At 40.3% G+C, this 61,974-nt stretch overlaps 2 protein-coding genes across 3 annotated transcripts; both read left to right on the top strand.

The window, feature by feature from the left end:
• Positions 1-17,197: 17,197 nt before the first annotated feature.
• Positions 17,198-19,216, top strand: LOC120287706 (membrane steroid-binding protein 2-like). Of its 2 annotated transcripts, none has more exons than XM_039300964.1 (2): positions 17,198-17,688; positions 19,080-19,175. In XM_039300964.1, exons 1-2 carry the CDS (start codon positions 17,381-17,383, stop codon positions 19,105-19,107), a joined length of 336 nt encoding a protein of 111 aa, XP_039156898.1. In that variant the 5' UTR covers positions 17,198-17,380; the 3' UTR covers positions 19,108-19,175. The 2 variants fall into 2 exon arrangements, with proteins under 2 accessions (XP_039156898.1, XP_039156897.1); XM_039300963.1 differs by having other exon boundaries at positions 17,200-17,688; positions 19,085-19,216.
• On the top strand, positions 19,213-52,636 carry LOC104457321 (TMV resistance protein N). The gene is made up of 6 exons (XM_039300962.1): positions 19,213-19,548; positions 44,387-45,488; positions 45,587-45,859; positions 49,653-50,519; positions 50,961-51,578; positions 51,900-52,636. The coding sequence occupies exons 1-6, from the start codon at positions 19,235-19,237 to the stop codon at positions 52,473-52,475; spliced, it is 3,750 nt and encodes a 1,249-aa protein (XP_039156896.1). The 5' UTR covers positions 19,213-19,234; the 3' UTR covers positions 52,476-52,636.
• The last annotated feature ends 9,338 nt before the right edge of the window (positions 52,637-61,974 follow it).

Below are 61,974 nucleotides of genomic sequence, written 5' to 3' on the forward strand. Positions count from 1 at the left end.
TTTTGAGGTATGAGGATATCAAAGTCTAAAGACCTTTAGACTCAGGCTGACAAGACTTTATCTAGAGTCTTGACTCGACCTTCAGACTGTAAGTCTTTCTCTCTCCAATCTTATCTTGAAAAGGTACGATCATCAGACTATGTTTAAATTGTTGCTATATTTATTAACCGTAAATATTGCAACGATTCATTTTCAAAAGGGAAGTTATTTTTGAAATAGCTATTTTTACGGATAAAGACAGTTATTTTGAAAAGGCATATTTTATTTCCTTTGTGACGATTTGTTTACTCGTCTTTTTAACCGAACGAGCACTATCGATTTCTCTTCACTTTTCTATTCACTTTACTCTCAAAAACCCTAGAAAGCATCGATCATCCACTTCCGTTTGTCTCCTTCGTTCAATCTTCAAAAAGTTGTCATCTTTTCTGGGAAAGTCAAGCAAGGAATCTTCCATTCACTGAGAAAGATGTCGTTTTCGAGAAAGTCCTCAAGAATCGCAAGCAGGGGACCACAGAGAATGAGTGAAGGGCCTACTCACTTTGATCTTACGGAAGATGAAGTTTCTCCCGGATCGGCAACCGAGCCCACAACATTCTCAGCAGCGTCATTCTCCACCATCTAGTCCTCAAGGCGTTGTTCAACAGGAAGAAATCATCGAGGAAGCAGAACCCGTAAGAACTCAAAAGCCTGCTTTTATCTACAAGCTATATCGTGCTTTAAAAGGAATTCGTACTCCTTTGAATTATGTTGATGAGTTTGTTAAAGAAAAAGGATATAGGAACGAATATATCTTTTTGAAAAGAATGGAAAGTTTGGGAATTGCGCATAGAGGGGTGGCTGAGGAAACCCTTGCGAATATCCCAAGTGATCCTCGTGACTGGGGGCCAAATCCTGTAGATGGGAATGATGATGATAATATGTTCAGTTTATTTCAACCAAAAATGGGTATTGCGGCTGAAATTCAAGGAAAAAGGGGAGATTTGTTCAGATCAAAGGAACAAAAGGATCGTACTCAAAATTCTTTGAAGCATGGGGTAATAAACCCTAGAAGTGTGGACTTTGATTTTCTGGATCTTTGTGAAAGTGAACTTGAGGGAAAAGTTCAGTTATCTTCAACTGGAAAAGTTATGTTCTGATTCAACAGAGGCTTATGCTGAATTGACTGCATATTTCTATTCAAATCTTAGCTTTTTAGATGCGAATAGATTTTCCTTCAGTTTCAAAGAACAAGACTATGTTGTGGATATGGATATGATGGCTGATGTGTTAGAAGTTGAGAGAGGGAGATATCAACCGATTAAGGTTTCCATTGCTCGGGCCACACTTGAACTGGTGAAGGACAGGAGAACGAAGAAGATCACCTACTCAAGGATGAATGCATTCAACATCACCGCTTCACAAAACTGTGATTAATTGCCTTCGGCCGAAATCAACTTCCAAAACTGATGTTTCAAGCCCTGAGGCAAAGCTGATGTATGCCATCCTCTGTGGAAAGAAGTTTTCTCTTCCTCATACTATCATGTTTCACATGTATAGAGCAGTGATGAAGGACAGAGGACAACTCCCTTATCCAAGCCTTGTTACGAAGTTATTCAAACATCTGAATATTCAGCCTCCACAAATCTTTTGTGTTCGATCATGCGATCATATGGTGGTAGGACTGAAAATGGTGACCAAAATGCGTCTGAAGGAACTGAGCAAGGAATTGAGAAATTCAAGGAGAAGACTCCCCGCCAAGTCTCATCAACTCTCTTCTCTTGCTAAGAGAAAAGGGAAGGAGCCCATGGCTGCTCCATCAAAGAAAAGAAGAGCTCTCCTCGTTGAGGATGAAGATGATGACAACGACATCACCATCTCTGCAATGGCATTGAAGAACTTAAGTCGTCCTGTTCCACAGAAAGATTCAGAACAAAAGACGAAAGAAGCAGAGGAGAAGGAAGAAGAAGAAAAAGAAGCAAAGGAGAAGGAAGATGAAGAAAGAGAAGCAGTGCAAGAAGCAGAGCAAGCAAGACCTGAAGAAGAAAGAAGAGAAGGAGAACCCGAAGGAATCTCTTCTCCACCTGTAGGCATTGAAACAGGGGGAGATCAGGAGAAAGGAGTGACATCTTCATATCGAGATGAAAGTGAAGGAGTCAGTCGCTCGCCTGTAGACCCAGAAGATGTTTATGCATCTCAATTTCCAGAGGAAGGTCATGAAGCTTCATCACCAAATCTGCGAGATTATGCTGATCCTCCATCGTCTTTTTACTCCATCGAACGAGCGAGAAGCAAGTACTCGGTACGATAATGGAGCAGATTTTCGCGGAATCATGGACATTCTCTTGGAGATGAAAGGTCAGATTTATGCCTTGGGATGCGAAGTTCAAAGCTTAAAGAATGAAAGTCAAGCTTCTTCCTGTTCATTGAATGATAAGATGGAAGCCCTCTCTATTCAGAATCAGGCCAATGCCAAGAGTGAGGAGGTTGTTCAGCTGAAGGAAGACTTTAAGAGGCTGGAAGGCATCGTTCAGTCTATGGAAGATATCCAGCTTGTCCGCGTTCCCAAGCTTTCTTAAACTTCATCTCATCCTTTTTAATGATGACAAAAAGGGGGAGAGATGCAAGATTTGATCCAAAAAACTCTTTTCATTCATTAAACTTTTTGTTGGACTAAATTGAGGTTTATGGTTTGAACCTGTTTGACTGTGTTTTGTGTCTGGATAAGAACTGCCTAGACTTGGATTTGACTTAACTGCTTCTATTTATCAATATTGATATCTTATGAATGGCTTAATCATATATTGGACTAACTTATTGACTAACTTATTTTCTGTGGTTGCAGAATCTAGTGTTATTCTATTAGCCATTTATTTCAAAAAGATATGCATATGTGTTTGAGAAATGTTTTGCAGGTCAAAGTTATCCAAATCTGCATGAAGGTTTTGTCACCATCAAAAAGGGGGAGATTATTGGAGAAATCCTCATGAAGAGTTTTGAAGTTGACAAAACGTATCCTTCAGTCTAGTCTGAAAGTCTGCAGACTCTTTCAGTTAAAGTCTGAAGACTTCCGGACAGCCAAACTCAAGACTCAAAGTCTATCCTCGTTGACAGTCTCTAATCCGTTGAAGAAAGGTTATCCAGAACTGAGTGGTTTGTTCAGGATTTAACCTTATCATCTGGAGAAGATCTCGTGGCTGGAGAAGACGTATCAGAATCCTTTGATTGATCAAGATTGATTCAATGACTGAAGATTCGATGATTGTCTAAGTATTATTGGAAGGTTCTACTTATGGAAACCGAGATCCTGATTGTATGGGCGAACATGATTGATGGGCTATCAACACGTTCCTTTAATAGCTCGAACAATCTTCCTAATTGATTCCGACCAACGAGTAGATTGGAGGAATTCCTTTAGTAAGTGCCAACGGGTATGATGGCATAAAGGAGTATATAAGGAAGTTGTTCTTAGTTGTTCGAGGTGTTCGCGATAGAAGAATTCCAAAGTCTGAAGCTCCTATTTGTTTAGATAAATCTCTTGAGCGAATACTTGTATACAAAAGAGAGTTTATATTTGTGAGAGACCTTGAGGAGGTGTGGTAGAACATCTACACTGTGGAATCAAGGCAAAGCTGTGCTGTAACTTCTCTTTTGATTATAGTGAAATCCAGCCGGTGGGCTGTCAGTGCGGAAGAGTGGACGTAGGCTTGGAATAAGCCGAACCACTATAAATCATGTGTTTAATTTTCTCTTCCTTACTCTCTTTACCTCAATCGTATATCAATCTGTTAAGAATTGCTTCCGTATTCAAGAAAAATTGTTAGTGCGCCTATTCACCCCCCCTCTAGGTGATTATACTAGCTATATCACTAACACGCTAATCTCCCGTGACGTCCGGACTTCAAGAAAAATGAAAGTGCAGAGAAGGAGGTGACGACAATGAAAGGGGAGCAGGTAAGCCCACTGATGTGGCACGTCCCTATCCCTCTTCCACATTATCTTGTTTCTATTCATATCCGACTTTGCAAATCACACTTTCTCCACTCCAATCAAGTTAATTTTTTTATTACATTGGCGGATATTTTCTATGTCCCTACTAGTCAGTTCTTCTCATCTTGTGTACTTGAGTGTGGATTATATTAAAATTGATGTTATAATAAATGAGCAAATAAGCAAGGGGTCCCATTGCAATTTGAGTTCATAAGCAATATCGATTTGATTCTCCCAAGCAGGCCTGACTTCGATACTGATTGCATATATTAAACAATCTATCGCGCAAAAAATTTTGCGATATGGTCCATGGAATGAGTCAAAAACTTTTGTTTGATACAAGCTCGTTCAAAGGATATATTCTGACCTAGATATCTATTTCCAGCTCATCATCTTCTCGGAATTTTATAAATTGTTATTGCCATGCTTTTTAACAATTATTGTTGTGTAAAAGAGGCAGAAAATGGGGATCCAAATGATGTTACTGTTTCTTGCGGAAAGAAAAAGGAAATGGTGAGTTGCGTTGATGGTGTAAAATTGTGGCCCAAATATTAAGATGAGATTGAAAGATTCAAAGCATAGGTCAAGGAAAAGGTAAGTCGCTGGAATCGAGATCAAATTAATTGAAACACCAAATTGGAGGTCAGCTAATCTAACTTCAACGTAATATAAGTGATGATTGATCTCGATCGAAGAATCACTTCAATCAGAGTAAGACCAAGCACTTTGCTCTATTTATAATAAATTACACATAATCGTTTAAATTTTTGGGCGGAACTTTACAATATGCTATTAAAACATATAAATTATACGTTCATCAATAGCTTAATTCCCATAGAATTTGACATGGTATTAGAGATTATAAGTACAAATCTTTCCAAACCTTATTTACTTTCTCAATTTCGTATTTCCACACTTTGAGTTTAAGCCAAAGTTTAGCCTAGTGAAAGATGGTATTAGTATATTTAAATATTAAATCAAGCCTTCATCTAATACAACAATTTAAATTTTTAGAACAATTGACATTCTACATTATTGTCTAACATGTTTTGTCTAAATAAAATTAGAGCGTAGTGATTGGATGTAAATTGACCTGAGGGTTTGACCTTACCAAGGAAGAATCAAATCATGCAGATTTCTTCATAAACTAATTAATCCTTCTGCTTTTCTGTAACTCGTCTAGGGATTCTTGCTTCCCTCGTGAAGTGCATCTTTGATTGACTGAATTACACTTTGTGCTCTGCATGCGTACAATAACTTGAAATTTGGGGCGAGAATAGACAAACGGATTGATCAAGATTAAGAGAAATCATGCACCAAGATAGGAAAACTTGTCCTAGCAATGAGTAAATATTTCATCATAGCCTCGTTGTACCATGCACTTTTTAAAATTATTTTCTAATTAAATTAAACAAAATCGCAGAGACAGAATTAAGCATAACTAATAGCAGGGGCAGATGAAGTTTAGCACCATTTCTTTGGATGTCCCACTGTTTTCGCTTGTTGGTTAGGTTTAATTCTTCATGAAACATCTTAAGGGGAAAGCATTCCATGATATGAAGCTTCATCAATAGAACTCTTTTGATGGGCAGATCAAACGACAGACTATCTTATGCTTTTTATTGTCCTTCTCAAGTCAATATGAATTCACTCTTTGATTTATTTTTTAGCTTGCTTTTTTCAGTCATATTCATTCGTACTTAACCATAAAAAAAGAATAACTATGACTTGAATAATGGCAGTTAAATGGCGCCCTAGTTACAGCCTTCCCTAGCTAACACGCTAATCTCCCGTGACCTCAGGACTTAGAAGAAAGGAAGCAAGCAATTAAAGAAAGTGCAGAGGAGGAGGTAATGATGACGAAAGCGGGAAAGGGTAAGGACACAGGAGTGGGACGCCTTCTTCAGATCCAACTTTGCAAATTTCGTCTTCTTCACACCAATCAATTTTATTTTATTTTCATATTATTTTTGGCGACTATTTTTCTGCATCCATACAAAGTCAGTTCTTATAATTTTTGGGCGCGCGTGTGGATTACATGTATCTAGTTGGATGTCATGATGGATGAACCAAAAAAAAGAAATCTGAAATTTACAACGTTCTATTCTTCATTATAACATAATGTCGTCAACATATATAAACTGTCATAATTTCAAAGTTTTCAAATTTATGGCATTTTAATCTTGGTTACAACAGAACCTCATAACTCTTTGTAGATCCTCATAATCAATATACATATTTAGGCCTTACTATTCTTTGTTACAACCATGCGTCCCAACCCTTTATAAATTGTTGCAAATGAAAATATCCAAGTTTTATGATGTTTTGTTCTTAATTTAATAAACCATCATAAGTTCCCAAATAGCGAATTGTTGTGTAATTTTCAACTCGTTAGCAATATTTGTAAGTGTAATTAAGCCGACTCAAGTCAATAATCTTTTGAGCTTGAGCTCAACTCCACCCGTAGACTCGGCTATGTAGCACGGACACGGCGACACGGACACGCGATACAACACAACACGACACGCGACACGTCATTTCTCAAAAAGTAAAGAATTTCGACACGTTCCGATACGTTAAATATTAAATAAATATTTTTATTTTTAATTAATTTGATTCAAATTCACAAATAAATAAATAAATAAATAAAGAGTTTACAATGAATTTATACTAATAATATTAATAAATCTTACACTTTTTTTATTTCATTATCCCAAATTTATATTTATTTTTCGAAAATCCCCCTCCCTCTAAATTTACTTTTATTTTTTAATCTCATTTATTTATTTTTCTAATTAAAAAAATTCCCCTTCTTTTCCTTACCCATCTCCCCCCCAAATATATTTTCCTTTCCCTCCCCAGTCCCCACCATCGTCCATTCCCCCACCCAAATTTATTTTTTTCCTTTCCCTCCCACAATTGTCCATTTCCCCCGGTCCATTTCCCCCATCTATTCGTCACTTTCCCTCCCCCAAAATAGGTAGCCATAGACCTCTTTTGGTCATCCGGATTTCCCAATCGGGATAGGATTGGATAGGATAGGATATGAAATCCTGGGATTTTTATATCCCGTCCAATGTTTGGTGAATCACATATTAAAGTCGGATATGTTCACATCATGTATATATATATTTTTTATATATAAACGGCATATCATTATAAATGAACCTAAATGTTCATAAATGAAGATGGTGATTGTAACACTATTCCTTAATTTATTTTTTATTTAATTTTTATTTTATTTTTCCTCTTTTTTTATATTATTTTCATTATTATTTCTTTTTTCCTTTCATCATTCTTTAATAAAAAATTATCAAATAGTAAACTGTACTAACATATTTAAAATACAAAAATACCTAAAATATATAATAAATATAAATATCTAATTTTATAGATTGAATGTTTATTATAAAATAGAATTAAAATAAGATTAATTAAAAATAATTTTTTTTTTTTATTTTCTTAAATTAGAATTCAAATATTATTTATATTGAAATATAATTTCAATTTTGTTAATTTAATAAATTTGTTATTTAAGAAAAATAACTTTCCTATTATAGACGTTAGAAATCCTATCCACCTTTATCCCACCTCCCCCATGGGATAATTTTATCATGTCTATATCCCCCTTATATCCGACTTTATCCTATCCCAAGTGAGCACCAAACGTAGGATAGGATAAATTATATCATATCCCAATTTTATCCCGACTGCCAAACGCAGCCCTACTTTTTTAATTACTTTTGAGTTTCTCAGAAACCCTAGCTCCTTTTACTCCTCCTCCTTGCCGCTCGCGACCCTTCCTCTTCTCCTCCTCCCTCCTTGCCGCTCGCCACACGACCTCCTTCCTCGCCGGTCGCCGCTCCTTGCCGCACGCACAACCCCCTTCCTCGCCGCTCGCCACTCGCCGCACGACCGCCTTCCTCTCCTCTTCCTCTCACCTTTGGTCCCTTTCCCCCTCGCAGCTGCAGCCTCGTCGGATCCATCGCAGCATCACGGGGTCGGCCCTCGCCTCAGTCTAAGCTCGGCCATCTCTCGCCGTCTCTCGCCGTCACTCGTGGTCTGCTCCCTCCCGGACACGCGTGTCGAAACATGTCGGGCAAAGGTTGACCACGTGTCGGAAAACTCGACACGCGGTGACCGCGTGTCTGACCGTGTCCGAGCGTGTCGACGTGTTCGACATGCTCCGACACGTGTCGGACACGACACGGAAGCACGGATAACGTGTCCGTGCTTCATAGAGACTCGGTACTCGAAACTCAATTCGAGTAGAAAATTGAAATACTCAAACTCAACTCGACTTGACTTGATCACAATCAACATACAAATTAAACTTGATCCCAGATTGTATAAGCTTGAATATTATGTAATTCTTAGTAATATGTAATTATAAAAAAATTTAAAATGGTTCAAGCACCCTTTCATTTATTATGCCTTGCTCATTTTGAGTGTAATCTTTGGTGCCGTTTGCTTGTACATATTGGTTAAGCTTAATTCAATTACCGTTCATAAAAAAAAAAAAAAAATTTATAATGATGAAGAAAATTCATATTAAGCTCTTCAGCCCATCGAGCTAGTGTTGAGAAGTTCGAGTACAACTCGATTAGCACGAACTCAAGCTCGAGGAGCTGTCGGGGTTCCCGATCAACTTCCTTCACACCATGATCAAGATCAGGCTTGTCATGATGCTCACCGGTGGCATCTGCTTGTTGTTCTCGACGCTGCAGTACCCCGGCTCCTTGGCGGCGGAGCCCAAGCTCAACATGTTGAGCCCCACGGGCCCCACCGACTCCTTCCCTTCATTTCCCTCATCTCTCTCTCTTCAGTTTTCCCCGAAAAGCAAAAAATTAGTTTAACTTCATCTCCTTAATTAATCCTATTTTATTTTCTTAGATGCTTTTTTTATCCCATTTTCCATAGTGACTATGGTTTCAACTCAAATGTGGTACGAAAAATGTAATTTCATTTGCTAAGTTAGTGATAAATTTGGGTGAGACAAGAATTCAATTGTTTGACATGCATCAAAGAATTTCATATTTTGGTTACTAAATATAATTGTCCAACTTTTGAAGCAAAAATGCGAGAGGGCTAGTATACTTTAATGTGCACATAGGTAAAAAAATTTAGAAATGAAATATATTTCGAGTAGTCACAAATAGTTATTTATAATTTGCAAAAATAAAATAGAATAAAATAATGAAGGCAAAACTCAAGTGGTTGCGAATGCCATTTCCTGAAATCCACGACAAAGTTTTTCATTGGGGAGGCAATGAAGGTCGTGTATTTGAAAAGACCGATAATAATATTTTGTTGACCTACTAAGAAGAAAAAATAAATAATCTTATGTTGACAAAAGGCTAAAAGGGCTATTGGAAAGAAGTAAATACAAAAAGGCTGAGACGGCAGCGAGGGTTAAAGCCAATTTTTTTGCAGTGTCCCTTTGTGCCATTTGATTGTCCTCCTCTCTTTGTCCATCCAATTCCATCCCTCTCTGTTATTGTTATTAAACATGTCCTCAGAATTTATTGGCTCTTTCTAAACTCGAGTCTATGCCGATTTTTGGGTTTTATTATGCGTTAACATAATATTAGCCAAGGCCTATCGACTTGTAGTGTCCCTAATCTTGTTGCTATGTTTCTAACTTTTTTCGTTTACTTAGCCTCATCACGTTCGCATGCACTGAATGGTAATGGCATGGCAGGCTTCTTGTCATTTTTCTTGGTCCTTGCACATTTGATGACGCTGTATTTGATTGACTAATTTGGCTTATAGCTTCTTGGAGGTTATTATTGAAAATTGGATTAGATGTCGATATTTTACCTAATACGCATTTCAACACTTTTCGAGGTCTTTCTTTCCAGAACCAATCAAACCAATCGGGCCTCCAATCAGGACGTTATAAAATTATTGTCATAAAAACTTATCTTGGTCCTCGCATAAACTTATCTTCGTCATAAAATTATTGTCATAAGCTTATCTTCTCATTTTTCTTGGTCCTCGCACATTTGACGACATCGTGTTTGATTGACTAATTTGGCTTATAGCTTTTTGGAAGTTATTATTGAAAATTGGATTAGATATCAATATTTTACCCAATACGCATTTCAACACTTTTCAAAGTCTTTCTTTCCAGAACCAATCAAACCAATCGGGCCTCCAATCAGGACGTTATAAAATTATTTTCATAAAAACTTATCTTATGTTGACGCAGCAAATTAATTAGCAATTTTATTAACAATAACTTTAACATTAAAAAAAGATCTGTGCTCATTAGATCTAATTAACAAAGAATAGTTTCATGCGCAAATTTTCACCACTATCAGGCGTGCAAAATAATATTATTAAAAGACCTAATAATATCCTACCAAAAAGAAAAAAAAAGACCTTATAATATTCTTTGTTGACCCCAAAAACGAAAGTCATGGCATCTCGGTATAAAGAATTAGGGGTGTGCGATCAGACTGGATATACCCGGGAACTGGATCGGCCCACCCAGAAAACAGGGTTAGGAACCGGTTCCCAAAATTCGGAATCAATTTAAATAGGTTCGGGAACCGGGTCCGATTGACTACCCACCTAGGAACCGGTTCCCGAACCGGTTTTGGAACCGGGTCCGATTGACTACCCACCCAGGAACCGGTTCCTAAACCGGTTTTGGAACCGGTTTGGGAACTAGCTTTCTAAGTATAAGTCTAAAATCCTATTTTTTCCCTTTACTTTTATTCTTACTCTCGCAATTACACGGTGTTTTTCCTCTTGGCTCTCTCAAACACACACGCCACTCCTCCTTCGTCGTTCCTTTTCCTCACTTGCTTCCCTCCTTCATCGGCTCCCTCTCGCACCGTCCGACGAATGGATGGTGTCCGTCGCTGCCAAATTCTTGTGTACCACGTGAATTGGCTCGCCTAATTTCTCTTTTGTAGGAGTTAATGTTTGCATAAATGAGTAGTTTCATGTAGTAGTTATAGAAATAAGACTGATATTATACTCATGTTCGTTGCTAATTATTTGCCTTCTGATTTTATTTATTATAATTAGCCTTGTGGATCCTTAATTTTTCGTTCAGTCAAAAAGTTCATGTATTTATTTATTACAAGTGAGGATTACGTTATTTTCTTGCGTATTAATATAAAATTCGAATTCGTATAGGATATTGGGAGATTGCAAAATAGGTTTTAGTAGAAACGGGGCTGACCCTGGAACTAGACCGGAAAAACAAGGTAGGTCGGGTACAGGGTCCAATACAAACAGAGTCGAATATAGAGTCCAAAAAAGGGGAACCAGTTATAAAAAGGTCGGATGGATCCAATACAAACAGAGTCGGATACAGTTTCATCTTATAATGACAATTAATTAATGTCCATCCACCAATCTAAAGGTACATCGATCCTCTAAATCTGCCATATAGTCACAGCGAAACATGTCCTTAATGAGATGAGATACTTTATTTTCCATATAAGAAAAGGAAAAATGGACTGGAGAGATGGAAGTCATTTTCTCCCAAGCCAATCAGCCAATCCATCATGATGCCTCTGATCAGGAGATTATGAGGTTATGATTATTGAAATTTATTTTATAATCATGGATCAAATTTATTAACGATTCAACTAGCAATATATTCCGCATTAAACAAATACTTTGTATAGATTAGACATCTAACTAATGCAGCAAATGTGATCTTCAGTGAAGACAAATTTCACGTGCAAATCGTCAACACTTAGGGCGCCTAAAGTGCACATCGGCTCATCCTGAAGCACCAACTTTTAATTTATCAACATGTGATGTCATTATAATTAGCTCTAAATATTCAAATAAATACGAGCAATTCTTGGCCCAAACATGAAATATGGTCCACAGTATCAATTATCTATGCACAAATTTAAGCTAAGAAATTTATTAAACAAGTTATATGCATATAAATAAAGAGAAGTAGCAGAAGAGAAATGCAAACTGTTTTATAGAGGTCCGGGCCAAATGGGGTGCCATTCCATTTTCAGAGGATGTTCAAGAGTTATGCCTAATCAATTATACTTTAAGCCTCATATGGAGCCAATATTCATTTATAAACATGGCACACTTTTTAACAAAGAAGTGCTAGTACAAAATTGACCCCTCAAGAATTTGATTGCAAAGTGTATACAAAAAGGATTTTGCAAGTAGTAGTAATGTACAGCCAAAAATAAAAATAAAAAGAACAGTTGGTAAAAAAGAGTCACTAATCACCTGATTTTCAGTAAGGAATGACAGACATTTAATGAAATATATGATGTACTTTTATCAAATTTTGTATTCAAAATATGGTGTGTATAATTTACTTAATTAAATAGAATGTAATACATGAATAAAATAATTATACACATTAGACATTTGTGAAGCATACATTCACGTACCCACCCATTGAATATAACAACATGCGAACAGAAGTGCTGTCCATTAATTTTTTTTTTTTTCATTATCCATTAATTCAAGTTTTATTGTTACTCCACTCCTTTTCTGGTGAGTGGAGAGTGGAGCGTCGATGTATCATTAGCTTTCTCAATCAAATAGCCTTCTACTTGTCGTGATGCAGAAGAATATAATGTGGCACACTGGCCGAGGTTACTCGATTTTGCTGAAGTTATCTATAAATAAGACCAAGGAAAAGAGCTAAACAAAGAATGTTAACGGAGATATCTAACAGAGAAGTATACAAATGAAAGAAAGGAAAAAGATGTAAACCAAAAAAAAGAAGAAAAAGAAAAAGAAAAAACGAAAGAAAGGAGACTTTCAACCCACAATGCTGAACCATACCTTATGAACGTCAATTGTTATGTTGAGATGAGAAGATTTCCGCGGTTGAATTTGAGCCAGTTACAATTGATTATGCACAAGGTTCGATATTCCACCCGCTATAAAATGAAAGCGAAATTTACAATACTTTACACACTAGCTAATGGACCTCCAATACAGTAAAAGTCATATTTAATGACAATTTATGACGCCAAGTTCTTGATTACGAGATAGTATTGCAAACCTTTGTAAATCATCATAAATAATAATAACAATAATAAATATAGTCAAACTTGCGGCCTTAAGCTGTTAATTACGATTGAACATTGTAGAGCTTTAGGTGCCAAAGCACAGAGCTAAAGTTGACGGTGGGGGTCTTGTTAAAAAAGTAGGTACAACTGACACGGCGCATGGGATGTGACGTGTAACTGCAACAATGTATGACGACGTATGTTAGATCGAATTATTTGGCTTTTAGCTTCGCAGAGGAACACGGGATTGTCATCGACGTTTGTATTGGGTTATTGATACAAATATTTACCTAATGCCGCTTCCTACAATTTTAAAAGGCTTTCTTTTCCCTAAGCCAATCAATTAACCAATCAGAAATCTAGCCTCCAATCAAGATTGTACGAAATTATAGTCATAGAATTTGTCTTTCGTTGACTTGTCAAATTCATTAATAATTTAGTTAACAATAAATCAACATCAAACAAATATTTGTATCAATCATATGTCTAAATAATGCGGTAAATGCGATATTCCGTAAAGTTTCACACACAAATCATTAACTCTTTTAGGCACAAACATAATACCATTACTAAAAGACTTTATAATATTATGCGTTTTAGGGCAAGGCAATCTTTTTTACCCTTTCGAAATCCTTAAAAAAAATACTCAAGAACAACAAATATAATTTTAAATTATAAGTAGCATATTTGAGTGAGCTTTATAATCATCAAAATTGAATTAGGGTCAACATAGACATAGTTCTATAATTTTTTTGGATAGTTGTGAAAACTTCTTTCATGTGAATGTAACATGTAAGTCTTTCAAAGACGCTTCGATCAAAATCACAAGTCAAAAGTGTTATGCAACTTTTACTTCTCCAGAAAAAGTGAAAGCCTTGATGTTGAAGGACACTACTTGAAATTATCAAGCTCATGGCTAGAATCTTCCATACATGTCATCTGTAAGTAATAGACAAATATGGCGCATGAATGCACATGGATCAATGCAGGCAAAGTTAGAGCACATGTGGTATAAGAGAGGAGGATTTTCAAATATGGCATGTGAACACATTTGGATCGATGTAGCCAAAGTTAGAGCACACGTGGAAAACATAAATACTGACATCCTGAATAGAACAGGATCCACCAAATAGAAACACGATAAATCCACTTTTAATAAGCAATTTTCACAATTTCACATGCTTATTATGAAGACGATCCACCAAACTGGGACTCAATGGGTAATAACTAATGAAGTGATCATAAGAACCACATCACACGAGGCATGAGAAAAATACCGCACGAACCATGTGCTATGTTATATTCCATCAAATGAGTTTTGTTCCACAAAAGAATGTCGACTTAAGACAAATAGCAATTCAAACTTCCCAAACATAGCACCATCGGCAAATTGAGTTTTTCGAATAAAAATCTTGTGCTATGAAAAAGCCTTACAAATAGGATTGAGAGCCAAGTGACAGTACGAGAAATTTATGTTATTCAGCTGAAGGTCTACACTCATGAGCTAACGGTAAGAGCAAAGAATGATGTCTCCGAGCATGGTGAAAAAGAAAAAGCCATAAAAAACTATCGTTAACTCAGGGTGCAGTTAACACGAACTTGTTTTTATGTTTGAGCTCTCCAGTGAATTATCTTTCTTTACTTTTCACTTCTTCCTTTTTTTCTGAAACTAAGAATAAATATATATGAATGGACAGAGTTGATGCAACTGAAGTATGACGTCATAAAGTCTAAGCACGTATTACAATGTTCAATTTCATCCGGTACGAATCGAGTTCTTTGTGTTTGTGTCCCATACAATATGAGGGGTCACATTTTGGTTCCCATTTTTTACCACATCTCATTTAAGAGGTTTTTAATGTCAATGTGAGTAACATATAATTGATTCATTAGCTCACGATCTTACATTAAAGAAAATAAATAAATGATTGAAGAAAAGCAATTTTGCATGTCGGAGATGTCAAGACCAAATTAGAGTAAAGTGGGCAGAAAAGTAATCAAGGACCAGGTGAGGCAATGAGGTGCGAGTAGGTGTTGGGTTCTTGATCAGCTTCTTTTACTCCATGATCAAGATTGGGCTTCTCATGATGCTCGCCGGTGACATCTGGTTGTTTTTCTCGGCACTGCAGTATCTTGGCTCCCTAGCGGCGAAATTAGTATAGATTTGAGTGGGACAAGAGTTCAATTCTTGAACGGGATGACTACCATATCCAGAGGCAATTACAAAGTTGGTGTTTGGAGTTTCAGTGGGCCATGAAACATCTGAAGGGGAAGGCATCCCATGATTTGAAGCTCCATCAACATAAGTCTTTTGATGTTGAACAGATCAAACAACAAATTATCTTATGCTGTTTATTGTCCTTTTTACAATTAATATGAATTCATTCTTTCATTTAACTTTGAGCATATAGTAGGTATTGGTAGTGTACATTATTACCCTGGATAGTGAGTTTATCCTCTTTTTATAGGAAAAACAAACTCAACTAACCATTGTTAACACATCAATGGTTGGGCGAGGTCGGATTGGCCACCGGCGGGGCAGGGCGAGCCTCGCCGGTGGTTGGGCTTGCCTCCAGCAAGCTCGCCGGACTTCGCCCTGGCCTGGTGAGCCTCCGGCGAGCTCGCCGGACCGGTGATCAACGGCGGATGGCGAGCGGCGGCGGACGGTGGCAAGCGGTGGCGGACGGCAATCGCGGGATGACGGAAGGGAAGAATGAGAGTTTTACTCTTTTGATTCTCGGACGAAGAATCAAATTTTTTTTATTCTCAATTCTCTTCCCAATCTATTTCCGGGAACAAAAATTTTGCTAAACGCGATTCTCGTCCCAAACTGATTCTAGGAACAAAAAATCAGAATCAAACACTGTTTGGCACGTTGCCAAACATGCCCTTATTGGCTTTCAAAGCTGTCTTCGTCAAAATGGCTGGTAAAAAGAGTGGTGCAACTGTTACCTCTCCGGAAAAGTTTTTAGGGTGAATGTCGAACAACACTAGTATTTACCAAGCTCGTTGGCCGGAATCTTCCATATATCATCATCAAGTGTATTACAAAGCAAAGCACAGACCATTAACCTCTCTGCATTTTTTTTTTTCAAGAAAGATAATCATATAGATAAAAAAATAAATTCAAATCTGACAAGTAAATGCACTTAAATAAATGCAACTTAAGTTAGCCCAGGCATATTCACATCTCGACAAAATAATGCAAAAATGCATATGAATCCGTCATACCATTCTTAAATACAAGATGGATACTTAAAAATATCAAAATCAGTTAATGAGAAAATAACAAAATTGTATATGGTATGCATTTTGAAAATCTATTTCTTGACTCATCTTTTAAAGACACGATGAGTTTTTTTTTTTTTTTAATAAGCACAAAATCTAAAAAGGTTTTTACCCACCCCGTTGGTGGCAGAGATGGTGGAGTTGTATGCTGGCCACCCGCAATGTCAGAGTTCAACTCCCTACCTCGTCATTTGCGCGACTTACCTGCGACCCGTGGGAGGTGGGTTCCTGCGGATCACATCGGGTTTACGCCGCCGGCTGCTGGCTATACAACGCTTCTCGAGTCACAAAAAAAAAAAAAAAAAAAAAAAAAATCTAAACAATTGCTTAGCTACTATACAAATTCTTGAGAAGCTAAGATCAACGATGCGAAAGATATGTTGCCATCCATAGAGGATGAAATATTGGAATGAAATACATGATAAGTTGGGTTGAGAATGAGACAAATACATTTAATTAGCAATTTTTACAATTTCTCATGCTCTCTGGCAAATTACCTTAGAGTGAAATTAGCACGAAATTGTCTTCACGTGAGAGCTCTCCAGCAAATTATCTTCCTTTGTTTTTCACTTCTTACTTCAAGTGATGAGCTCTTTGGTAATCCCTGAAGTCTTTAACAATATTTACATTTACAAAGGAAATTGCCTCTACACTGAAGGATTATAGCTCACTCTACAGGTACACCTTACTTCACTCTACGCTGAAAATACGCCTCTTAAAATGACTACACCAGCACCTCTTATTTCACAAGTAATGTATATATATATATATATTAAAAAGTACAAGAAGTACGAACAAGTTTTAGTTTTAGAGCGATTTGATCCCTCGGCCACCTTCAACTCCTACTTTGACACGAACGTACAGCCGTTGAAGCTTCCTCCACACGTTGAATAGGTAAATAGCTGTTGAAAAGGGTGATTTTAGATCAGTAGGATCACTGTGGAAAATGGAATAACAAGTTTCAAGGCGTTATTCCATTTGCATAAATAAAAACATTTGCCTGTCTTTACGTGCGCACCCAATTTCAGACCAAACCCGTCGCCTCCGAATCGACGACACTAGAATCTCTCTCTCTCTCTCTCTCTGTCTGCCAAAGCTCTTCGGCGATGGCTCTGCAACTGTGGGAGACCCTCAAAGAATCCATCGTCGCCTCCACGGGCCTGTCCCCAGCGACTTTCTTCACCATCCTTGCCCTTGGGCTCGCCGTCTACTATGTCGTGTCCGGCCTCTTCGGGTCGTTATCCCACCGCCACCAGAGGCCGAGGAACTACCAGGAGCAGATGAAGCCTCTCGCTCCTCGTGTTCAGCTTGTCGAGACCTCCGAGGACGAGCTCAAGCAGTACGACGGCACCGACCCCAAGAAGTCTCTCTTGATGGCCAACAGGGGGCAGATCTACGATGTCTCTCAGAGCAGGTTTGCTGCGACCTTCTTCTTAGTATCGGATGAAATTGTTATGCTCATCGCGCGATTTCGATTGTTTCCTGTGGTACTCGTGGGTTATGGATCGGATCATCACTGTCTTCTTAGGCTAATTCTAAATGAATTCGTTGATTGCGACATACTCTCTATTCACGTGCGAAGTTAACGCTGCGATGAAATGTTCTATGGGAAGCTTAAAAAAATGGTGGAGATCCATTCGTCCACACACGATCAAATTTATGCAACAAATTACCCTTTTTTGCGGGATCTAAAAGCCTGGTTAATAAAATGGGAGTAGAGTTTGACAATCATGTGCTGAAGAGTTATGCCCCACATTCATGTTATCTCTAATTTCACTTCCTTGTGTAATGATGGAACGACTTCCATGCTCTAGCAATTGAAGTTTCTATTTGCAACATGAACTTTAAATTTCGTGTCTTCAATAATTTTTTAGCCTGAACCCAATAGCCTTCTTTTTTCTTTTTTAATTATAACTTCCAACATGTATCTGAATATGTATGTCTTGTTCAGTTTGATATATTTATTAAGAATAAGTAATATATGGCCTATCTTGTGGTTAGACTTCAAGTCCCGGGGTATCTAGAGTCTAACACATAGTTCAATAACATTCGTGGACCCCTTTCACTTCACATTTAACAAAGATTGACGTACGTGGTGCCACCACAGATCTCATAGCACCTTTTTTCAGTATAATGACGAGATATTAATTGATTAATGAATCGATTAGTGTCTGGTCGACTAATCTTGAGGTGCATCGATCATCACTCACATATTTAGCATATAGCCACAGCAGAGTGTTTTTTAATAAGATCAACACTTCATTATCCATATAATAGAAAGAAAATGAAGGGTTGAAAAAATAGAAATCATTTCCCCGAAGCCAAACCAATCAATCAATCAGAAAATTGGCCTTTAACTAGGATGGTATGATACTATGGTCATAGAAATCTATCCTATGTTGAGTAGTCAAATTTATTAACATTCAATTTAGCAAAAAGTTCAACAATGAACAAAGATATGTGGCGAAGACACATCTAACTAATGTGGCAATTGTGATCTATCATGAAGAAATTTTTTTTTTTTTTTGGCCCATCCATGAAGAAAAGTTTAAGGGGCACATTGTCAACACTCGTGCCTGAAGTGCAGTCCGATGCTAACGTGTCGGCTCATCCTTAAGCACTTTCCTTAAAATATTCTTTGTCGACCCACACGAAAAGCAAGCAATGCATCTGAATATCGACCGTATATAGAGAAGATCAAATGGTGAACAGACTACGCTAAGAAAGTACCAAATTTTACGCAACTCACTGCTCACTGTTAATCACTTCCGTTTCCTGATTCTAATGACTTCTTTTTCTTCCAAGCATAGAAGGAGTTACGATGTCTTCCTAAGTTTCAGAGGCACAGACGTCCACAATAACTTTCTTGGTCATCTCTACATAGCTCTGACCAGAGAGGAATTAACACTTACATCGATAGTGAAGAATTGAGGAAGGGAGAGCAAATATCACCTGCACTTATGGAGGCAATCAAGGAATCGCAAATCGCCATCGTAGTTTTCTCCGAGAACTACGCCTCATCAAAGTGGTGTTTGGATGAGCTTGCAGAAATCATGGAGTGCAAGGAGCAAAGAAACCTAGTAGTCTTTCCGGTGTTTTACAAAGTGGAACCTAGAGAAGTGAGAACACCAGGGAAAGGGGACAGACAGAGTTATGGAAAAGCTATGGCCGAGCATGAGGTCAACTTTGGGAAGGATTCAGAGAAAGTAAAGAGATGGAAAAAAGCTCTTTCAAACGTTGGTAGCTTGTCTGGATGGCATGTTACTGAAAATGAGTACGTGACAACTCTTCTGCTACTTCAATTAGTTTATTTCTTTTGACACTTGATTTTCTCTAAGGTTTGGGATCCTATATGGTTAGGCGTAATTTGCCCCATCTCTATCGCACGAGAAGCATGCTCATTAAACAGTCACACAGCACAGAAAAACTTAACACAGAACACGAAACAGAGCACCATGTGCGAGCCGTTCGTCCTCTCTGAGCCTCCACTGATTCTCGACATGCCGTCCGATTGCTCACGTCCCAACACCACCCCAGCCGAATCACCTCAGCCCCTCTCCATCTCTCTGTGTCAAGTGGCTTTTAACCTATGATCTGTGGTTTCAAGCCCAGATCGGTGGTCGCTACCCTCGGGCAGTGGTCGCCTGAGGCTGGCTCTTATGGCTGAGACTTTCCTGTCTTCCATGACAGAGGAAAGTGGGCGCAGCGGTGATGGGCACATCATGGTGGCAGGGACATGACCCGCCGCGGGGGGGGCGTGGCAAATTGAGATATTTGTTAGAAGAAAAGTTGCACAATATTCAAATATAATAGGTTCTTCAATATCAAAAACCATAATGCTAGATGACAGATTCCCTTAAAAAAGATTTAACTCAAAAATCTATAGAAGTATATTTTCGTGGACTTTGGCTTTCCAATTCGGACGAGCAGTAAGAATACGAAGTTTGCACTCCCCTGTTCCACTCCATTTACTGTCAGTTGGAGGGTCTTTCGTACTGCTGAAATGCCTCTGCTTCTTGTTGAGGTTTCGAGCTATCACTCATCACTTGCAGACCAAGACTAAAATCATTTAGAGATTAAGAATTGTAAAGAAAGCTTTCTCTTCTTATTTCGCCTCTCCTTTCAACTGGAGGGATCCGCTATATACATACAAAAGCTGGTGCTTGTACGATGTTGCCAGCTTACTTCTACATTTACAAGCGGACAAGAACACAAGTGAGCTGCCTTCGCCTATACATATAAGACATTATACCCCGTCTAACCCACGAGGAATTTCTTTTGTGCCTCTTCTTGACAAATTTCATTGATGCAACATTTTTTCTGTAAAATCTTGATCATGCAAATTTCTTTTCTAGTGGTTTTGTACCCGTTTTGTCCATTTGAATCTTTTCAGTCTTATCTAAACGCTTCTCATCCATGCATTTTCTCTTCTTCTTGGAAAATTAGTTTTTTTCACGTCTAGTGCTGCTGACGTAATGGGTGACGTAGTAACCACTCCATCTGGAGGTTGACCTTGGGCCTTTTCTTTCAAATTGGGCGTGATTATCTCGTTCCCTTCTCTTCAAGGCGCTGATCTTGGGTTTGGGAGATCTTCCAGACTTCAGAATCATCAGCCCTGAAACATAAGCTCTGTTCTCTAGGCCAGAAACTTAGTGGGCAGGTCGATTACTCCCTCATTTTTCTCTCTTGGACTTCTTTTTATTTAAAGCTCATATAACCCTTGAGAATGATGATGAAAATTCTTCCATCACCACGCAGATAATACTTTTGTTTGTTGCCTATTGCATATCTAGGACAGCATTAAAGAAATCGATTTCAGTGGCTTTAGTGATAAAAATAATGTCTCACTGCGTTTTTATGTTTCTCTTGGTTTTGTTTGGTTCTGCAAGTTGTTGATTACCCATATCTGTTAAGACATACTTTATTTCCTTTCATCATTGTTGACACCTAAATTTTGATTAAGCCTTATTTCTTTTATTTTTCCTTTTTTTAGATAATAAATAATAAATAACAAAAACAACAAAAAAATCAATAAAAACAAAAGAAAACAAAAATTGGTAGCAAGGCCCAGCCCCCTCCTTTTTCTCTCCTTTTCGCTGGCCCAAGCCCAGCCTCCTTCTCCTCCAGCCCCGGCCCCCTCTCTCTTCTTCTTCTTCCTTCTTCCCTCTTCTTCCCCTCCGCCTCTGCAACTCACGCACGCGAAGGACAACCTACGGCCGAGGAGTGTAGGCCGACGTCGGCCGGAAGAGACAGATCTCAAGCGCCATCATCAGCTTCCTTCAATGCTGAGCACGCCTTGTTGGAGGAGCTCGGATGGGACGCCGGTTCGGCCGGCGGAGGCCGTTCGGCATGCGAAGACCGGCGGTCGAAGCTCCATCGACCGGCCGCCTCCTCGCCTATAAATAGAGCTTCCCCGACGACGGCAAAGGGCACGCCGAGAACGATCGAAGGCTGCAAAGCTTCGAGCTTCCTGCTGAGAGACTTCAGAAGGGGAGCCGAGGATGAGCAAGCCCAGATCCAAAGGCAAAGGTAGAGAGAGAGAGGCCAGCCGAGGCTTGGGGTCCCCTGAGAGACTTCGGGGAGCTCGAGTTCCGGCCGGCCGTGGCATGGTGAGCTCGGAGGGGTCCCCGAGAGACTTTGGGAGCTCGAAGGGCGAGCCCGAGGGAGAGAGAAGGTAACTCGGCGCGGATCTGGCGGATCGACCGTCAGACCCATTGACGCCGCCGTCGTCCGCCGCGGTCATCGCCATCGGCCTGCCCTCGCCGTGGCCGCCACCGTCGTAGATATGCTCTGCCGTCGCCGTCATCGCCTCCGTTCAAGAAAAGGTAAAAGCCGCGCCGCCCACCCATCGCAACCCCATTCTATCGGTGTCGCCGTCGTGGTGGTTCCCATCATCGTCGCCGTCACCGCCGTGCCATGGTCGCCGTCGTATCGCTTGGGGTCTCCTCCCGGGCGCGCGGATTACGCAAACCCTACGGTTTGCGATTTTCCGGTCGCGGCGATCCGGACCGGAAAATCGAGTAGGGTTTGCGATCCGGGGGCAGCTGCAAGTCGGGTCGTGTGCCGGATCCGGGTCGGGTAGGGTTCCAAAGGAACCGGGTTGCGAGCCGGAGCGGGTCGTGGAGCCGGAGTCGTCGGGCCAGCCGGGCGCCCCAAACGCCCGCCATGGCGTCGTTTTTAAATTTTTTTAAAAAAAAAAAGTGCTGGCCAGGGTCGGACCCAACCCGCGGATCCGACCGGTCAGCTTTTTAAATTTTATTTTATTTTAAATAATATTTTAATAATAAATAAATAATTTATTTTCCAAAAAAACAAAAATATCCAAAAATATTTTATTTTCCGAAAATGAAAAATATTCCATATTTTCCTAAAAATGCCAAAAATCCAAAAAAAAGCCAAAAAAATTCAGAAAAGGCCAAAAGACTTGTATTTTTCCAAAATACCAAAAAATCCCAAAAAAATTCTTTTGTGTCCAAAAAATTAGAAAAGACTCAAAAATGTTTTTCCTCCCAAAATGCATGGAAAATCCCTCGAAAATCCAAAAAAACCTTGAGGTTTAAACAAGATTAGGTACCGAAAGGGCATTAGTGATTAACTAGTGTAATCAAGTCCCCGATCCTAATTTCTCTGGTTGCGCAGGAGTGAGTATTTCTCCCGATACTTCACTTGGGTTTCTAATCAACCCACCCCAAATCGATTAGTGGCGACTCCATTTTAAAAATTGATTTACAGGTTAAAAACTCAGACTATTAAAGTCGTGAATTGGTGGACTTGGGAGAGTCCAGCATAATTAATTTCAGCCAAGCCATTAGCCTTCCTTAGGCGCTCGTACCCGATTGCGGGAGCCGAAAAGAGAGAGGTCGCGATGCTTGGCGACTCGCTGGGATTTTGAGGACTTAGGCCATTTTATCTTTGTTTAAATACTTTGCTGACTTGGGTTTTTCTTTTGTGCAGGGTAATAGCTTAAAGTTTTTTTATTCTGTTAAAATAAAATGTTTTGTGATTATAAACTGCTGCGCATCCTTAAATGTTTTAGCACTACACATGGCACACACAACCCGGCCGTCGGACCTGGGCCGCCATAGGATTTCTAGGATGGTGTTAAGAAAGATACGACCTCGAACGCGAGACTGCGATGTAGAGGTTGCCTTTCTTTTCCCGAATTTCTTAGCCGAGAATAGAGGGTATGCTGCTAACGCGAGACTGCGACGGGCGGATATCCTTTTAATCTCACCAATCCTTCTCAGTTAGAAATCGAGCCGCACGTACCATGTGCTTGTCTTTGTGCTTGCCATTTTTCTTTAAAAGGCAAAAGTAGTTTCTTTTCTTTTACTCAGTTTTTTTATTTGGCCCATGGCAATTTAGGATAAGCTTTTCAAGTCCCAGTTTATATGCGATGGGGAAAGACGATATCCAGTTCATTCCTACTCCCAAGGCAGAGCTCTTCATATGGTGGGGTCAATTGGATCAGCTTGCCCAAGAGCGCGTGAAAGCCAAAATCGGTCATCTCCTATCGTTGATTCAAATCACTGTTCGTCCCGAAGTCATACAGGCCATGGCACATTTTTGGTGCTTGAAAACAACTACTTTTATGTTTGGTGGGTTTGAGCTAACCCCAACTCGAAGAATACAGCATCATCACTGGAATGCCTCTCGAGAAAAGCTTGTTAGGCCATCGACAGGCTTCCTCCCGTGGCAAGGGTTAGCGCGACTTTTAGGAACTGAAATCCATGTCATGAGACAAATTCTTGAAGGCAACCATAATACCTGCCCACTAGAATTCATGAATGCCTGTTTTCAAAATCAGCCTATGACCCAAAAAAAAGCGAGATTTTCCTCCCGGGCTTTTTTTGGGTTCATCATTTTCCCCATCAAAGAAATGTAATAAGTCCTAAGATGGCATGGATAGTTGATCAAATCTTGAGGGGGCAAAATTATGTCAATATGATTTTAACTCAAACATTCTTGTCCTTTAATCGTTTTAAAGACAACACGGAGAAAATCATGCGAGCCTCTCCTGAAATTTTACAAGTCTAGTTCTTTTCTCACCTAAGCGAATTCCAAGGCTTCATGCAATCATCTGGAATGAATGACTTCGAAAATCCATTACAAAAATTTATGGTTTTAGGACCATACATTCCCAATCAAAGCTGTTTAAATTGGATAAATTTCCTAAGAGACTCGGCTCCCGAGGCATTCCAATGGTGTGCTGGTTGGTTCTATGAAAAGAGAGCTCGCTTTGCTTTCAAGCGCCGCCATCCAATTCCGCCGCTTGGCCTCACCGGTGCTTTTTCCTATTTCCCACAACGGGTGGCACGACAAGATGGAGCCCTTCAGCATCCCGCCATCTTTCAAGAAGAGGACCCCTCCACTTCTCTTCACTCATCAAAATTTTGAATACATGGTTGACATTTATGAAGAAGCATGGAACAAGTGCCATCGTAAAAGGATCGTGGTACCTGAAGGGCTTGAGGGAGAAGAAAAAGCACACCACGCCTCTATGTCCTACATCCACAACCATTGTATCCCGACAAGATGGAAGCCATCAGTCCCTCACTCAATCGGCGAGAGCAGCCCCGGACGAGCAAAGCGGAGCTCATGGAGAGGGATTTAGGAATGGACGGATGCACACCTCGAGCCCGATTCAAGGAAGCAGGCGTTCTCGCAAGAACAAGGCTCCCCGTCGCATATAAATTGGCAATCATGTGCCCCTTAGTGTAAATAGTGTGAAAGTTCCTGTCCCATTGTTTAGGGACTCTTGTTTAATATCTAGTATTTCATCCTCGTCTTTTCAATTTCAAGTTCTAGATGTTAGGAGTTGGCAGTCTATAAATCCTCTTTTGATAAATAAAAAAGCAGTTAGACCATTGCCATGGGTCAATCTTTGTTTACTTTCATGCTCATTCATTGTTTTCGCAACGAACAGGTAATTATGAATCGCCGGCCACCAATCGCTCATGAATGGCCTCATGCAATAGGACCCGATCAGAATGATGTACAAAATCGTCTCATTAACATTGAAGACGGCGTGGGACAGATGTCCATTGTCCTTCAACAACTCTCGAGACAAATGAAATCCACTCAAGCTGAGCCCAACTCTATAGTTGCCTCAAACACCGTCATGACGCCCGCAAATTTGCCAGAAAATAGCGCACCATAGACAGCTTGAAAGGATCATGAAAAGTTAAGCCACCAGGGAGCGAATCCCATGGACCTGTCCAATTACACCAAAGATTGAGATCCCCGAAAACTCAAAGCACCCGAATGCGAAAGGTATGCTGATACCTCTCGCCCAGAGACTTACTTGCGTGCCTACTCGGTTCGAAGGATGATTCAATCATATCAATCGAGCTTGATCGGCCCCGCCTTGCGATGGTACATTGTCGGAAGATTAGTCCCCTTAAAACCTGGAGGAACTAATTCATGTTTTTTTACCAAGAATATGATATTGACATCAGCCCTGACATAGCCTTGCCCTACGAAGAACTGATGATCACGGAGCACGAGGAACCGTTAGTTGCTGAGATAGGAGAAGAGCATGTCAATGAAGCCTTGCATGATAAATGGGCAGCTGAACAACACCCTGTTACTGGAAAATTTCCCACTAGGAAAGGCAAGGAGCCTTTGTACGAGATCAAAGACACGAGCCTATTCAAGACCGGCACGACCGGACGACTCCCCAAGCTTACTCCAAGAGCTAGGGTCTAAAGAATACCAACCCCTATCAACCTGGAAAGTGAATCAAACAGTGAAACTCTAATGTCTCTCACTTCCCTTGACAGAATCGAGCTGGCAAAACGAAGGGCCCTACTCAAAAGATCTGGACCAAGGGCCAAGAAAAGAAAGCCTAAGCAGATCAATTCAGCATCCGCCGACGAGCCACCGCACCAAAGCTTCGAGCATTCCCAAATACAGCTTTGAAGGCTACCATCCCCTAGAGTACAACCCTGAAGACTTCCCGGCTCCAGAATACAATCCCAAGGACTTCCAGCGTTATTTCGACAATGAAACTGACGATTTATCGTATAACTATTTCCTACTCTCATCCGGGGATGAAGGTCCGTCAAAAGAGGAAGCATACGTCTTTATCCGCTATGATCCTAACGAAGTGCTAAGCTCGTCCTCTGACCATGAGGATAGCTTCAATACTTCATCCTCATTCGGAAATTTTGACCAAGAAGAAAGCAATGGGGTAATCTCGGTAGAATCCAACTTCCCTAAAACAAAAAACTTCACCACTACAACGATATGCAAAGTGGGAAAACCAAAGGGCCTAACCAAGATACATCAAGCCTGTCTTGCGCTTGTAGGATCATGACCCCCGGAGAGATGTGGATACCTAATCTCCGCAAGTATAACGGCATGACTTGCCCCGTGGCCCACTTGCAGTACATCCATGCTGAAATGAGTCGGTACTATAGCCCGATGTCATTCACAACTCAGGCCTTCCAAGAGAGTCTTACGGGATCTGCATTACAATGGTTCATCACAGAGACATCTACCTCATGAGAGATTGGAATGAGCTGTCTTCGCATTCCCGCATCGACAGCACCAGATTGGAGTTGAACTGTCTTGCGAGAACTTGGTTCACTTTAGAAGAAGACCAATGGAGGATTTTCGAGCATATGCAAGGAGGTGGGAAGCTTTTATGATGCAAACCTACCCTCAGCTGGCCGAAGAAGAAATGATAAAGCTGTTCATAGGAGCTTTACCCGCAAGCATCGCTGTTGGTTGCATGGGTTGCATTTCCGTAGCTTCAATGAAGTGGTCCTCTCATGCGAATACTTCGAGTCTACTGGAGGCGAGGAACTCAAAGGCGCTTGATTTCAAAACCAGCACTATCAAAGTGCTCCTTTTCATAGGAGTTTTCATGGGTGTTGCTTGTTTTTATAATTTCATATTTCTTATCCCGTCTAGTGTGCTACTTTGTATTTTCCATTCCAAGTAATCTAATGTACAGTTCTAATATTTTGTTTTGAAAGCATGAGGCGGTATCCCAAACCGGCCCAGTGATGTTATCCAACCATGAAAAGAAAATATTATCCAAGAAGAATACTGAGGGCTGGGCTTCCTCATGCTTTTTCTCCCCCCGAATACATATTTTGAAAACAAAAAGCACTTCATCACCAAAAGCTTTCGTCAAAACAAGATGTTAGATTTAATCATATTTGTCTTTCTGATTCACTCACTTTGTGTCTCAGAATATCATCCACATCCCCCTTGACTTAGTGTGATAGGGGGCATTTGAAGCTGGCACATCATGTGAACTCACCGAATTCAAAGACACTCTTCCAAGAAGACAGTGGGGCAAATAGAAAGAATCATCCTACACCAAAAGAGGGTAAGTCTTATTCTCTGAATATAATTTGGAAATGATGTCCTTTCTCTTCTATTTACAGAAACGGAAAGAGGACGTAATAGGTACAGGCATACGGTTGAAATCAAGCCGTTCCCAAAGAGCTCTGTACACTCCACCTTGCTCCTGCCCAACTCCTTCTCAAGTTATAGCAACATCTTTCCCCACAACATGCCTGGGCAACTAGATGATGTGGTTTCGTCAATGGGATTTCCAGCTTTGACAAGCCAAGAAGCACAGAAAATGAATTTCTCCTCTTGAATTGGCTACTGTCAACAAGGAGAAAATCTAATCAATTCCATAGAAGCTTGAGGTACATGACTTTGCCCAATTGCCATATAGTCAAAGACAGAAGGAGAAATTCCACAGAAGGAAGGCGTTGAAGATGAATCAACGACCAGCAATCACGCATACATGGTCACAAGTGAGGAAGGCCAATCGAAAGAAATGTCAAACTATGCCAAGACGAAAAGTGTGACATCCAGATTTTCGGGTTCTAATTTCAATTGGATAAATAGGGCCGTTGTTGTTCAGTTGAAGCCAGGGATTGTGAAATTAGGATGCAAGTGGGCTATATTGGTAGGGAAAATACCAATTGGAATGATGAGGTGTTGAATAAATTAATGGGGGTCAATTTGATTTGATTCAAGTGGGATTAAGGTTCAAATTGGAAAGAAAACTTGGCAAAATTCGTATGCCACACTTACCCCTACATTTGGCCTATTTAAAGGCTTCTAGAAGGGGTAGTTTTGGGCTTGAAATGTGGGTGGATGACAGCCATGGTGGCCCACGTATGGCTGACCTAAGAGAGAGAGAGAGTGAGAGAAAAAGAAAGAAAATTTGGTTTTCTTTCTCCCCTTCTCTCTCCCGTCGCTGTCTCTCTCTTCCTCCATCTTCTTCTTTGGTTGTGCGACGCCATGGGAGCCGAAGAAGCCGAAGCAGCAGCAGCAGCTCCGCCCATCGTCGCCTCTCGTCGTCATCGTCGCACGCCCGCAAGCACCGAAGCTGCTCGCGCACCCGAGCCGCCGCCGAGCTGCTGACCGCGTGCGTCCGCCCCTCTCCTCCCTCTGGTTCGAACAGAACTGACCAGCAAGAGTAGAAGCAGCGATCGGCGCTGCTTGAAGGAGCTGCAATCGCGCCGGAGCTGCCATCGCCGCCGCACGCTGCCTCGTCACCGTCTCGCTCGTGCTCGCCGCCGTGCACCGCCCGCCCGGGTCCAAACAAGCTGTCCAGCCTCCGCCACCGCCCCCCTCGCCCCCATCTCGCCCGCCTCCGGCCACCGCCCGACCACCTCCGACCACCGTCGCCTTGCGGAGCTCCGCCTTGCCCTCGCCCGCCTTGGCCGCCTCAATCGACCTTGGAATCGTCCCATCCAAAGCGAAAAGCGTAAGGTTGCGAGAAATGGGTATCGCAGAGGGTTTTGGCCCGTTTTGGCCGCCTTCCCGAGCCCGGATGCTCGGCCCGCTTTGGGGAAAGTTGATCATCGCGTCGAGCCCGTCGTTTTGAGTGAGTTTTACTCACTAATGCCTTCTTAGTTTGCTAATTACGCTTAAAGGTTGATTAGTGTTAATTAAGTGTAATTAGTTGTTAGATTATAATTGATTAGTGATTATTAGTTAATTACATTGCATGTTAGTTGTTTGGTTAGTGTAATTAGATAGAGAATTGCCTATAGTATTTATTGGATGTTTCTTGGGATTTTTCCCGTCCCTTATCGGGTGTTTATTAAGCGATTCGGGCCTAGGTGGTATTTTTAGGAATTAATTATTAATTTTCGAAATTAATTATTTAATTATTTATTTCCCGGAAATTCAACTGGGATGGCTAGTGACCGGGATTTTATGCTGATGATCGTGGTGCATCTGTTTATTTAATTGAGCTTTATATTGTGCTAAATTGAATTATTGTATTTATTTATTTAATTTTCGAAATTAATTATTTATTTATTTTTCGGAAATTAAGATTTTGATGGCCGACGACCAAAATCTCGTGCTGATCGTCGTGGCACAGTTCGTTTATTTATTTGAGCTCTACGTTGTATGGAATTGAATAAATTGTGATATTTTAGGGATTTACCCTAAATTGATTTGGAATTGATTGAGATTGAATGATTGATTGGTAGATGGCCAAGTATGTTATTCAGCATTTATAATGCTTTGTTGAGTTGATTTAATTATTTGATTGAGAAATCGTTGGGCGTTGGTTATTGGTGTTGAAAGTAGATTGGTGACCACTTGAAAGAGGACACGTGGGCCCGGTGAATTGGAATGTCACCTGGAGAATGCACGTGAGTTCAAAGTGGTTGAATATGTCACCTTGGCGAAAAAGGTCGCTCGAGAGAATGCACGTGGCTCGGTGGACAGAGGCTGGCATCTAAAAGGGCACGTGGGCTCGGCGAATTGATGCATCGCTTTGGTGAGATGCACCTAAGAGAATGCACGTGGCTCGTTGACAGAGGCTGACATCTAAAAGGGCACGTGGGCTCGGCGAATTGATGCATCGCTTTGGTGAGATGCACCTAAGAGAATGCACGTGGGCCCGGGCATCTAAAAGGGCACGTGGCTCGGTGACTTGATGCATCACTTTGGCGAAAAGGTCGCCCGAGAGAATGCACGTGGGCCCAAGGTTCGAGGCACGTGAACTCGGAGACTTGGAATGTCATCCCGAGAATGCACGTGGCCTAGCTTTTAAATATCCCACCGTGGGGATTGATTCGTTCGACATGTAATCGACTAGGTCGATTGATCCTTGCTTTAATTTGATGTGGTGAATTGATTGATTGAATGGGAATGACCGTGAGTGGTCTTGTTGGCGTGTAATCGACTAAGTCGATTGATCGATGATTCGATCTGAGTGTGATTTGATGTGATTCATTGCCTTGATTTGATGTTGTGAAATGATCGATTGAATGAAAGTGACCGTGAGTGGTCTTGTTGACATGTAATCGACTAAGTCGATTAGATCGATGCTTCGATCTGTGATGTGATTTCTTGGGTGCCTATATGATCTGTGCTAACATGCAGGTGGAATCGAGGCCAAGGTAAGTCCTCGACTTATGTTGTGCATAGGCAGCCCTAAGGTGTATTAGTTTACTAATCGGGTCTTAGGAGGTAGAACTTGCTGAGACGTGGTCTCAGTGGTTATTGAATAACCATTTCAGGGCCTGGATGAGGAGCCTAAGGAGCATGGATCTGATGAGGAGATTCCTGTTGAGGAACCCGAAGAGGAGTACATGGAGGACCCCGAGTATGACATCGAGTACGACCCGGATGAGGACCGAAATCCTATCCTGTCTTGTCAGACCTTGTTTGCATGTAAAAAGTTGTAGTTGTGAATTTTCAGTGAGAAAATGTATGGCCTGCTTTTCTATCACATTGCTTTATTGTCTGGGGATTTATAATTGCTTCCGCATTTGCTTATTAAAAATGAAAGGGTCGGCGATACATAGTCCTGGGATATCGCATTTTAAAATCGACCAAGAGTAAGGGATGTGTGCGTGCCTGAGGGTCGGGGCGTGACAAAAAGGCTGTCATTGATATTCAAATATCCCTAGGAGTCAGCAAATACAAACTTTGGAGAAGAGTAATTTGGTATCGTTTCCAATACTCCCAGGGTCTGAACTCACTTTTGACATATTTTCTTCTATTGACAGGAAGCATAGGATTCAAGAAGCAAGCTTAATAGTTAATTTGGACAAATCAAATGTCCCGTATCGATTTACCTAACTTGGTATGAAAGGACGTGTCGTCCAGGAGCCGGTTCGGTTAAATAAAAAAAGAAGTGCCCTACGGACACCGTCGGCGCCTCTAGCCGAGTGGTATCTGGGAAGAAGCAAAAAGGTCCGAAGTCGGGGGTTCGAATCCCCGACGCGGCAGTTAGCCGCTTGGTAAAAAAATAATAAATTTTTTTTGCTTCTCTTGCACTTGCAAATTACGAGAGAACAGGTGACCTAACAAAGAAAGGGACATAGGACTTTGTGTCCCCATCTCACTTCAGGTCCATCCAATCATCTGCAAACCAGTGAAGGGTAAAGTTGTATCGCTTCCAGTTATTCGACTCTTGAAAGAGTTCATGACTAACACATTCCCTCTTGTTTGTTGCAGGATCACCTGACTGTCAAAAGCAAGGATAACGAATCAATGAGAAGCATGTCTTGTTTGTTGCAGGATTATCTGACTGTCAAAAACAAAGATAATAATCAATGAGAGGCATGACAAACTCTCCTAAATGAAATGGCGTCCTGAATAATCGCCAAAGCAAATGACAGAAAATCTTCAGGCCTCAACTCACATTTGATTTTGGCCGACTAATTGATCTACTTGTACATCTTCTCTTCTGTAGGGGCAAAAACAGAGATGCCCGATCAGATCCCCAACCCCGGCTAATCCTTTATGTGTCATATTCCTAATCAATAGGGACAACTATCGACATCCATTTGCGAATAACCCTTTTGATGTTCAAAATTTAACATATTTGGAAACACCATTATGTTAATTCCTAAAGTTGTCAATAGGGTCTTTTTTTAGTCAAAACCATTCACTTGTTTTGAAGAGTTCAAACTCCATCATATTCAAAATGTTGCATATCACTTCCAGATGAATTCTGCATGATGATTTTATCTGTCTAAGTCACTGATTCCACTGAGGATTATTAGAATAGACAGCTAAGTGAAGAATGCAAGATTGATTGAGCATGCTGGATGAGGCGCGTCAGAATGATGACAGCAAGCTATATCCTACACACAGTCCCCCCATCTATACACTTGTGAGATGAGTGCAGAAGATTCCATGGCTGCAGGGTAAAGAGTTCTCTTGCGAATGGTACGATAACCAAAATAGTGAGAGGCATTCCATCGCTCACTCCATTGAGCCCCATACACTGATGAAATTTCTGTCTTATCCCTGTCAAGAACCACCTCACACTGGGGCAGATCGGAGGCGAAGCAGCATCACAAGGTGAGAAGAGAGATAGAAATTTTCTTGCTTGCACTTGCATCAATCTTTGGGTGTCTTTATTGCATATGAACACTCGCATTAATTTAAGTGCCCTAGAGTCATGAAGAGCAATTCTTTCTTTACGCACTTGTATCTATTATATAACTCAATTGAGTCTCAGAATTCACCCTCACGTGGAGGCAAAGCGTAAGCTACGCCATTTGAGCAGCATAATCAAAAGTGCCGGCAAAAGATGAAGACTCAATAGTCTAACAAAGGCGTTTGCTTGAACTTGTCAAGATCAGCTCTCAAGCAACAAGAATGAAAAAAACATGGGCATAAAAAAGCAAAACCTGGTAAAAGCAAGGTCAATGCCCATAAATGAAAAACTGGAATAAAAATAGGGGCATGAAAAAGCAAGTGTGCCTGGTAAAAGCAAGGCCAATGCCCCCACCAAAAATGCAACCAAGAAAATGTTGCTGTTGTGGTCCATAGAACCTCCATTTGACAGTGAGAAGAAAGACTGGTGACAAATGCCAAGACAATCACCAGCTCTCACCTTTTACACATGAATCAAGTCTACATTGCATCCCATTGTAAAAGTCTCTTCGACTAGGGGCACTTCAATTAATGTAGGATTTCATATGTGCATAAGCATCGCTCGAAGAAGTACGAGCAAGATTACTCTATCTCTTTTCGCAGGATTCTCGACTTGCAAACCCGGAGATGATCATGCGGCACTTCGTTCATGAGCCTTGACCTCGACGGTCCGATTTGATGAGCTATTGACCAAGTTTTCATCACAATTTCAACAAAGACCTCTCACATTGGTAAAGTCGTACCACTTGCGAGAATACTCGGACCTCTGCTAACATGATGACAGTGAGAGGTGTGATCCTTATAAATCATGCATCAATGGTCAGGATAGCCTTTTCCATGAGAGAGAGTGGAAAGTCCTTTCAGACTGAAAGTCCCTCATTTGGCATGCTCAAGACATCTACATTTGGAATGAAGGTTGTCTTTCAAATTTTCCCCAGTGGAATTCGGATGATGCCAAAACTGACAAAATTGTCATGCATGAATCCTATTTAAACTCATGAATTTACTGCATATACAATCATGTGTGCATATTGTGCAAATAGCAGACATACTCTTAGAGATCAGAGATATTTCCAAGTAAGCATATTCCTGTCCCCATTTGTCTTAAAGTACCTATCACTGTCCAGGTACTCTCTTCTTGACACTCGACCTATTCGAGTCGTCCCTTGAGTTTGGGTGCTTGCAATTGTCTCAGTATCCCATTGTCTTTGAGTACTCACCACTTGCCGGGTACTCCCTCTTAATGACACTCGACCTGTCCGAGTTATCCTCAGAGTATTGATACTTGCGACTGACCAAGTATCCTTTTATCGTTGAATGCCTACTGCTGTCTAGGTATCCTTTGTCTTTGAGTACTGACCACCGTTCGGATACTCCTTTTTCCTGACACTCGACCTGTTCGAGTTGTCTCCAGAGTATTGATACTTGTGACTGACCAATTATCTCTTGGAATACCTACTGTTATCTAGGTATCCTCATATCATCAAGTACCCACCGTTGTCCAGGTACTTCCTTTTCATGACACTCAACTTGCCCAAGTTGTCTCCAAATATAGCAGATGTTCAAGCATTCCACTGCTTTATGTGCCTGCGCCTACCCAGGAGGTGGGAGACCTTCACGAATATGCGAGGCACGCCCTCGATATTCCCAATTACCAGGAGGTGAGAGACCTTCATGAATATCCAAGGTACGTCCTCGATATTCTCACTACCAGGAGGTGAGAAACCTTCACGTATATGCAAGACCCATCCTCGATATTTCCACACGAATATCTCAGGTATGCCTTGATTCTTCCTTCAGAGTTTGTACCTGTGATCATCCAGGTACCCCTTCGATACTTGTGATTATCCAGGTATCTCCCAAGAGTTTGTGCCTGTGATCGTCCAGGTACCCCTTCGATGCTTGTGATCATCCAAGTATCTCCAAAGAGTTTGTGCTTGTGATCATCCAGGTACCCCTTCGATGCTTGTGATCATCCAAGTATCTCCAAAGAGTTTGTACCTGTGATCGTCCAGGTACCCCTTCGATGCTTGTGATCATCCAAGTATCTCCAAAGAGTTTGTGCCTGTGATCGTCCAGGTACCCCTTCGATACTTGTGATCATCCAAGTGTCCCCCAAGAGTTTGTACTTGTGATCATCCAAGTACTATCTCCCAACAAACATATGTCCTGAGAAAGGTCAGCGCATCTCCCGTCAAGGCGACCGAAGAAAGGTTCGGGTCCTAGACAAACCAACTTATTGCTCTAACAGGCGACCGAAGAAAGGTTCGGGTCCTGGAAAAGCAATTCCCGTCAAGGCGATCAAGAAAGGTTCGGGTCCTAGACAAACCAACTTATTGCTCTAACAGCGACCAAGAAAGGTTCGGGTCCCGAAAAGCAATTCCCCGTCAAGGCGACCGAAGAAAGGTTCGGGTCCTAGACAAACCAACTTATTGCTCTAACAGGCGACCGAAGAAAGGTTCGAGTCCTGGGAAGGCAATTCCCCGTCAAGGTGACCGAAGAAAGGTTCAGGTCCTAGACAAACAACTTATTGCTCTAACAGGCGACCGAAGAAAGGTTTGGGTCCCTGAAAAGCAATTCCCGTCAAGGCGACCGAAGAAAGGTTCGGGTCCTAGACAAACAACTTATTGCTCTAACAAAGCGACCGAAGAAAGGTTCGGGTCTTGAAAAGCAATTCCCGTCAAGGCGACCGAAGAAAGGTTCGGGTCCTAGACAAACCACTTATTGCTCCAATAGGCGACCGAAGAATGGTTCGGGTCCTAGAGAAGCAATCTCCTCATGCAACAGTAAGACGACGCCTTGATACTTGCCAAAACTCGGGTTCACACCCTATCTCACTCACTCCCGGTAAGTAACTACAGGTATCTTCTTATCTGTCTTAGTATACGCAATGTTATATTGCTCATTTTCTGCATAGGACACTAGGTCCTAAATATCATATAATCTATTGCATATGTATAGACAAAATTTAGGTATCAGGTTTATCTTTGAATGCAACCTCTGCGAACTCACCTTCAAAGAGGGGCAGCTGTTGACACCTAAATTTTGATTAAGCCTTATTTCTTTTATTTTTCCTTTTTTTAGATAATAAATAATAAATAACAAAAACAACAAAAAAATCAATAAAAACAAAAGAAAACAAAAATTGGTAGCCAGGCCTAGCCCCCTCCTTTTTCTCTCCTTTTCGCTGGCCCAAGCCCAGCCTCCTTCTCCTCCAGCCCGGCCCCCTCTCTCTTCTTCTTCTTCCTTCTTCCCTCTTCTTCCCCTCCGCCTCTGCAACTCACGCGCGCGAAGGACAACCTACGGCCGAGGAGTGTAGGCCGACGTCGGCCGGAAGAGACAGATCTCAAGCGCCATCATCAGCTTCCTTCAATGCCGAGCACGCCTTGTTGGAGGAGCTCGGATGGGACGCCGGTTCGCCGGCGGAGGCCGTTCGGCATGCGAAGACCGGCGGTCGAAGCTCCATCGACCGGCCGCCTCCTCGCCTATAAATAGAGCTTCCCGACGACGGCAAAGGGCACGCCGAGAACGATCGAAGGCTGCAAAGCTTCGAGCTTCCTGCTGAGAGACTTCAGAAAGGGAGCCGAGGACGAGCAAGCCCAGATCCGAAGGCAGAGGTAGAGAGAGAGAGAGGCCAGCCGAGGCTTGGGGTCCCCTAAGAGACTTCGGGGAGCTCGAGTTCCGGCCGGCCGTGGCGTGGTGAGCTCGGAGGGGTCCCCGAGAGACTTCGGGGAGCTCGAAGGGCGAGCCCGAGGGAGAGAAGGTAACTCGGCGCCGGATCTGGTCGGATCTCGACCGCCCAGACCCACCGACGCCGTCGTCGTCCGCCGCGGTCATCGCCATCGCCACCGCCCTCGCCGTGGCCGCCACCGTCGTAGATCTCGCTCCGTCGTCGCCGTCATCGCCTCCGTTCAAGAAAAGGTAAAAGCCGTCGCCGTCGCCGCCCATCGCAACCCCATTCTATCGGCGTCGCCGTCGTGGTGGTTCCCATCATCGTCGCCGCCACCGCCGTGGCCATGGTTGCCGTCGTATCGCTTCGGTCTCCTCCGGGCGCCTGGATTCGCAAACCCTACGGTTTGCGATTTTCCCAGTCGCGAAGCGATCCGGACCGGAAAATCGGGTAGGGTTTGCGATCCGGGGACGGCTGCAAGTCGGGTCGTGTGCCGGATCCGGGTCGGTTAGGGTTCCGAAGGAACCGGGTTGCGAGCCGGAGCGGGTCGTGGAGCCGGTCGTCGGGCCGGGCCGGCGTCCCCAAACGCCCGGCCAAGGCGTCGTTTTTAAATTTTTTAAAAAAAGTGCTGGCCTGGGTCGGACCAACCCGATCCGACCGGGTCGGCTTTTTAAATTTTATTTTATTTTAAATAATATTTTAATAATAAATAAATAATTTATTTTCCAAAAAAACAAAAATATCCAAAAATATTTTATTTTCCGAAAAATGAAAAATATTCCATATTTTCCTAAAAATGCCAAAAATCCAAAAAAAGCCAAAAAAATTCAGAAAAAGGCCAAAAAGACTTGTATTTTTCCAAAAATACCAAAAATCCCAAAAAAATTCTTTTTGTGTCCAAAAATTAGAAAAAGACTCAAAAATGTTTTTCCTCCCAAAAATGCATGGAAAATCCCTCGAAAATCCAAAAAAAACCTTGAGGTTTAAACAAGATTAGGTACCGAAAGGGCATTAGTGATTAACTAGTGTAATCAAGTCCCCGATCCTAATTTCTCTGGTTGCGCAGGAGTGAGTATTTCTCCCGATACTTCACTTGGGTTTCTAATCAACCCACCCCAAATCGATTAGTGGCGACTCCATTTTAAAAATTGATTTACAGTTAAAAATTCAGACTATTAAAGTCGTGAATTGGTGGACTTGGGAGAGTCCAGGCATAATTAATTTCAGCCAAGCCATTAGCCTTCCTTAGGCGCTCGTACCCGATTGCGGGCGCCGAAAAAAAAAGAGAGGTCGCGACAATCATCCAGATCCGTTAATCGTGCTGGTAACAATCACTGTAGTATATCTAGTTCAGACCAATTAAATGTGGCAGACCAATATTGATAGAAGTCTTACTGATTTTCTTCATTTAGTTTTTTGTACTTCTCCCTAGTATTCATTTGATGCATCAGAAGGTGATAATATGGTGGCAGATACTTTACCTTTTCTTTAACCTACTGCTTTAGTGTCTTCATCATCCCAAAATCGAGATGTATTACTTGGAGCTTTCTTGGGTAGCCTACTAAGATATTTTAAAATTGTCTCGGCCTAGTTAGCAGATCTACGGTACCTGGGACTTTTTACCTTCTACTTTGTCGGAAAGTTTATTATGGGCCCGTTTGGTTCGGCTTTGGGGGAATGCATTTGCCAAAATGCAAATACCTTTGGGTGAATGGGGTTTTCCGAAATGCAAATGTCGTTTGGTAAAATTTACATTGAGATGCAACTTTGGCCAAAATACCGTTTGGTAAAATTTGCATTTGTAAAGGACTTTTATTAAATTAAAAAAACAAAAAAACATTTGTCTTATTTTTTTTTGAAGTCCGGCCACCGGACCGCCGGATCCGGCGGCCGGATCTGGCCGCCTGGGTCGCGCGACCTCAGGCGACCGTCGCCTGGGGTCGCACGACCCTGTGTGGCCGCGGATCCGGCCGCCGAATGGCCGGATCTCGCCGCCCGGGTCGCGCGACCTCGGGCGACCGTCGCCTAGGGTCGCACGACCCGACGGCCGTCGCCGGTCAGCGCGACCCGGCGATGGCCGCCGGGGGTCGCACGACCTGGGGCCGGCCGTCGCCGGGGTCGCACGACCCCGGTCGGCCGTCGCCGGGTCGCACGACCCGGTCGGCCGTCGCCGGGGTCGCACGACCCCGTCGGCCGTCGCCGGGTCGCACGACCCAGTCGGCCGTCGCCGGGGTCGAGTGACCCAGGCGATGGCCGCCTGGATCGCGCGAACCTGGCGACGGCCGCTGGGGTCACGCGACCCGGCGGCCGCCGCCAGGGTCGCGCGACCCAGCCGCCGTCGCCGGGGTCGCCCGACCCGGCGACCGTCGCTGCTGGGTCGCGCGAGCTCAGCGGCCGCCTGGGTCACACGATTCAAGCGACAACCGCCTGGTTCACGCGACCCAGGCGTCGCCTGAGGTCCGGCGACGATCACCGGGGTTGGGGGACCCTTGGCCAGTGGTCGCCGGTGCATTGCCGGCGCGCGCGACCCCTTGGCCGGCGGTCGTCGGCCTCCGATCGGCTTCTCTCCGGTGAAGATGAACAGTAGAAGTTGCATTCTGAAAATCAACTTCCCAATGGACCTCTCCCCCTCCATTCCCCTAAAGTCCCTTCAAGCCCCTTGGAGATGCAATCGCATCCCCCCAAAGTCCCCAAAATATTGAACCAAACACCACTCACTTTTGCCCAAACCCCTTTAGAGGCCGAAAGCCCATTCCCAAAGCTGAACCAAACGGGGCCTATATCTCGCAAATTTAGGTTTGCAATACTAGCCCCATACGCAAGCAATTAATTTTTTCCTTTATCCATTTTACCTTCTTTTACATAGGATCATGTCTTCTTTCTTAAAGATATTTGTCAGTGGTTATTAGTGATTCATTTGCATCTCTTCGCTTTTGCTAAAGACCACTACATCGTGTATATACACAGCACAAAACTTGTGTAGATACTTGAAGGCATCATCCATTTCCCGCTGAAAATTGCTTAGGGCATTCTGTCTATGAGATCTCCTGCTGCAGCTATCTTATAGTCATTATCTTTGTTGGTTTGCTAAGCTGAAGATAGTCTGTAACAATTCACGCTATTCCTCGTACCTGCTCTGCATGGTTAATGACCATGAAGGTTGGGCTAGAATGCGGACTAAAATTATCTCTAATAAAACCTTTCGAGAATAGATCAGGAATTTGTTTTTCAAATACCTCTACCATCTCACAGTTTTTGCTCAAATGATGGTAATTGGATCTTTTAGCTCTAGTCTGGCTTTTACACCATTAAGACTCCACAGTTTGACTTACCTTTTACACACACAAAAAAAGAAAAAAGACTCATTGTGGATCGTCACGAAAGTTACTTTTCAGTTTTAGCAGGAACTTATTCCATTTCGTTCCTGATTATTGGATACTCCGAAATTTTCCTTGTTCTAGGCAGAACAAATTTTGATACTAGGAGGTATCATTTGGAAATGAAGATTTTTCGCATCCAAATAGCTTATGCTCCCATTATTTGCCACGCTGAATGCTTGTTCACATGGACAGTCTCCACAAAACTCTGATTGTTTCACAGGATAAACCTCAAATTTGTGTCTTAACCAGGGATTTTGAAGAGTCACACCTGCTATAGTAATCGTGGTGCTGTCTTGCACAAAAGACCAATTTTCGTTTTGTCCCATTAAGAATGCATTACCAAGAATGACATCCTCATCCAGTGTCGGGAAAGGAAAGATCCGTCTAAAAATAAACATTGATTCCCACCTGCCATTCTCAATGCAACAGGCTTTGTTAATGGTCTCCACCATTCATCTGGTGATGCATTAGGTCTTGCACAATTAGTACAAGCTCCAGGGTCTCTAATGAATATGGATAACACCCGGGAAATTTAAACATCACAACCACGTAAGTGCTTAACCCAGCTTCCTTGATGTGCCATTTGGGAGGGTTCGATCATATCCCAAATTTTGTCCATGACTATGGACCATTGCCCTGCTGTATTCCTAAAGCTCGGAAAACTTCATGTATGTCTTGGGATGCGGATCTTTTCTCCTTCGTAGTGCATTACCATTACAACAGTGTTCTCTCTTGACTATGCATCCTCTTCTTCATATACAGGCATATTAATTTGTCTGTATCCTATGATCCTTCTTCTAAAGTTCTTAAGTTTACAGATCTTTGAGATGCAACCTCTTCCCGATTGACTTGTTGTACTGTATCCTGTGTTATAGTAAGAGGTTCAAAAGTCCTTAATTTCCTAGCAAAGAGGGTGGAGACAGTGTTCCAAACATAAGGTTATTTTTGCTCCCCTCTATTGGCCCTGAGACGCACTAATCTCTCTAGATGCTCCAATAGGTTCCACCATAGTCAAATTCCGAGGCCATGTAATTTTAGGGAAAAGTGTTAAAAAAATCCTAAATATTTTTCATTTGTGCCAATTTTAGTCATAAACATTTTTACTAAGTGTCAATTCAGTCCTTTTTGGCTAATTGTAGCCGGATTTTGTTGATCAAGCACTGGTCATTTGATGTGGCACGATCGGGCGTTGACGTAGACAATTTTTGATAATATTTTAATATTTTTTATTTTATTTTTATTTTTTCCTTCTCCTCCTCCTTCCTCTAGTCGGTTGCCGAGGCGACGACCGACGAGGGCTGAGCCACGCTAGCTTGGCGCGAGGCCGCTCTTGCGGCTTGGGTGGCGAGGCATGCCCTCACCGGATTTGACGAGGTTTGAGCTCGGCGCTTGGTGAGGCTCGACCTCGCCAGCCCAACTCGAGGCCGCCCGGGCCGTGAGGGTGGCCTCGCGTTGGGTTGGTGAGGGTTGAGCCTCATCAACCATGGGCGAGCCTCACCACCCATTGTGAGGCCACCCTTGCCGGCTGTCGCCTCGGACGATGGCCGAGGTCCGGCAACCGGCTGAAGGAAGGAGGAGGAGAAGGAAAAAAATAAAAAATAAAAAGGAAAAATTCAAAAATATTAAAATATTATTAAAATTGTCCACATTAGTACCGATTGTGCCACGTCAGCCGGCCGGTGCCCAGTTAGCCTAATCCGGCCACAATTAGTTGAAAATGACTAAATTGGCACCTCGTAAAAATGTTTAGAACTAAATTGGCACCAAAAAAAAAAGATTTATGATTATTGGCACAAATGTAAAAGGTTTCAGACTTTTTTCTAACACTTTTCCCTGTAATTCTAGGGGATTAATTTTTTACCTACAAAATTGTTTGTAATCGTGTGAACCTCTTCAAACAAATTTGCTATCTAATTTCCGTCCTCTAGGATTTGTGGTATTAATGAATCTATAAATCATCCCAGTGTGATACACCAAACATTTGACCTGCAGGTTCATCCTATCCATGTTTAAAGAATCAATCCTCAATGTTCATGAATTCCCCAAACAAATATCATTTAGAGCCATCAAATAATTTGGATGGGCTTGGAAGCAGACTAGCCCATGTGCTAGCTTGGCTAGTATTCCCGATATCAATTAATCTCTAAAACCCGTACATCTTTGATCCAATCCAGTTGCAATCACAAAATTGGCGACAGGAAGATGAAATAGCGGGACTTATCCTATTCTGATCAACCCTATATATGTATATAACGACTTGTGCCTCTTGTTCTTTCCTCTTGTCTTTCTAATTTTTCGGAGATTTAGCATAGGTACATCTAAGGTTTGAAGTTCCCTATACGACACCTATGCCATTGACATCGATTGTGAGAAATCTATGGCCTATTTAAAGTTAAATCTTAATAATCAATAAACAGCAATAACATCTACTTCGAGCTATTTCTGCTCCAAAGTTGATCCCGAGAGATAATCTTATCGGAAAGTTTCTTCTAATACCTAAGATGTCGACTTTAAGGGCACTATATCATCACATGCGTTCGTCGCTGATAATTGTTCACTACACTATGTTGAATGTTCTTCGCCAGTCTCATATTCCGAGAAAACTTCATAGAGACATTAAACCTCAAAGTCTAAATTTTCTACTCACTGCTCATCTATAAGTTTATAAGCAGGTTCGTCATGAAGAGTGACATCTTCGATAAATACTACACAAATATTATCTTTCTGTTGATACATTTATTGACAATCATGAGGCTCGTGGGCTTTCAATCCACAAAATCGAACAAAAGTTACAACTACTTAACAGGGTTTACCCTGAGGACAACGAGGTTAGAACCTCTGTGTTTCCTTTTAAAGGCCTCAATTCTTTGTAAGTCTGGATGACTTTTCAGATTTATAAGGTCTTAGTTTTCCCCTGGTACACTTTTTTCATATCAAATTAACTTTGTTCTTTTCGATCCCTTAGGAAAGTGTCTTGCACTTTTGGCTTCTCGATGGATGTTACAGCCGTTTCTACCCAGCACATATTCAATGTGAGAGCAACAACTCTTGTGTAAATAAGGAAACTATTTAGTTGCTTCCTTCGTTTAGGGGTCAGTACTCACTCTCCTCCTCGTATACTTTTTTTGCTTGGATTCACCCACCCGGACCTTCTACTACCTCTTTTCCTCAAAGGAGCAAGTCGTAAGTCTTCTTTGTGACCTCTGGCCATGGCTCCGGAAGTCTGTCAAATGAAGTCTTTCAGATTGTAGAAATTCACAGCGTCAAAATAGCACATATCAAAAGACATATGTTACGATGGCTTATAGTCCCTTTACAATAAGCTCTTGTCTAGTTTATACCTTAAATCTGTTTGAGATAATAAGAATTTCCTAAACTTCTGAGCGTTACCGACAAGAGTGGCTTCACATACTTCATACATAGTGTTGGACTATATATCCTCCTGCATTTGTCATCATACCAATGGCTGTGACCCATTTATCTATCCTTTCAAACACATGTTTTCCGGTATCAAGATTAAGAAGAGCACCAAGAACTAATAACAGGCCTTAATGGATTATTCATTAAACAAACTATGGTTTGTTCTATGTGGATAATCGGGTTTATATAAAGTCCATTTCGCTGTTAAAAGCTCAATAAATATTCCATCATCAATAGTATTGGAGATTCTCCAGCCAACCCTAAAGATTGCCGAAGATGTTGGGCTAACTTACTAGTATCATTACCATTAAGGTTAGCTGCTCTTTTTACGGGACCTAAAATGAATGGCGTTACCTTTCCTTGCTACATTTTTTGGACTTGAAGGACTTGATTTAAATCTCGTGCCTCAGGCTTCTTTTAATTAGTCTCTGTTTCCATTACATCATGCCTTTCATTGACCAATAAAAATACCTCTCTTGCAAGAGCATTTCTCCCTTGTATCTACATAGTCATTTACATTGTGTAAGCCATTATACATAGGAGAAGATAAATCTGGTATTCTATCAACCTGTTTTGTTTATTAGAAATGTTTATTTAATTTTCTTAGAAAGAATGAAAAGCTAGGATTTTTTTTCTTTAAAGAAAATACAGGCCTAATGGCATTTTTGTAAATACTTGAAGCAGTAAAGAGCAAAAATGTAATAATATGACAGATTTCTACTGTAACCAACAGTAGGCCGTGTTTGTCCAAACAGCCAAAGACGGCTCTTTATTTTTCCACTTTCGGAAGTGAGCCTACAGTTGTCTCAAAGGACAAAGTACTTGATTTTAATTACGAATCAACCTTATTAGAAATGCTAATTTAGACTTCACGTCGGCTATTTTTATCACAGATATTGCTTCGCAAAGGAATATACCAGATAAATGGGTTGGCATTTGGACAATTAAAGACTAGACAATTCCAATGAACTTTGTAAAGAGATGAAAACAATGCCTATCAATGATTTAATATATCCAATAATTAAATTGAATTATTGATAAATGCAAAACAGATTAACATACAACATTTAAAATAACATGAAGAATATTCTTTTAGTTCTTTTTAAACTCAGGTGAGATGCTAATTGAACATATTTGGACATTTGTCTCCATATATATTGCGGACTAACTTCTTATTCGGCAATCCTCTTTGAATACTTATTCCTTTCTTTGGATTACTCTAAAAGCACTTTCTATGAATTTACCTTTTTTAGATATGAAGCGGGGCTGATACAAGAAATTGTTCGGATCATCTCAACTCAACTAGATCGAACACCATTAAATGTAGCCAAGTATCCGGTTGGGATAGATTCCCGAGTACAAGAGCTTCAAACAATCCTAAATCTACAGTCCAAGGATGATATTCTTATGGTAGGATTATGGGGACAAGGAGGCATAGGCAAGACAACCCTTGCTAAAGCCATTTATAATGCTATTTTTAGAGAGTTTCAAGGTTCTTGTTTCTTGGACCGTGTTAATGAAAATTCCAAAAGTTTCACTGATTTGGTTCATTTGCAGAAAAAATTGCTTTCACAGGTACTGCGAAAAGAATCAATAGTCTTTAGTGTTGATGAAGGAAGTCAATTGATTCAAGATAGACTTTCCAATAAGAAAGTTCTCATTATTCTTGATGGTGTAAATGATGAAGACCAGTTAAATGCTTTAGCTGGAGATTGCAAGTGGTTCGGTAAAGGAAGTAGGATAATTATCACAACAAGAAACAAGCGTCTGCTAACTTCTCATGGAGTATATTCGGATAAGTTGTATAAAGTTACAACTCTCAAATGTGGTGAAGCTCTTGAACTTTTTAGAAAGCATGCTTTTCTAAGAAGTCAAAAAATAAAAATAAGGAGCAATCTTGTCAATAGTGTTTTACATTACGCCAAAGGCCTTCCTTTGGCACTTGAGGTGTTGGGTTCTTTCTTGTGCGGTAAAGGAGAACATCATTGGGAAAGTACCTTGGAAAAACTAGCCCAAAGTCCTAAAAAAAAAATCAACGATGTGCTAAAGGTAAGTTATGATGGATTGAAGGATGATGTAAAGGAGATTTTTCTCGACATTGCCTGTTTCTTCAAGGGACAGCAGACAAAGTACATTAGGGAAGTTCTTGATTGTTGTGATTTTAAAACGACTTTTGGGGTTCACAATCTCATTGAGCTCTCCCTAATTAGTGAAGAGGACGGGACCTTACAAATGCATGACTTGATAAAACGGATGGGTATGAAAATTGTTAAAGGAGAATGCCGTGATGATGCCGGCAAATGCAGTAGGTTATGGCTTTATGATGATGTTCTTGATGTTCTATCAGGAGGTGTGGTAAGACTTTTAGTGTATAAGAATTCAAATTCTATTCTTATCATTGACTTTGTACTATAGTTACAAAGTAACCTAACTGTATTGGAATAAATATACAGGGAACAGATGCAATAAAAGCCATAGTTTTGAAGCTACCAAAATTTGAAGAGACATACATTTGTCCTAATGCTTTCACAAACATGGGACAGTTGAGGTTGCTCATCCTGCATAACGTGGGTAATTCTTTCCAAGGTCCCATCCGTCTCCCTAGTCAATTAAGGTGTTTGGAATTGCATAGTTGTGCCTTGATTCCAGAATTTGGCTATGGTCGAAAGAGATTAGTTAGACTTGATATGCCGAATAGCAAGATCAAGGAACTGCCGAAATTTAAGGTGCGCCTTCTTTTTTTCATGACTTATTCCTGTATGTCTTAAATCAAATGATGTTTGTTATTTTCCTAGGAAAACATCTACAATTACTACACTCCTTATACATATCAGAGCATCAAATGTAGGCTAGCAATCTAGTACATAGAACCAATGCGACCAGAATCTTTCGTTTGTAAATAGTCTACCTTATAACCAACAACTTGATCATACTTGAAATACATATATAGCAAAGATTTCATTTTTTATTCTTGTACTTTAACTGCTTTCCTAATCACGTCCATGTGGCTTTAATTTTTCTAACTGAGTCATTTTATTTACACAAATTGTTTAATCAAGTTTCATTAGCATCAAATTTGGTCAAATTCAACTGACGTTGTCATCGGGGATGTCGGAGTATGATGTGAATTGTATATTGTACATATGGTCACCCTTGTAAATAGTGAACGGTGGTAGTTGCCACAACCTGCTTTTTTTAATTTTTGGGTATAGCTTCTGTCGAAGCTAATGTTATGACTGCTAACGTATGTGCGATATTTAATCTACGTTATATTGTGGAATCAGTCTAATGGCCACATCAGCTAGGTTTGGCTAGATTTGGTACGGGAGAGTTTTGATTGGAAAATTTATGTAAGTAAAAGGAATTGACTAGAAAAAATAAAAGTCTAAGTACTTGATTAAATAGGTAGTGAAAGTGCAGGAATGAAAAGCAGAAGTTTTCCGTACATATACTAAAAAAACAGCAGTGAGCTCAAACCATCATGACTTTGAGCTGAAAATTGAAACAAATACTTCTTCGTATGCAATTTAATGTTTGAACGTAGAATGTGCTTAAGCTATACGAGAAGACTTTTTATTTGATTTGTAGGCTTTTGATATATGTAATAGTCTCAATATCATTAAAGGCCCCTCCCATGAGAGAATTGAGAAGCCACGTACTCATTACTCTATGGGTGGTAATAGATAAATCTAATTTTCTTGTTAAGTTTCAAGTGGTGTACGAGATAAAATATTAGAATGTCAAAATAATTTAACTAATTCATAGAGAATTAACAATTTTATCAATATGACTGAGCTTGACTAAGGCTTTGATTTCATGCTAAACCCAAGAGGTTGTTATAAATCTCGTGTTCGAAAATTACAAAAAAATAAAAATGCTTTATTCATAATTAAGTACAAAAAAGAACCTTTAGAGAAAAGTCATCATTCAGTTTTGATCACTTACTCCCAATTCTTAAGAAGTAGTTGCATCGCTATGTACCGTAGATTTCTAGAGTTTCGTGCGTAAAAAACTCAACACTGTTTGGTGCTAGTAATTTCTTAAGAGCATAGGTAAATTTCAAAATCATCGATAACTAAATTTTGATCAGCAACTTATTTGGCGGGTAATCAGTAAGTTACCGATAGTTTTATGGCAGAATCAAGAAATATTTAGTTTATAAACGTGCTAGAAGTTACCAAAAGTTTTGTGAAAGTACCGACGATTATTTGATTATTTTCAATTACCAGATATTTTTGTAAATAATCAATATTACTTGAGTAGCGTCCAACGTATTAAAGTTACTAATTTAAAAGAAAATTGCCAACTCGTAATTGAGTCTATATATCAACTATCATTTGACTTTATAAATATTACCGACTGGTTCAAGAACTTACCAATATTCAACTGCTAAAATTAGTATCATATTAAAGTTACTAACTCTTACAGCAAGTTACCAATATTAATTTGAGTGATATACCGACTCTTCATAAGTAAAGTTACCATTTTGTTTTAGTTATTAACTCTTATTTGTTTAAGTTACTAGCGTTTATCTAATTGTTTAGAAATCACTTTTTTTTTTAAAAAATTACCAATATTTATTTGTCGATGTTTTCATTATGTTAAAATTACGAACTCTTACAAAAAAAAAATGCCGATGTTTTAATTTAAAGTACAAGAAGGCATTCACGAGTACATCTCTATTCTACATGTCTAATTGTTACACATATTTCGGTAATAATTGATATTACTTTATATTCTATTGTATAATTCTCTAATCGAATAATGCAAATTTTGGTAATAAATGTTTAAAAATATTTTTTTATGTATATATAGATTCTACTTAAAAATATGCATATTATTATATGCTTAAATTTGATTGTTTATGATGAGGTCCGAAAAGAATCTGACCCATCTCATATTTGACTTACATTTAACAAACAATAATAAATGAAAGATCAAATTCATATTTGGCTCATATTTTACAAATAAATCATTGAATTCATAATTGAGAAATAATCGTAAGGCCCTGGATGTTTAGTGGATCATCCATCCAAACTCCTTGTGGGGTTTTATGTTGGGTAAAACTAAAAACTGATCGCCCAATTTTATTGATCCCGGGGATGAGTCTACCATGACCACTTTCTTGGCCCAATCACTTCGGCCATTCCATGGCCTTCCAGTCAATGATCCCGAGGCTCACTTTCGGTCCATCTCGTATCTGTTAGTTAACCACAACCCACGGCCTATTACATGTTGTTGCACCTAAGAAAGAAAAGTGTCTTTTAAAAACGAAAGTCCATCCGAGAATCTTGGCTCGTTGGATTTATTCATAGGCAGGTCATACTAAACCAAAAGAAATGGGCAACCGGTCCGTCCGATTAAAATGCATGAGGAAGACAATACTTACAGATACTAAAGTTTATAATGGTGAAAATTATTCATTGTAATTCCTCAATTAGTGCTTTTCATTTTAATGGGGGCTTTTGCACATAAAATCTATCCAAGAAGATACATGTTTTTGGGCTTTGGTCAGATTCCATTAAGAGAGACCCAAATCAACGTGTTACTCATTTTTCCTGGCCATGTATGGTGGGTAAAGGTAATCACCTAAGGGCATCCAAGTGATGGACGAGTCCTTCGGTGCACGAAGTTGTTAGCAGTGGTATTCATTGATATAATGTGTCAAAAACCAAAGTCTTGCTCAGTTTTTCCAATAATTTTCACTATTTTCTGTTTGGATTTAATATCATCACACGTAGATTTTTCGCATCAAATCTATCATTCTCTAAATCAAATAAGTCTTGTAGTTGTCTGTCACTGTTGACAGATTTGCATTATGAAGGTCAGTTTGGGCTAGAGGTATCAACTTGAGAATTTTGTGAGGCAGAAATTAGTCTAACGTAAATATATCATAGGGGACTAGTTTAGGATCTTTCATGATTTTAACCCTCTCTGTTAATCAAAGGATAAACCTGCTAATTTCTTATAAGCTCTAGCAAAGAATTTCATTGATGTGTATAGTTATTTTGTTATAATCTTCTACACATGTTTTATCACTCTTGCGAAAAAGTCTTGTCGATATCAACATTCATAATATTAAATATAGTCTTATCCATGCGATGCACATGCATCTTACTAGTTTTCTGTATAAGTCAATACCATTATCTTATTAGTGAGGTACGTAATGAAATGGTCTGTAATTTAAAACTATGTAGTAACTTAAAAGTATTGGTTACTTACCAAAGCATTATTATTAAACAATTTTTCAATCAAATCTTTGTTAGCAACATAATTTGACAATTAACAATGTCTTTCAACTTTTACCTGCACGGAACAGTGTTCCAATTTTACACAATGGGATAACAGAATCGTCCCCTTGTAATTTGTTTAGGAAAACTATAAGAACCATTTATTTGCCACCAGACAAATAGAAATAATTACTTATTTATTAGAGCCAAATTTTGAATTAAATACTTATCTCAGATTTTTTCTTTTCATCCGGAATGTCTACCCAAGTTGATTTCTTTGTTCTTGCAGGACTTCATAAAACTAAAGTTCATTAGCTTCAGTGAATGCCAATCATTGGTTTGTATACCGGACCTCAATTGTACTCCAAATCTCGAGATATTGGATCTTTATAAGTGCAAAAACTTGGAGAGTGTCCACGAATCAGTTTCGTATCACAACAAGTTACAGCTTTTGAATTTAGGTGATTGCTCAAAACTCCATCATCTCCCTGATGTGCTCCATTCCAAGAATCTTCAACTTCTCAATCTTAATGGTTGCTCAAAGTTGCAAAGACTCCCTGATTTTTCGGATAAAATGAAAAGGTTGCAAGGACTTTATTTACAAAGTACTTTGATTGAGGGACTTCCTGCATCCATAGAAAATCTTGTCTCTTTGGGGGAAATGGATTTAGATTACTGTGAGAATTTAACAATCCTCCCGTCTAGCATTTACAGGTTGCCAAATCTTGAATTGTTGACACTTCGTGGTTGCTCAAACCTAGTCAAGTTTCCAAAGATGGGGGTGGATTCGAGTGATCCCCATACAAAAATGGGATTTCCTAAGTTATCGTTTCTAGACATTAGCGGATGCATTTTATCGGAAATAGAGTTCCTGGATAATCCTTCTTGGTTTCCCTCCTTAAATTATTTTTTTTTGGAAGGAACCGATTTTACTAACCTTCTTGCATGCGAGCAACAATATAAGTCGCCCCATTCACCTGTTTTGCATTGTAAAAGAATACAAGAGATCCTCGATATTCCAAGGCAATTTCAACGTCGATGGGCAATTGGCTGCGAAACTCTATGTGAAAGGGCCTCAAACATATGTGACTTTGACAATGTTGACTTATCTTCATGTCATGAATGGTTCCGTGATAATGTTATGTTGAAGCAAGAGGTTAGACTCTCCCTCTCTCTTTGATTGATATGTGACCGTGTACGTGTTGGCTGCACCGAGTGTTTGTATACTGTAAAAGGCCAAAAATCCTGAATTGGTGGACTAATTAACAAAAGCAAACCATTTAAAAGTGATTTTGCATGTATGTGTAGTGGAGATGGCTATAAGGCAACGGAAATGATATTCTCGCTATCTGTAGAACTCTAGTTCTCTGTGTCATTACAGGGATCACCCAATGAAAAACTTCAACAATATATGTTCATCCAGTTACAAAATCTTCAACAGTACATATCTTGTTTCCACCAATTAAGTACAAAAAAAAATCTTTGTAATGCTATTTCTAACTATAGCTAAACTATAGGACTGTCCACTTAACTTATTCAAACTCCTCTTTTTAGGTGTCAATTTGGAAAAACTATCTGACAGTGTGCATTTTGACAGGATTTTTATTCTGTCCAAGGTTGCCAACAAGTTGTTATGCGTGGAGGAGAAATGCCAGAATGGTTGCTCCCTAATAATGAGGGTCATATTTCTTTCGTGGCTTCAAAGGACTTGTTTGAGAAATTCTTAGGATTAGCTTTCTGTGTTGTAGCCCGAACAAAATGTGGAGAAAAGGAGACCCATTTGGATATTGTCGCAACCATTAACGGCAGTAGTAATTTTGGTGCATCCTTTACTCCCCTAATGGATTCCGATCATGTGTTCCTTCAGTGTTTCGAACCAAGGCTACTCTGGAGCAAAGTCTCTATTGTTCCAAATGACTGGAATTGTTTTACGTTAACCCTTACAACATGGGGTAGTTTAATTGTGAAAACATGTGGATTCCGACTAATATGCAAGCCATTAGAGAAGAATGATTTGGAGATTTTTCTTCAACATAATCAGTCCCTGGATCCAGCTTTACTGTATGAAGTTCGACATGAAGATCATCGGACGAGGATGGTGGAAGAAAGTTCAAGTGAAACAGAAGATTTACTGGGTAATAAAATTAGTAAAGAGGAAAACAGTTCGAGTGATTTAATACTCGAAGGATCCAACGTGACTGACATCCCAATCCAGGTCCCTCTCTCCTCCCTCCCTTCCCCCCCTTCCCCTCCCCTTCCGTGCGTGGTTGTGTCTGTGGGTGAGAGAGAAATACAGAGAGTCTACGTTTAGTGCTTTGTGTGTTTTTATAATCCAAAAGCTGAAGATACTAGATAAACAATTAATGTAGGGTGATTATGCACCTTATATGTAATATAACGAAAGCAAGGATCAATGCATCTAATTATTAAAGAACACCGGCTTAGGTTGAATTACAAGGAATATGCTCAAATCAAGCTCTTCTACTCGAACTTAATTACAAAGTTGGGTTCTTCTAACTATTTACTCATTTAACAGAACTATCGCTATTTCCAATTTGATCGTGTTTACCGAAAATACCGAAATGTTGTCCCTGGAAGAGAGATGCTAAAGGAGTTTGTGCCTGTTGAAGACGGTACCATATCTTTCATGGCTTCACAAGATTTGTATGACAAGTTCATAGGATTGGCTCTTTGTGTTGTTTTCGGTGTAGAAGATGGAAAAAATGAAATATCTTTTGACATCGTGCCACACATTAACGGCGAAATGCGGAATGTGCTATCGGGAACTCTCGGTTCATTTGATTCGAATCACACGTGGATTCAATATCTCCGCCCAAATGTGCTGTGGGGATTGTTGGAGGGAGAAGTTGATTTTGCTCAATTTGACGAGATATATTTACGATTTAGCCTTGATGTTAGAGTACTTGGTGGAACCCTACAAAAGTTGGGATATATGATAAGATGTGGGCCACTGGAGGATGATTTGAAGGCTGTGCTTGGAGACAAGATAACAGTGAATCCAGCTTCACTCTATGAGGAGGATTCTTATGAATCAAGTTTTTTAAGCGAAGACAGCTTCCTTAGGCGGATAAATCTTATAGCGCCGGTCTAGTTTTGTTGGATAGCTTGGTCACGACTTCTGAGGGAACTGCTTCCCTTTTATTATTATTGCCATGTCTTTAGAAGGGAACTACTTCTTTCTTATGATCATTATGGGGTGTTTGACGTATGAACTTTTTATTATTATGCCAGCTTCATTTGATTTAAACTCAAGTGCGACTTCATGGCAAGTGTTTCTTCTTTTTCATGTTTCCTTGTCAAGCGGATCATGATCTCCTTGATAAATGTCATGTTCTGTGCAAAAGACTTAGTTACATGTCATTTACATATCATTTACTGATTTCACAGCAAGCTTTCATTTTTGGACTAGTCTGGTTGCTATCCCATCTTAATTCTCGAGTGTCTTATCATGTCCATGTTAATTCTCAAGTTTCAACAACAGTTTGAAGCAGAAAGACAACTTCCCACAGATCCATAAACTTTAGCTGAATCGGGGATATTATACATGAATCTCTCTAGTGATTGATGATTCACGAGGCAGAGGGCAGGGGTGACAGAGTCCCTTGGACTACTTTTTCAGTCCAAAATTCCACTAGTTAAGAATGAGTAAAATCATCCATGACTTTGACTGATGGCTTAGCCGTAGAGCGAGAGTTTAGAGCTTCCAAAGCCAGTTCAACTGAGGGAACAAGATTATCTCCTGCCGCCAATGCCTGTCCCTTCTCTCTTTCGTCTGAAGAAAAACCCCTCTGTAACGTCGATTGGGTGTTTCTGATTTTGTTAACTGAATCCATTGTATAATTCGCAGAGTTAATTATTTGACTTCTAGTTTTCTGAAATTAGTTTTAGTGTGTTTCTATTATATGAGATGTCCTGGTCAATTTAGATGGATAATTTTATTCCATTGTGACACCATTTCGTGTAAAATTTTCTGAGAGGATCGCTGCTGTCCATCAGTTTAATGCGCCAATAAAACCAGCGTGCTGTTGTTGGGTCTTGTTGATTGTTATGAATGAGAACCGTTCATCTTTTGTTTGGGAGGCAAGTTTATTTATAATCTCACCCTATTGGTAGGTATTCATTAGCATCTGTTCGTTTTTCTTCACGAACCAATAAAGTCGTCAGTTTTTATATTGTGATCTAGTCGATTCCTCTGTTGTTACTAAAGAGATTGCATGGGATAGGTGCAGTAGTCTTGTGTCGTAACGGGAGGCTTCTTTGTGATGAAAGGTTTTGAGCTTATAGCAGGTTGCTCGCCTGTTTTTGTACCACGTTATCTTAAAGCTCCATAGCCTCCTGCTTTCTTTAACATTATTTAGACACAGTACTTTACATGGTTTTCGCTGCGAAGTGTCTCAATTTACAACAAACAGTTCAAGCAACTGAAATCTTGTACATGGAAAGACAACTTCCTACAGCTGAAACAGCGATGTCATGCACCGATCTATCTGGTTAATGTAGTCATTGATGATCGATAGGCAGAGAGCGAGGGTGATAAAGAGTCCCTTGGACTGCTTTGTTCAGTCCAAAATTCCACTGAGGTAAGAATAGACAAGATCATGCATAAATTTGAATGATGGCTTAGTCATAGAATGAGAGTTTCGAGCTTCCAAATCCATTGACATCTGAGTGAACGAGATTATATCCCGCTGCCGGTGCTTGTCCCATCTCTCTTTCGTCTGTAAAAAGCCCCTGTTACGTCGAGCATTTTTCTATGATTCTGCCTAACTGAATCCAGCTTTAAACCATCCCCTCCTCCCCAGAAAGAAGCAAGCCCATTGTTGAATTCAGGATTCAAAAAAGTAGCACTTGCGCTCCATTTCTTATTCCTCGTCATTAAAGTAAACTTCGTAATCAACGTAACCTTTTTCCATCACCAAGTTCAATTTCATCAGGAACGTTATCAATGGAAATGGAACTCTCAATTTTTTGTCAGAGTTGAATAACTAACATGTATTCCTTTTCAATAAATTATCTGAACTTCTTGTTCGTGCAAACATATTGAAATTGCTTATTAATGCCATGTTGTGTTCAGAGGAGGATTCTAGGGTTAAAAGAGTTATATTCCTCTAGTTTTACATTTCCACCTTATCCCAATTGGCGGTCACGTACCCATGAAAGAAAGAGTTCATACTTTCACTTATTTGCATGGTAGACATTCGCGTCCAAAAACCGTCTTTCACATAAATAGGAACCCAACAATGTCACATTCGCGTCCAAAAACCATCTTTCACATAAATAGGAATCCATCAATGTCGCTCATTATATAAGTAGCCACACCATTCATTTTCACGAAGATCAATTGCTCAAACATACATCCCCAAGCTATTTTGGATTCTTCAACGGTTGGGATCATAGGCAAAAGTATGTAAAGTCATCTCGACAAGTTGAAAAGTCAGTACATCAACCTAATTTTCTACAATCTCTTTCCATGATGTGCCATAACCACCATCGATGCTTAGAATTGCGGGACACACGCTCAACTGCATTTTGAATTGCCTTGTCCTGGTTGGTGATGATAGTTCCTCCCATCAAAGAAAGTCAGGCCACGACTCCTTTTCTTTCCAATCTTTCTCACCAAAGATTTTCATACCCTCCTGCCTCAACAACATACGAGTTAAAATAGCAATTCTTCTCTAGTTCCATCACATTTTCTTCGTCGATTTGATTTCCTTTTGGCTCATCACTAGTAGCCTCTGTTTCACGTTCTTCGTCATTAGATAGTGTGCCATCGTTTATTAAAATTATGGAAAACAAGAATGTTTGTACGACAATTAATTAGAAATGTCGATATGTTGAAGATTATAACAGGTGATTTTTCTAAATAAGAATATGATGCTATAGTAGTTTTTCGGTATAATCGTAAACCAACGCGGTAGCAATCTATTAATAACAGCTTGTGCTATCTGCAAATCAAAGTCCTTCAACCATGTCTTCTAGATAATCAAACTGTTATTGATCGGTGGGTGGATGGAGACAAAATAGGTACAACCCATCTCAGGCAAGCACAAATCGGATACATAGAACAAATAGAAATCATAAGAAACAACAAGAGATGACAAACCTAACACGTCGACAATCAAAATCACACTCTGGAATCTTAAACGCCAAATATCACACTTTAATAACAAAATGAAACAGAAAGAGAAAACAAAACAAAAAATAGGGCTATTCGTATAAAATTCCTAGGCTTCAAAAATTTGTGTATCCACATACCAATAACTCTAATAGTGCCCATTTTTTCTTTTCAATTTAGTCCATGTTGTTTATATGGACGGAAATATTGATATACGGAAAGCCACATCAGCACAACATTAATGCACTTTTCCAAACTCATCATTAATTCAAAATAAATATAAAAGAAAAGAAACAAGCCAAACAAAAAAGAAAAAGAAAAAAAAACTCCACTTATGGAAAATGTGGACTCGGGACCTTAGAGAGAAGGTTTGAGTTGGGCTGTAAAGCGGCGCATCCAGCGACCTTCGCCAGCAAACAAAGTGAGATCTGACTATTAAGAGCGTGTATCGACGAGTCTAGATCGCCAACGTTACACTTGGAAGTCGGGGACTCGGGTCCTTGGAGTGAAGCCTTGGAATGATTTTGGTTTAGCCGAGGGGAAAATCATGCAACCATCAAACATCGATTAAAGAAAGGGTCCTCAGGTATCATGTCGTCTTGCTAGGAATCCGTACAGAATATTAATAGAGCACGATCACTAAATGCAGGATAACATAAATCCAGAATCAAATAATAACTCTCAGTTCTCTACCATGTAAAGAATCACAAAAGTGACTTTGATTATTTTCCCTTTCAACATCTCCATCACAGATTTCCAGCTGCAAACCATTAAAGATCACAAAATTGAGACAAACCTTCCTCGAGGTTATTAAATCGTTACACCCTTACTCTTTCTCTGGACAAAACCCCCTCTGAATTTCCCGTCTTTGGCAATTTGAAGAGTAGGCCAACTTTACCGTTTTTTACCCTTGTAGATGGTACCAATGCTCCTTCCAATGACAGATTATTGGAAAAAAATAATAGGCTGATTTCTCCTTTTATGCCACTGTAGAGCTATCCCGGGTGAAAATTTTGACCAGGAAGCACTTCTTGAGGGCAGTGAGATCGAACCACTATCATTCACAAGTCTCTTAAATTTTTGTGTGATGACCAGATTGAGAGAGGAGTAGACAAACAATCAAAGATGATGATGTGTGAGCTTAAAGGTTGATGATTTTTTCCATATCCCTTTCTTCACGATGGACTTATAACTTCCTTTATTATGCTTGAAGACGATCAACTAATAGCTTGAAAAAAATAATGGAACAAAAACTTATATGCTGATGTAAACAATTCAATCGATGAATATTCGAAAGGAAAATGACGACAAGATTCCAAATATTCGTCAAAGCCAAGACTTTTGTTGTTCTGGCGGGTCCCTTCTCAAACACTGGCAGCTAAACTCAAGAAATTGGACTGCAACTAAAAGAGGCGGTCACTTTTCTGCATAGCAAGCTACTAGAGAACTAATTAACTTTAATAATGCATGAGAGACACAAACGGATCAATCACAGCGGAGTCTATACCAGTCTACGAGGGCTCTCTTGCCTTCTAAGTTCTGTCTCCCTAGCTATATAGCAAGGGTACAAGAAATGAATGTTTCCTGCTTTCCTTTACTGTTGCCACACGATCCTATAGATGCAACCTGTTGGGAATGACTGATCCCCGAAAACCGGATTCGACACCGAATCGAATCCCTAAATCAATGCGGAAGCGAAGCCCAAGAAAACGACACGCATCACCGATCGTAAAACACACCACGGATTCGAGCGTACCTTTTAGCCACAGATTAAACACCAACGTTGATGGAGGAAGAGAAACTGAGCAATTCGATCCGATGAAGCCTTGAAGGGAGGAACAACAAGCCGTATGTGTTACTGTTCTTGAGAATACGCGCGAGAGAAAGAAGACGTGAATTCTGATTTCAACCATCGTCTTCTCTCTCTCTCTCTCCTCCCTTTTATACCCCCTTCTTTCCACGGGCCCTATTCCCGTGGGCCGGGCTTTCTGGGCCCAACTTTGGCGGATGGGCCTTAAGCCCAAATCAAATAAAGCCTTCATCTCCCACTCGCACATGGTGGTCCAAAACCAACATGGGCGGACAGGCCCTACTTAGGCCCATCGAGAATAATCCATCATAGACTCTCTCTTAACATGGTGGGCCAAACAGGATTCTCTTTACCTCTCTTCAACATTCATACTGGGTGAATAATCCGTGCGACAAAGATACTTTGAGAGCTCGTTACTATACATCTGTTAGGAATATATAGCAGCTCATAATGGGCGTCACACTCCGAGTAGATTTAGTATGCAGTACCCTAGATCGATCGATCACATTTATATCTCTTTAATCTCTTTTAAACAATGATATATATTGTATTCACAATTATAATTATCACAAAGACAGTTATAATTGGTCGACCAAAGAATACAAAACTATAATGTGATTCTCCAAAATCGATCTTCCTCTTTCCTTCAAACTCTCAATTTCAGTTCAGCTTGCTTTTCTAGAAATGTCCCATTAGATCGAATCAAACACATGACCATTGGCAACATCCTAAGATAGCAAACACTAAATAGAAATCTTGAGAATAAGTAAGAGTCATGAGGGGACAAAAATTGAGGAACTCTTTTCCTCAAGAGTCTCACACGTCATAAAAGTTGAGATCAAACTTTTGCCACTCTTATTGGTCGTCTTATGCATACGTAGTATGAAACACGTATTACGGTATTAACTCCTTTCCCATGGAGCATATGTCTACACTTTTCAATACCGTATAGATGATAGTTCAGACATACCTAATGTCTAACTTGAGTTCACGTATCTACTCAATCACAAAATTCATCGAACTCACATCGGCATTTTAGACGGATAAAGTAAAATATGTGGGTTATTTTACTTTCGGACATAGTAAGTATTATGTCCTCATCTTAACACTCAGTTAAGGCGACATACGTGTTTTAAGCTTGAGCTCTCGATTATCACCTAGATAATAAGCTTAAAAACAGTCTCATCTCTATTTATCACATAGTAAATAGAGGCGATTACCCGTGTGAGTGGGCTAATCTTATATCTGTCCGACATACTTCTCAACTTAAAATAATGCACTGAGCATTAAGATGCATAAAGATCATACAAAGATTCATAGGCATTAATGATGAATACACAAATTCATCAAATGTGAACTCTTAGGGAAATTACAATATTCAGTACATCATCCTCTACGCAATCCTAGAGATTTCACATGGCCACAAAACACATCTCTAGGTATTGGCTTTGTTATAGGATCTGCTTCCATTCTATGCGTAGTATGTACTCTAAGTTCACATCTTTTCGTGCAATCATATCTATGACGAAATTATACTTGGTATCTATATGTTTGGTCTTGCCATGATATTTGGATCTTTAGTGTACACTTTTGCTGCTTGATTATCATAGTTAACTAATAACAAATCTGCAGCACTTCCAATAACACCTAAATGATCCAATAATCTCTTAAGCCAAACATCTTCTTTTATTGCTGCTGATAATGCCACGAACTCAGTTTCCATCGTGGACAAGGCTATACACTTTTGTTTCTTACTTTGCTCCAACATATGGTGCCATTATTCGGTAAGAGAACAAACCCAGAGGTAGATTTCCTTTTATTTAAATCTCCTCCCCAATCAATATCAGAATAGCCTTAGAGTCACAGTCCCCTTTAGATACCTTAGTATTCTTTTAACGGCTTTCCAATGTGCTTGACCTGGATTGGATTGGTAACTATTCATCATTCCAACTGCAAAGCATATGTCGGGTGTTGTACACATCATAGCATACATCAAGCTCCCAACAACACTAGCATAAGGAACATATTTTGTTTGTTCCTTCTCTTGTGGAGTCCTTGGACACAGTCTATGGCTCAATCCTTCACCTTTTGCAATAGGAGTGTTTATGGGTTTACAATCCCATATCATTCATCTCAAAGTTGGAAGACAACCGTCTCTTGACAAGATTAACCAACTCCATATTGCTTCCGGCAATTAGTATATCATCAACATATAATGATATGATCACAAATTGATCATTGGATCTTTTGATATATATACAATGATCCTCATCTATCATTGTAAGATCATATGCTATTATGGCATTATGAAAACGTATATATCATTGTCTTGACGACTGCTTAAGGCCATATATCGACCCCCAAAGTCGACATACATTTTCTTCTTGGCCTTTCACTATGAAACCGACAGGTTTGTTCCATATTTATTTATTCCTCTAATTCTTCATTGAGGAAAGCGTCTTTACATCCATTTGATGTAACTCAAGATCCGACTAGCCCTTTTGCCGAATTATGCGAATCGAGGTAAATCTCAATACAGGGAGAAATGTATTTTCATAATCAATATCTTCCCGTTGATTATACCCTTCGCCACAAGGTGAGCCTTATGCCTTTCTATCGAGCCATCAGCCTTTCGCTTTATTTTGAGAACCCACTTGTTCCCAATGGCTTTGCATCCTTTTGGAAGATCAACCGGTTCCCGGACTTGGTTTGACTTCATTGACTCCATTTCCTCTTCCATTGCATTAATCCATTTTTTTCTTACTAGGGCAATTAAGAGCCTCATTAATATTTCTCGGCTCATCCTCATCTTGCGGAGCAACCATAAAGTTTCCCTTTCAATGTCAAAACATCGACGGGGAATACTTTGGCGACTTGTTCACCGTATGGGAGATTGTACACTTAGCACATCATTCCCAATTATGCTCCCACTTGGATTAGGTAATGATGATGTCGTCACATCAGGTGGTTGCAATTGAGAATAAATTGAATTCAATTCATCACATCTCATATTACTCCCACTTGGATGAACTCCACTAATATCATTATCTTGATCCAAGGTTTCAAATAGGAAGTAATCTTCCCCTATTTCGCCCCTCTAAGGAAATTCATCCACTAAGAATGTGACATCCCGTGATTCAAAATTCAGTTATTCTCCCACTTTCCTGCTCACCTCTATGAACACATATCCTTTCGAGTGTTCGGAGTATCTCATTAAAATACTCTACTTTTATCTGTGACTCAATTTCCCAAACTTGTGAGAGGACATATGAGTATAGGTAGCATAACCCCATGGCTTAAGTAAACTTAAGTCCGGTTTCTATCTATCCATAACTTATATGGAGTGGAAATAACTCATTTTGGAAGGCACCCGGTTAAGTATGCAGGCAACAGTTAACAACGCATCACTCCAAAAAAAGTGATAAGTAAGTTAGCGTGCGCCATCATGGACCTAACCATTTCCAGTAGGGTTTTGTTTCTTCTCTCTGCAACACCATTTTGTTGAGGAGTATATAGAATAGATAATTGTCTTTCTATTCCTTTTTCATCACATAATTTTCTGAACTCATCAGATAAATATTCTCAACCTCGATCGGATCTAAATACTTTTATTTTCTTGTCTAATTGATTTTCTACCAAGTTCATAAACATTTTGAAACAACTTATGCTTCAGATTTATGAGAAATCAAATAGACATATCCGTATCAGTAGAATCATCTATAAAAGTGATGAAATAAACAGCCCCATGCCTTCCTCTCACATTCATTGAACCACATACGTCAGAATAGATTAAATGCAGAGGAAATTCAGCTCTTTTACCTTTTTTCAAATGGTTTCATTGTTATTTTCCCTTCTAGGCAATGCTTACATATGAGCAAATCGACTTTTTCAATATTGCCCAACAAGCCCTCTTTGGCTAGTCTTTTCATATGTTGTTGGCCCATATGACCAAGTCTAGCATGCCACCATATTCACATCATTATCATATAAAGTAGAAGACGTGAAACAAGGGAATAACATATTGACATCACCACGTCAACATTTAGTACAATAAAACCATCCAGAAAGTGACCAAAATCATAGTAGTTTGTATCCAAATACAAATCTACACATCTATTATGGAAGTTCATATTAAAACCTAATTTAACCAACATTAATACAGACACTAAATTCCGACGAATCTCCGGAGCATACAATACATCATGAAGAAACAAGGTGCGTCCACCACGCATATTCGGTTGGCATGTGCCAATTCCTTTCACTTCAGCTCGGAGTTGTTTCCCACATAGATCCACTTAGTTCCGGTTGGTACTCGTCGGAATTCCACGAAGGATCCTCTATCCTTCGCTACATGGTCTGTCGCTCCCGAATCCACAGTTCACAAAGGATTAGACTCGATTAGGAACAGAACTCGACACATAAGTAAAGTTCTGAAAAGTACAAGGGTGCATACCTTCTTTGGCTCACGATACGCGAGCATAGTGACCCTTCTTGTCACAAACTTGTAGCATTTCACCCTTGCAAGCTTTTTTTCATGCGGGGACGCTTCCTCTTTCATGTTGGTTAAACTTGGGTTTCTTCCCGAAAGGACTCCTTCTTCCTTGCCTTTCCCCTTATCAAACCCGGTTAGGGCGCTTGCGTTTGGAGCTCGAAGCTCCATTTGAG

Source organism: Eucalyptus grandis, chromosome 8 (genome assembly GCF_016545825.1).
Source record: "Eucalyptus grandis isolate ANBG69807.140 chromosome 8, ASM1654582v1, whole genome shotgun sequence".
Taxonomy (NCBI): domain Eukaryota; kingdom Viridiplantae; phylum Streptophyta; class Magnoliopsida; order Myrtales; family Myrtaceae; genus Eucalyptus; species Eucalyptus grandis.

Excerpts from the sequence above, each read along its gene's own strand:
- LOC120287706 (XM_039300963.1), top strand. The coding sequence starts at position 17,381 with ATGGCTCTGCAACTGTGGGAGACCCTCAAAGAATCCATCGTCGCCTCC. Across the intron at positions 17,689-19,084 it reads TACGATGTCTCTCAGAGCAG|AAGGAGTTACGATGTCTTCC; the intron begins GTTTGCTGCGAC and ends TTCCAAGCATAG.
- LOC104457321 (XM_039300962.1), top strand. The coding sequence starts at position 19,235 with ATGGAGGCAATCAAGGAATCGCAAATCGCCATCGTAGTTTTCTCCGAG. Across the intron at positions 19,549-44,386 it reads TGGCATGTTACTGAAAATGA|ATATGAAGCGGGGCTGATAC; the intron begins GTACGTGACAAC and ends TACCTTTTTTAG. Across the intron at positions 50,520-50,960 it reads ATGTTATGTTGAAGCAAGAG|GATTTTTATTCTGTCCAAGG; the intron begins GTTAGACTCTCC and ends GCATTTTGACAG.